At 36.5% G+C, this 72089-nt stretch overlaps 4 protein-coding genes, 2 long non-coding RNA genes and 1 pseudogene across 6 annotated transcripts; 3 read left to right on the top strand and 4 right to left on the bottom strand.

Annotated features, from left to right (window-relative positions):
• Positions 1-1284: 1284 nt before the first annotated feature.
• On the top strand, positions 1285-2236 carry LOC125580280. The gene is made up of 2 exons (XR_007318051.1): positions 1285-1406; positions 2175-2236. It is a non-coding gene; the product is annotated as an uncharacterized LOC125580280 (long non-coding RNA).
• Positions 2237-3102: 866 nt separating this feature from the next.
• On the bottom strand, positions 3103-3772 carry LOC111208144 (E3 ubiquitin-protein ligase ORTHRUS 2-like). The gene has a single exon (XM_022706911.2). It carries the CDS (start codon positions 3754-3756, stop codon positions 3241-3243), a length of 516 nt encoding a protein of 171 aa, XP_022562632.2. The 5' UTR covers positions 3757-3772; the 3' UTR covers positions 3103-3240.
• Positions 3773-3846: 74 nt separating this feature from the next.
• LOC106411286 (50S ribosomal protein L3-2, mitochondrial-like) lies at positions 3847-5535 on the bottom strand. Its single transcript, XM_048744582.1, has 5 exons — positions 5070-5535; positions 4778-4987; positions 4544-4648; positions 4355-4468; positions 3847-4280 (listed from the first exon to the last, which is right to left on the bottom strand). Exons 1-5 carry the CDS (start codon positions 5424-5426, stop codon positions 4107-4109), a joined length of 960 nt encoding a protein of 319 aa, XP_048600539.1. The 5' UTR covers positions 5427-5535; the 3' UTR covers positions 3847-4106.
• A 6770-nt stretch (positions 5536-12305) lies between these two features.
• LOC106409332 lies at positions 12306-14977 on the top strand (annotated as a pseudogene).
• Positions 14978-39637: 24660 nt separating this feature from the next.
• Positions 39638-41706, top strand: LOC125580279. The gene is made up of 7 exons (XM_048744581.1): positions 39638-39723; positions 39788-39917; positions 39992-40111; positions 40197-40373; positions 40480-40701; positions 40778-41040; positions 41316-41706. Exons 1-7 carry the CDS (start codon positions 39638-39640, stop codon positions 41704-41706), a joined length of 1389 nt encoding a protein of 462 aa, XP_048600538.1.
• A 7056-nt stretch (positions 41707-48762) lies between these two features.
• On the bottom strand, positions 48763-52206 carry LOC106431891 (glutathione S-transferase T3). The gene is made up of 3 exons (XM_048744580.1): positions 51226-52206; positions 50821-50945; positions 48763-50629 (listed from the first exon to the last, which is right to left on the bottom strand). The coding sequence occupies exons 1-2, from the start codon at positions 51825-51827 to the stop codon at positions 50939-50941; spliced, it is 609 nt and encodes a 202-aa protein (XP_048600537.1). The 5' UTR covers positions 51828-52206; the 3' UTR covers positions 48763-50629; positions 50821-50938.
• A 15991-nt stretch (positions 52207-68197) lies between these two features.
• On the bottom strand, positions 68198-71608 carry LOC106440461. Its single transcript, XR_001287688.3, has 2 exons — positions 68812-71608; positions 68198-68686 (listed from the first exon to the last, which is right to left on the bottom strand). It is a non-coding gene; the product is annotated as an uncharacterized LOC106440461 (long non-coding RNA).
• Positions 71609-72089: the final 481 nt, after the last annotated feature.

Here is a 72089-nt window from a genome sequence, read left to right as displayed (position 1 = left end):
AATGGAATGTATGAAGAATTTAAGACAGATTCAGGTTACGTTTGCCATGGATTGTTCTCAATTGGTGAATATGGTTTCGAACCAGAAGAATGGCCAGCATTTGAAAGTTATCTGAAAGATATCAAGTTTTTACAAGGAAGTTTCCTCAACTCAGATATCGTTCATGTACCTCGAACGGAGAACCAATAGGCGGATAGCTTAGCACGCAGTGCTAGGAAACAACCTTCGTCGTTCACATGGATGCGGAGTTACCACTTTAGTTTATAGAGTCAATATGAACCTGTGAATGTCTTGTTATCAAAAGAAAAATTGTTTTTAAGAGATTTATTTTATATTTCAATACATATTATATGAGTTAATAATGGAAAATTTTAATCTTTTAAAAATAATTGTATTTTTGAATTACAATTGGTCCAAAATATTAAAATAGTTAATTATATTAAATAATGTATTATTATCAGATGGAATATGTTTTAATATGCATAAAACATAACTATTTATTTTTCTAGAAAAAGAGAAAACAGATTAAAAATATTTGTAATTCAAGATTGATATTTATAAACAAAACAAAGCTGATCAAATTAGACATACATAACTAATATAACAAGAAACGATAAAAATAAAAATATGAGAATGAAAACTAATCATGAGACACGTAAACATAACAATAACAACATAAATAAAATAAAAGATGAGAGAAAAATATGGTCACACGTAAGAGGATGTAGCACTATTGTCCCAATTTAACCAAATATGCTAGATTCCTTTATTCAAAATTTTGTTACAAACAAAAATTTATAAAATTACTATAGGGCAAATGCCCCACCTTCTATGTAAGTAGATCCGCCCCTACTAAGCTCCTTTGGGTTTTCTGTGGGTGGGTAGATGTTCTCAAGATAGGTTTGGTGTATTAACCAATAAAGGAGAGAAACATGTCGTTTTATCCAATTTGGTGAATGAGTACTCCTTTTTTCGAGATAGGTTTGGTGTTTCCTTATTTTATTTTGTTATCACATATTTTAAATGGCGAGATTCATATTTTAGCATGTTCAACATGTTTTAATTTTTTTTAGAAAACTTTTATCCTCTAGACTAAGTCACCAATGAAAAATTGTATTGTGCTTTAATTGTGGGGTTGAAAAAAAAAAAAATGTAGTTGTAAATCTTAAAAAAATAATTTTAGAAAAAACAGAAATCAATGGAGAGCCACATCCGTCAAACCAAAATTTAAGGATGTATATAAATTAAATTAGATGTATAAAAGGTGATATACGTTTAAGTTTTCTTAATATACTAGTTTTTTATAGACCCAAAAATCATTATCAATTTGTTGAAAGCACTTGAGATGAAGAAACTCTTTCAAATATCGAGTCCCATTATAGCTACATTCATCATCATCGCAATAGGTTTGAATATTTAATTTTACACAAAATATACAGTTTTATAGTAATATTTGTACAAATCATAACAGTTTTAGACCCAAAAAAAATCATCACAGTTTAATGTTAAATTCAAACCTTGATAGTGACATAAGGACACTAACATAAACAATAGGCTTACAAATCTTTTCATAGTTTAATATTTTCGTTTTGGTTTACTTATTGAATCTACCAAGAGAAAGCAAACTCTATTATTACATTGATCGTCGTTGTTCTAGTATAACTGATAGGGGAATGTAAACAATTATAAAATATATTTTTTATTTAAAAATTAAAGTTGTTTGTTTTCTTCGATTATAATTTATTTTTGCTAATTAATAGAAGTTTTGAAATATAATATTATATACCGTAACAATATATATATATATATATATATATATATATATATATGTTTCACAAAAATAGATGTTTTTAGTTTTTTTTTTACCTTTATAATTGTTTTGATTAGTAACTTTTTACTATTTAAGTAAAAATTGTATCATTTTCATTGTTACCAATCAAAAAAACAGGATCAAAAGCTAAAATTAAAATGATTTTCTTAGTTTTTTTAACCACTTTCTCTTATTGCTTCTTCTTACTTTCTTGTTGAACTATTATGTAACCACTTACCGGTAAAAGTCTTGTTATGAGTTTATTCACCAGTCCAACCTATCATAAAATATATAATACTCGTACACTTTATCTTGTTAAAGATATATAAACTAATATTTTTATGTCTTCGTTATATTCTATCAGGGTTAATGGCGAATGAAACATATGGAAACAAAAATTGTACTGAAATTCTAAATACCAAGGAACATACGATTCCTGGAGGTTATGTTTCACATAGTGCTCCATGTTCCGGTTCAAGTTGTGTCTATTTGTGCAAGAGAAAAAATGCCAACGGAGTTGGTACTTGTATTGGGCCAAAAAAACAGGAAAAATGTCGCTGCGTTTATAAATGTCTTTAATAATATATTATATGCTGAATGAAAAATTATAAAAATAATATTTAATAAAAATAAATAAGTAGACTAGGATATGAAGCCTAGTTGATTGTAATGATGTCTTAATTTTGTAATAACGAGGATTCAGATTGGTATAATATATGTTCATGAAAGAACAAGTTAAAAAAATATTTATGAATAGTAACAAATACTATGTGTATTTTTAGTTAATTTTTATTTTTATTATGTTAAGCTTGTTATTTTAGAGTTTAGATCCAGTATCTCATAAGTAAAAAAAATATGAAATGTGAGTTAAGAAAAAAAAATATTTAGAAAAAAGCATCTCATCATTAAAATTTAAAGGGTTTTCTAAAAACAAAAACTTTTTTTTACGGGAGTAACTTTCATTATAAAAACACAAAAAATATCATAAGTGCCTTTTGGTAATAAAGAGTTTTAACAGGTAGAATAAAAAAAAACTAAGTTTGAAACTAACAAGTTGGAGCACAAAGAAAAAAGGACGTGTGATATTATATGACATTTCTATGTCGATGAACGGCTTTTTCTTCTTGGCAATATCATCGAGACAAATTTAATTCAACACTTCTCGGCCCCATGCACCATTTTCTCGACATCAATGTTACGCCTAATAACTCTTATTTGTTTCTTTATTAGCAGAACTACTCAGCCGATTGTGAAACTTGTTTTTAGAGTCTTAGGTTCTAAAGATTAATTCATTCTTCCGGTTTCCGTCATATTGATGATAAAGATAGAACAAAAGAAAACAGCAAGCGAAACAGCAATGCAATGTGTCTCCTATCTCAGTTTCCAAACGAAAACAGCAATGCAGTATCATATTTTCTTGGATGTGTTTACTATTCTTCATCTCCGAAGCTTTTTTGCTTGAGAACAAGGTCCTGAAGATTTGCCAAAGCTTCCTTAGCTCTCCTCTTGGCCTCTTTGGCTGCGAAGATCTTCTTATGTGCTTCCTTCTTTAACTCAGCCGCCTCGTTGTTCATCAAAAATGCCGAGATTATGGCCGCTGCCACGAGAGCGTCGGCTGATTCTTGGTCAAGAACCGTCGAGTGAGAAGATTTGGGGAAGAAGGAGAAATTGGGTTCAGAGCACGGCGGGCATGTGAAGGGAGAAGCGGAGGAAGACGGCCGAGGAGGGCAATCGAGGTGGGTGATGGAAGGGCAATTGAGGCAGACGATGCTCTCTTCTGGAGGAGGGACGTCGAGACAAATTGGGCAGAAGAGGTTACGATGCTCCCTGAGTAAACAGTCGGTGCAGAGTCGCCGGAGATTCTTGTTTTTTCTGACGGCGTAGGTGAAGAAGGCTTCTTGTTCCCCGCAGGCTGCGCATTGACGTAGGTTCTGTTCTTGATTCATGGCTAAGTCAACGAGATTAGGAACGCAAACTGTATTCTATTGGGAGTTGTTTACTTTATATAGAGAGAGAGGCCTTACAAAATTGGATCATAAGATGAAATGTAAAGTCCTTTTTGTCTCTTTCATTGCTTATTGCAAACTCTTAAAAGCATCTAAGATTGAACAAATGCGCGAGAGACTCAATTTCTCTCTCTTCATGTTTTCAGTTTCATACATCCAAACAACTAAAATAAGAGAAATAGTACAATTTTTCCCAGCTTTAGCTCTGTGACTGGACTGACTGACTCTCCACGTCCTCAGCTTCTTGTCTTGCACAAACGTTAAAAAAAAAAAAAAAAATGAAAACGACATCACTCTGCCAACATAAATGGGTCGACTTCTCCTAGATCTGCCACCAAGGGTTCTAATTCTGATGGATCCTCGTCTTCTGGTGCTAAGTACGTTGGGAATGGAAGCTTTGAGATGTCTGGCTTCTTGTAGCACGCATCGTTAATAAACACAAAGTTCCCTTCTGCGCCAGGAACCTGCAATAGCAACGATGATTAACAATCTTATTCACCTACCCAGTGACCAGGACTGGCATTTGAGGGATACTTACTTGTCCTCTCACCCAGATGAGGTTCCTGGCAGGATCAATCTTGTAAACCCAAACGTTCTTTACTGTCCTCTGGGCCGCACCCATGTGCCCAGGCATTTTTCTTCCCTTGAACACCTGCTCCACGTGTTTAACAACAAGTCAGTTCTTGTGAACTAATGCTTTGGGAGAAAATTCACAAGAAGCAGTTACCTTTCCGGGATCATCTCTTTGGCCAGTGGAACCACCTTTTCGATGCGCCTTTGAACAACCATGTGACGCCGGCCCTCCTTTGAACTTCCATCTTTTCATGACTCCCTGCAAAAATACATCAACAAACAACACATCCATTACTCTACACCAAACACACTCACTCCATTGCTTTCTATCTACCACATGGTTACTTGCCTATCCTAAGTTCCAACAGTTGTGTTCGAAAAAGATCACCTGAAAGCCTTTCCCACGAGTGATCCCAGTGACATCAACATACTGCCCCGGCACAAAATGACGCACACCGAGCTCAGTGCCAACGGGAAGAAGCGCGTCTTCCGTCACAGGGAACTCCCTCAACTTCCTCTTCAACGGCACACCTTGAGCTCTGAAATGACCCAGCTCAGGCATCGTCAAATGCTTCGGCTTCTTATGCCCACACCCAATCTAACTTAAACCACACATGAGAGAGAGAGAGAGATTCATTCACAAACCCCACCCAAAATCAAAGAGAGAATCTTTCTTTTACCTGTAGCGCAAAGATGCCTTCTTTCTCAATCGTTTTGACCTGAGAGACGATGTTGTCGTCAACCCAGAGGATCGAAACCGGAACCCTAGCTCCCCATTTGTCCCAGAGCGCAGTCATCCCGCACTTGACGGCGATGATCCCTGTTCTTTTCGATCCCGGAGACATCTCTCCGGGTTTCGCATCGATGATCCGAGTCGGAGCTTCGGTGATATCGGATCCAGTAGCGGTGAGCAACTCAGCATCGGAGCTGAATCGTCGGAGGAGATAGAAGCTACATTGTGAGGGTGAAGGAGTGGTGGACCGGATTGATAGAAGCTGAGTGAAGCGAGAGATGAGGCCTCGCGGTACGGCCGCCATGGTTTCGAATCGAAGCGAGCTTCAGTGGAGGAAGAAGAGACGAAGAAACGGGAGCTCGGAGGAGGAGGAGGCTTTTGCGTAGGGTTTTAGAATGTTTAGCAAACCCTCTAAGGCGAAGAGAGGGTCTTAATTGATACTATTTATTTATTTATTTAGTGTTGGTTGGACCCTACGTTGCACGGAAGCTTCATCGGACGTCCGCTTCCCGCTTCGGAACCGGAATCGGAATCGGAACCTTGTGGAAGCTTGCGGAATCTCGCTTCCAAAACGTTTCTAAAATATTCTCTTTAAAAACATGTTGGAAGCTTACGATTCTGTTTTGGAATCATGCTTCCGTTTTAAAAAAAATGCAATGTATATCAATAAAATATAAAACCATAGTTTTAATCTATATAAAATAAAAAATAATAATAGTACTAAATATTCAGTTATAAATATACAAAAAATAATACTATAAATTATCTTTATGCATTGAGATTTTTTATTAAAGATATAGCACATATTGAAATATATTTTGTCAATTATTTATGAAGTATTGAAAATAATTAATATAATATTTTTTTGTAAACTTAATTCATGTGTATTTTTAAAGTTTTAATATAAAATCATTTCAAAATTATTATAAATGAATAAATGCTTTATTTCAAATTTAAATCATATAATTTTTAGAACTAATTTTTTTAAAAAATTATATATATATACATATATATTTATATTTATATATGGATATACGCTTCCAACACGTACCCGCTTCCTAATATTTTTAAAAATCTCGCTTCTGCGCTTCCTTACGCTTCCGCTTCCACGTACCCGCTTCCGTTTCCATGTAACATAGGTTGGACCACAGTTTTTGACAAGCTGACTTGTCTTCTACGGTCAATTTTCCAGCCAAATCGGTTCCCTTCATGATCTTTGCTTTTATTGGAAATTCTGTAACGAGCACTACAATCCGTGTTCAAACGTCAAAAAAATATTTAAAACAGAATGAAAAATGATGTGATGATATGGTGATCTTGAAATGATCTAGACAAAAAAACAAAACCAGTTAAATGTCTTTCGTTCCACACCGGGTGTGAGACTGATTTTTCAGTCATATAAAAATGTCTACACCCATGTCATTGTAAAAGAGATAGCTCGGCTCTTCCACGGGCAGCCATATAACGTGTAAAATCACAGTAACAAAAAATTAAACTTACAAAAATTCTAAAACAAAAAACAAAGCCCATAGATACATTAAACAGAAATTTCCAAAACTTTTTTAAAAAAAATTTCCAAATTTTTATTTCTATATTTTCACTATTTATTAATAGAAAAAAATCTATCAAAATATCCATTAATAAATAGAAGAAGGTTCTATATTTAATCTACCATAACATGTTGAGATCATAGATTCATAAAACAGAAAATTTCAAAACTTTATATATTTCTATAGTTTTACTATTTATTAAAATATTTTTTAATATGGACAAAAGCTCTATCAAAATATCCATTAATAAATAGAACAAGATTTTATATTTAATCTAACATTACATGTTGAGATCATAGATTCATAAAACATAAATCTATACTATACTAAAAGTGCTTAATAAACCCCTCTTAGCCTGTCCACGTCGACAATTATATTCATCCACTCATGTTCTATTAATTGTCCACGTCAGATACGAATTATTGTGGTTGTGGGCTTCAATTTTTAATTCGGTCTGTTTAATATTTTGGCCTGTCAAACATAAACTCATCATTTAGGCATGTTGAACATAATCGCCGAATCCTACTTCTCATTTTCCATTCCTCATCTCCCCAAAACCGTTTCGTAGATCAGACGAACCACCTCTCCACTATCTTCTCTAATCAAACCTTCGTGTAATCATAGCTCATTCAAAGGTTCTCTTTCGTCTTCCCCTCTATCAATCTCTCTATAAAACATTTTTCTCATATTTTGCTCCGATTAAAATCGATAATATCCTCTCAAAAATCTACGGCAATGGAATCCACCGGCAAATCTCCAGTATCCAGCTATCGGAAGCCAAAACGGAAGATCCTTTCCTCCTCCGCGATTTCGAAGACACCTACCGGGAAGTCCGTTGCAGCTTCCGAGATTGCAATCAAACCAAACGGCAAAACCGCTGTTTCCTCTGCCATTCCGAGATCGCAATCTTCCTCCGCGCACGGTGACGATGTGATGTTCTTCAGAGATGTCACAATGCGCCCACATCAAGAGGAGTTACGGTTTCGTCTGATACATTTTTGGGAGGCTCGAAACCCAAACACGAAGACACTCACTGGCGTGGAGATGCTCCTCATTGACGAGCAGGTCCGTCTTCTATTGATCGGTTGATATATAGTAACATTTACGTAATGATAAGAGAGCTATGAAATATATGAATCATATTGCAATCCATCTCGGCATGATGTACTTCTATAGAGTGATTTCTATTTATCATACTCCTACATAAAAATAACAGTACTTTCTTTTATATTTCAACCTCATATGAATACTTGGATGCTTGATCTTATTAACTTTGGTTTGATTTATCTAAAGTATAATGCCAACTGAGTTGTTTAGTGACATATAGTTTCTATTAATCCATTCTTTCTCAGGTTTGTTGGATCATTGAAAAGAACTTGGGAATTCCATGGAAATTCTGTTCACTTATTTCGCTGACGAACCTTTGGCAACTGATTTGGTAAATTCCTGAAGTTTGTTCGTTCCTGGAGTGAACGTATATCTTGAAGTCACAATAGAAGCTACAGCTCGCAAGCAGTTTTTTTTATAGAGAGCTTTCTGTTTTGTAGATAGCACAGGTTCATCGATCTCTCTGTTTTGTAGATAAGCACGTTCTCATCGTCCTACTCCAGCTAATGGCCAGGATGTGGTTTTTTTATCTGATCTTAGTTTCGTTTTAAGCCTTTCATATGATGGTCTGAGCAACTGATTCCATTCGAAATTTTATTACTTTTTATTAAATCAACGAATGCATCAAGTTGTTCCATCTCATGATAATGGTTGTCATAGTAACACTTTTAATCTTCTATTTTGTTTGGTTGTCAGGAAACGGTTATTCAAGGTTTTATCTTAGCAGGACGGTTGAGACGTATATGCCTCACTTGAAAGCAGGTTCTGTTTATTTACTGAACAAGTTTTACGGGTCCAGAAGCAAAGATCAGTCCAGTGTCGCTGATCATAGTGTCACCATTTCGTTAGCTTTGAACTTTGTCCTCTCGGTTCTTTAGGACAGTCCGGTTCCTTTTCAGGAAGACTGGTTCAGGTTCCGTAGCCACGAGGAGTTTGAAGCTAATTGTGACCTCAAGGTTGACCTTTATGGTAAGTCCTCTATCTAATTGTCGTTCGCAAGTAGGAGTCAATTGAGCTACAGTTGGGGTTTACTCTTAAATCTTGAGGTTAAGTCTTCAGTCTGTGAACAACTGATGAATTTATTTAGTCATGAATCTGTGGGTTAAGTTTTAGTATAGTATACATACGTTTTGATGTTATTATTATTGTATAACTTGGATATTCACCGAACTTAACCTATATAGACATACATTTGTTATTTTTAAAGAGTATAAGTTCGATAATTACCAAACTCAACTCTTACTATTTCAGATTATCTTGGACACATGAAGTTGGTCAATGAGCAGCCTCTGACGGACTGTCCCATCCTTAACGGAGTTGATATAGCAAAGAAGCGGCATCTGAGGGTTCATGTGCAGACACGTGGGTAAGTTTGCCCATTAATATCGACATTTTGTATGTGTGTTTATCTTAACATTTGAGTTTAAATATTATAGCGGACCATTGATGAAACTATACATATGGGACAAAGCTGCAGCAGATTTCTGCCTGAAGTACAAGTCATATGGGAGGACTCCAAGTGCTATTTTAGTCACCACATTGAATCCAAAACGGATTGGAGGTTAGCATATCCAGCTTTAATTTTATCATTTTGTGATATATAGAGTTTGTTATCGTTTTCTGAATCTGATTACTGATACATTCATGTGTAAACATCAGGAACCCTTGCTCGACTACTATGTCATCTTCACGGGTTTTTATGGACACTGATGTCCAACCAACAAGAGATTATCTTAGCTGGTATGTATTTATGTTTTGAGATATATTTTCTTCCAACTCCAGTACTGACATGATTAAGGCTTTCTCATTTTTTCAGGTTGGGCTCCAACTCGGATATTGCTTGGAAGATTAATGCAGAGATTGTGACTAAGCCTGTGGCAGTCACTATAGCTGAACTATTCTCCTACATCAAACATGAGAATGCAAACATGAGAATGCGAAGGTACAAGAGTTGCCTTTTTTTTACTAATTTATTATGATATTCATGGGTACTTCTGATAATTTTTAATATATTGTTGTAGATTGCTTGGTTTGAGTGCACAACAACTATAAATCATGTTTTCGGTGGCTCAGCTTGGTATTATATTTCCTATGGTGTGTGCCATACAATTTCCTAAAAAATACACAACAAATTGTGAGTTTTAACCATTTTGAATTCATTGGACAACAATGAATACATAAAATAAATTTAGACCACCAACACGTAAAAATTGGAGGATGAAATTTTTGAAGTCTCAAATTTTATGTACATCCAAATGATATGAACGCAGAAAAATAAAATTTCTGATACGTTTCTTTCTGTGAAACACGTAAACACAATAAAATAAAAAGTATAAACAATTATAATGACCTTTCCATCTTAAAACTGTTCCCACTAACTTCAGACAATTAGAGGCCATAAAAAACCGGAAAAGTTAGTAAAGCTTTAATTAAAAACTAGATTTTGATCTGCGCTTTTCAAGAGCAAATTTTTTTTGATTAAAAATTTATATAATTAATTTTTGTCTTCATTTAAAGTATGTTTTGGTACAAAATCAGAATTCCAAAATTTGTGGTGATGATTGTTTTGCATTAGTTTTTAGTTTCATTTTTTTTTTAGATTTGGTTTTAGATTTAGATTTTTGGTTTTTAGTTTTTAAGTTTCTATTTTTTATTTTCGAATTTTGCTTTTGGGTTTTAGTTTTTAGATCTGCTGAGTTAGTTTGAACTGATATTACCAACAAGCAAATCTCAAATAATCGAACATATAATTTAAAACTGAAAAAATGACAAATTTGTTTTAAAAAATTGCAATAGTTTATTTTGTAAATAAAAAAATAACCCGAGTTTTCAGATTTTGGTTTTTAGTTTTTAGATTTGGTTTTTGGTTTTGCTTTACGTTTAAGTTTTTTTTAATTCAGTAAATTATTTAAGAAAAAACAATAAATTATTTAAAGTTAACTTTGAAAATTATCAAAACAGAGTGATTGTTACTTAAAATAAAAAATACATTAACATATTTTAGAGTACATGATTTAAATAAGTGATTAATAATGGATAATTTTGTTTTGTTAAAAATATTAAACACCTTTGGGCCTGAAAATAGTAATTGATTTTTTGATTCATTAAGGTGGAAAGTTTATTCAATTTTTTTGAATTTTCTCCTTAATACTAAGCCCAAAAATCAAACCATATAATTTGTCCTAAAAGCAAAAGTAAGCCTAAGACTTATCCCATAGATAACCACCATTTTTTAATTTAATTTACACATACTAATCGTGTTGGTTTAATTTAATTAATGTGGTTCAATCAACTATATGGTGTCTATTATTTGTAAAACTCTAGAAATAGTCCTAATTTAAATGACAACCAGTAGATAAAAAGAATGACTCTATTTTAATAGAGTAAATATATAAAAGTCAAGAAAAAAAAACTAACACAACAAAATGAAGAAACAAGCTAAAATATTGTTTTAAACTCACACAGCAATGGAGAGCTATTTTTCTCTATTATTGTTTTAATCTGTTTAATATTCAATAAAATCTTTTATAAGTAAAAATAAACTAAAATAATATAGTACATAATATCCGCATATGAATTAAAAAACACTATTTTCAAGTAAAATAAAATGTAGACTATGATTTTTTTTTAAGGATTTAAGAATCTTCATGTAACATTTAAACAACTAAAGTCACCGCATGCTTTCAAAAAATTAGTGTCCATACACCATAATCTACTGTTAGATTTAAAACCAATTATCCGCGCGTAGCGCGGAAAACGATCTAGTTTTTATAACATTATTTCTATATTTTTCACTGTTTATTAAAATATTTTTTTAATATGAACAAAAAAATCTATCAAAATATCCATTAATAAATAGAACAAGATTGATGACAACAAAAAAGTAGAACAAGATTCTATAAATAATCTACCATAACATGTTGAGATCATTTGCATTCCTCAATAAGGGAACAATCCAATATTAACCAATCAAAATCATAGGCGTTTATAATTTTGATAGATTTCGTAATGTTAAGAACAAAATTTTCCATTTTATCTACCTTAAGAGGCTGAGATTTAGAGCTTTTTAGTATACTTCAAATATTTAGTAGAATTATTCTTCTAAATATTTTAGAGTTCTTGATCATTAAAAAATATATATATATATATATATATATATATATATATATATATATATATATATATATGAGTTTTACAAGACGATGGTACGCAGTTAAAACCATTATCTAATTATTTTTTGTTTAGTTAACCTTAAAGCCCCAATATCGCTTTGCTTTCTTTCGTTCTTTTCGCTATCCTATTCTCTATAATCCTTGTGAGATCAAGGTTAGTAAAACAATGGTGACTCCCAATCTCCCATGGGAACTGTAATTTTTTTTTTGTCACTTAAAAAACTTCATTAAAGCAAATAAAGAAGATTGGGCCGAAGCCCACTTCTGAGTTCAAGAGTACAACAAAAGAGAGGCTTGGAGAGCCCCTTTAGCAAGCCCGTATGCGAAACAGTTTTTCGATCGGGGAAGGTGAAAAAACGAAACATTTGCAAATTCGGAAGTAATTGATCGGATGTCTTTCACAATACCGATGATGTCTTTAGGCTGAGATTCGCCTGAAATTGCTCTGATGAGCGTTAGGTTGTCGGAGAAAATCTCGAGTGAGAGGAGCTCCAGAACCGCGAAAGCTTCAGCGATGAGTGGGGATCGAATTGAAGATTCGACCATCGATCCGGTGATGGGGGCTTCGAGTCTAGGTCCCGAGAATATCCACCCAAGCCCGCTACTCGTTTATCTTTATTCCAAGCCGCATCTGTCTTACACACCAGATGGTTGTTGTCGGTTTGCTCTCTAGCCGGTTGTCGAGATCGATTCATCTTGAGAAGAGGTAAGCTGCTGTTCTCGCTACTCTTTACTTGCGCAGAAGTCCACTCTTTTGTTAGCTTAATTCCCTTCAAAGCTGTATCCTCAGGTTTTTGGTAGCGGTCCTCAAACAGGAACGTGTTCCTCGCTGTCCAAATTGCCCACAAGATCCCAAGGTAAAATATTGAGTGTTATACCTGACGGAGGTAGACATAATGCTTTCCTGAACTTGGCTATTATATCTTTGAACTCTGTATTTGCAGCTAGGTGAACTGCTTTGTGTAGAGGAATGAACTCCCACACTTGTTTCGCATAGGGGCAGGTAAAGAAACAGTGCATTTAGACAAGGCAGAGTGATCCTTATCGCAAAAGAAAAAAAAAAGTGATTAGCTGATTTATTCAGTTATCAAACTAGAGTTGTTTCTATTTATTTAGTTAATAAACAGAGAATCTGATTTTTCTTTGTTTTGTTTTTCTTTGTACTCTTTTTGGTTTTGAAAAAAAAAAGAAGATTTTGTTGATGCCATAGGTCATCAAGTTTAGCATACTTGTTCAATACAAACAATATTTTTCATTTTTTTAATTTTGAAACTTCGAACAAACAATATTTACAAGTTAATCTTGTTCATGCCTTGTACGCCATGCAAACAGATACACACGTAGTTGCTTCAGACCAATCTTCACTTTGGCACAATCAGTCCATGTTTCATCCTTAGCCGCTCTTCCTCGATAGTTGCTTTAACACAACACACTGTTACAATAGCCACAAGCACCAAAGATACAACAACCAAACCATACACTCTCCTTCCCATACACAACATATTGTTACAATGGCCTTGCAGGATGTGACTTATCTAATGTGAGAAATTTTACAAGCATGGACTGTAAACCATCTCTGTAAGAAGCCCTAAGGAGATTGACATGAAACCAAAACCCAAATCCGGCAGACTAAACATTTGATCAAAAAGAAAAAAACAAAATGTATTTAACATCTTTCTTTTTGTATGCATTTTCCTTTTCTCGAGAGCTTTCTCTCTTTGACTTCTATACCCTCTCTCTCTATATATATATATATATATACCAGTTGTGAATACTAGAAAGTTAAAAACCCTAATCTCTTCTCTCTCTCTCTCTTGTTTTATTAGTTAACCGAGCCGACATAATATCTCTTTGTTACCCTCTCTTTTTATTCCTTGGGAGATCAAGCCAGAAAAAACAATGGTGACTCCCAAACTCCCATGGGAACTGGAATCAGAAATACTTTCTAGAGTTCCAATCACATCTATAAAACAGCTGCAGTTAACTTGCAAACGATGGTATGCTTTATTCAAAGATCCTAGATTTATCAAGAAGCACTTCCGAAAACCACCAATGCAGATGATCTTAAAGAGTCATGAATCGGTTTATTTATTCAGCTTCAGTTTCCATGGAATCAACAATCAAGTTACTGAGTTTACTGATAAACTTAAGAGTCTAAAGGATTCAGAAGATGTCAAGATATCTAAAATCTTTCAATGTGAAAGTTTATTCCTGTGCACGACCGAAGACAATAGACTCGTGGTTTGGAATCCTTGTACTGGTCAAACTAGGTGGATCCTATCATAACCATCTATAGTAACGATTTCCCAGTGCACCATTGGTATTATTTAGGGTACAAATACAACAACAGATGGTGGAATAACTACAAAATCTTGAGCTGGTTCCACTACTATGATCCCATTAACAAGCGTGACAGAGTTGGTAAACTTGAAATATATGATTTTGACTCTCATTCATGGAGATATCATGGTGCTATTAGTGATGATTAGTCATTTCTTTGGCTCGACGTTGCCATGTCTTTAAAGGGAGATGCTTACTGGTTAGATTCAGGGATTGGAAACCCTAGCATACTCAGATTTGATTTCACAAAAGAGAAATTTGAACGTCTACCTCTTCCTTCTAAGAGTCGTGAACATAATGAGGTTGTAGTTCTGTCAACTGTCAGAGAAGAGAAACTTGCGTTGTTATGCAAGTACTCAGGTACACTGAAGATGAAGATATGGGTGACCAATACTAAGATTGATGATACCAAAGATTTGTCCTGGAGCGAATTATTAGTAGTCGATTTAGATTGTCTTATGATAAATGGTATGCCAGATGAAGAGTTTTTTGGTGGACAAGGAGAATAAAAAGGTCATGTGCTGTGATACAGACCATCACGATGAACGTAGGACAATAATTTACATTGTTGGAGAGGATACACTTGAAATTGTCTATCGAGAAGTTCCAAAGAGATCTCACAATCACGTGTTTCTCCACGTTTCTTCAGTTATATTCCCAGTTTGGTTCAAATGCAAGGTGATTAGCTGATTATGTCAGTTATCAAGTTATGGTGTTTTCTATTTATAGTTAAATAAACAGAGTAGCTGGCTTTTCTTTGTTTTTATTTTCTTTTTGCACTCTTTTTTCTTCTGAAAAAGAAAAAAACATTTTCTTGATCTTACTCGATCACAATATCGTTTATCACTGCTTAGTCCATTTACCGATCCTGGTGAATTTTGCATAATTATGTTAAAATAATGAAACAGAGAGTCTATCACAATCAAACACATTTGTGAAGCGACTTAAAGGCTTATTTTGATCATCTTCCATCTCATTGTTTCGTGACAGAGTCCAATGTCCAATGTCTTACTACAAGAAAATATCTTCGGACAAACTTCAATTAACAGTTGTTATGTAGATGGGTGCACTACAAGAAAACATCACTAACTCCGACTACAACTAGCAAGTTGTTATATAGATGGATGGCCTTACAAGATGCAAGTTGTTTTAATGCATTTATCCATGGCTATCAATCTTGCTAGTAAAGCTAGGTTATGCATGACACATGTATACTAGTTGCCGGCGTAGCCAAACATTTTGACCCATAAATCAAAAACTAGTTAAGAAAATTACAGTTTTAGAGCGAGTGCTTATGTATTTCCAGCGGAGATACATAGCTAAAACAGTCTTTATATTTGTGAATCTTTTTTCACACGGAACACATAAAACACACCATTGTTATGTACTTATGTGTCTGTGGTAAATCGTATTATCAAATGCAAAGATTGTGTGTTCATAAACACGTAAAAGTAGACAAGATCAATAATTGAATGCTTGGCCTTCACGTTTGTCCACCATCGATTGACATACAATGCAGAATCCGTAACAACTGCGTTGTGAGCCTTCATAACATGTATGTTCCTTAGTCGTAAGAAGTAATCACAAATATTGTAATGTTTTTTTTCTTTCTGTATTTGGTTTCGGGTTAGTTAAAATTCTTTTTAATTGTGACTATCTATGTGAGAGTATCTGTCTTTGACTATTACACCGTCTATATATATTATATCTGTGAAGAATCTCACAACCTCAGAACGTCTCCTATCTGTAGAGTTCAACACACACACCAAGATGCAAATGCAAGCTTTACACAGAACTGATCAAGACTCAAGACACAATCGGTTATGACTTAAAAAAAAAAACAGAGGACCAGAACAGTGAAACAGAGCAAAATACAAGAGATTGTTAACCCAGTTACGCCCGTTAACTAGGATGTTAGTTTATTTGTAACCTCAAGGCCTTTGCAGTGCCTATCTTGGTTTAAATGTTGCTTACAAACTCTCAAGAATGCTTACAAGCTTATACTTTGTGAAATGTTCTCTCTTTCTTGCTCTCATCGATCTCTCTCTTCTATGTCTCCTTTAAATACAACTCACACTTGACCTATGTAAAATCTAGATACAGCGAAAACATAAGGCACAAAGTAATTCCAAGAACTCGTATATATTTTATTAGAAATCCTTTACACAATCTCTTAAAGACTTGTTTGATCCGAATTACACAACTCGACACGGATCGATTTCTAACACTTCCAACTTGCTTGACTCATCACCTGTTGATCAAGTCTCCCAATTCACTCAGCTATGAAACCCCAAAACCCTTTGTGTTTCTCTCTGAGAATTACAACGTTAAATCTCTAACCCTAATCTTAGGTAAAACCACAATATATACTAAATAATCTTTTCCTATTATCTAATATAATATTTCCTATATTTTAGCATCACCAAATCTTCCAATTTGTGATCTAATAACATTTTCTTTAATGCTTATTTCGTCAACCAAACATATGGAAATATCACACATCATCGCATCTTGACGTTTCCTTTTTATTCTCCGAAGCATGTGTCACACATTATTCTCCATGTGTAACACATGTACACGAACCAAAACTCCACCATTGCAACAACCTATCAAGCTCCAAGTTCTTCAGCTTACATTCTCCCCCTTTTTCACTGAATTTTACAACTCAAGCTCAATAACCTCTAAGCACAATATGCATCATACATCCCATCAAAGTATTAACTTAAACTCCCCCTGAATCAAGTACCATCTCCCCCTGCTTGAGTGAAAAACTCTGTGAAAAACTTCATGATATTTGTTGGACCATCAAAACCCTCAACTCCTTCTATGCCATCGAACTGGTTCTTCAAGTTCAGTATATTGATCAACCATTCGAGTGTATGACACATTGGTATGCTCGTGTGACACACCTTTCGTAAACTTGGGATACAGATCCTTCTTAGCTATCCATACATGTCCATACCTTCTAGGTTCCACATAACAAAGGTTCATCCTCCAAGCTCGCTCAATTTGGTGTCTTCGAGAATAACAGAAATCAACCTTATGACCATGATTCCCACAAAACAAACAACCATTCCTCCTAGTTATTGCAGGCTTTGGAGAGTGTAATTTTGTCTGAGCATTAGGTTCTTTTTTCACAGGTGCAGATGTATGTCTTTTCTCAGCTTTTGAGCTACTTTCAGGGTGAGATGGAGTACCTTTTACAAACTTGATAACATCGACTGGAATAGCTTGATCTCTTGGAGCAGCATCCTTAACTTTATGTAATTTTCACTGAGTTCTCTTTGCAGCAGCTGACTTTTCTCGTGTTCCTCATTCAATAGCTGTTTTGTCTGATCATATTTAGTCTCCATAGTCTTTAGATAGTAGGCCTGCTCAGATATTTTATTCTGTGAACTATGTGGATCAGACTCCTTCTCTTCTTTTGACACTCCAGTCTCAGATTTATTGTTGGTTTCCAACTCTAGAATGTTCACTTTTACTTTCAGCATTGTTGTATCTTTGATCACCTGAATATTTTCTTCACTGAGTTTAGCAAATTGACCAAACAGAACCTGATACTCAGCTAGAAGATCCACATCTACATCACTTTCTGGATCACTATGTGATAGGTCGGAGTTGGTGTGTGACACACACGGCGCACGACATTCACCTTTAGTGATGTCTTTTTCAGACCATAGCTCCATGAAGAGCCACGAAATTTAGAGCATCTTCTTTTCTTTCTGTCTTTTTATCATTGCAAATTCTCCTCATCTTCATCTTCTTTGTGTTCACGCAATCTGATTTTATGTGCCCATAACCATTACATCCATTGCACTTGATTTCTTTTATCTTGAATGATAGACAATCTGTTTTGACATGTCCAATACCATGACAAATAAAACACACCCCTTCCTACCTTTTATGTCTTTCTTCTTCTCTAGGCAGTCTGCCGTTGGACATCTTATATAAAAGATTCATGGTTTCTTCAAGTTTCTGAATCATCAGGTGAATAGATTCTTTAAGTTTTTTAGCTCTTTGGATGTCTTCATCAGCTTTAATTCTAGAGTCTTGAGCAGGCTTTGAACACTTAGATTCTAATTCCATCTCCTCAGCCTTTAATATCCCTACTGCCTCAGCGAACTTCAGTTCATCAGTGTTCATTGTCAATATTATCGCTTCTTTATGTGCTGCAAACTTAGTAGGCAAACATCGCAAAAACTTCTTTAACAATTTTGCATCTTCGTATTTTTTACCTAAAACTTGTGCTTCATTGGGTATGGAGCTAAGCTTTGCACTGAAATCTCCTATCTTCTCGTCATCAGTCATCCTTATGTCTTCAAACTGTGATGCAAGCAAGTTCAATCTTATCCTCCTAACATTCGTAGTACCCTCAAAAGCATTTTGTAGTATATCCCAAGCCTCCTTAGCTGATTCACATCCCTGTATAAGCTCAAATTGCTTTCCATCTACAGAACTGAAGATTGTATCCAGTGCTTTTGCATTAAACCTTGAAAGTTTTTTCTCTGTTGCAGTCCACTTTGTCTTCGGTTTAAGTTTCTTCAAGCCATCTTCTTGCATCACACACGGTTTTTCCCATTCAGATTGAACAATTGTCCAGATATCTTCATCAGCTCCACATAAGTTTGCTCTCATTCTCACTTTCCAGTACCCATAATTCACATCATTCAGCAACAACATATTATGTGCCAAAATCACCATATTCTCTTCTCAAGATCTCACCTTGGTTCGAAGAACTCTTCTTTGTTTGGATGTCCTGCTCTGATACCAATTGTAAAATCGAGATACAGCGAAAACACAAGGCACAAAGTAATTCCAAGAACTCGTATATCTTTTATTAGAAATCCTTTACACAATCTCTTACAGACTTGTTTGATCCGAATTACACAACTCGACACGAATCGATTACTAACACCCCCAACTTGCTTGACTCACCACCTGTTGATCAAGTCTCCCAATTCACTCAGTTATGAAACCCCAAAACCCTTTGTGTTTCTCTCTGAGAATTACAACGTTAAATCTCTAACCCTAATCTTACACTACAAGAAAACAGCAAGGATTCTGAGGGAAAAAATCGTCGGAATTTCTTCGGAATATCGTTATTCCGACGACATACCGACGAAACAATTAGTCGGAAATAATTCCTCGGAATTTCTTCTTTCCTCGGTAATCCCTCGGAATTTTCCGAACGTTTTTTTGTAAACAGATCGATCGATGGATTTATGTCCAAAAACGCATCGATTGATCGAGTAAAAAATATAATTAATTTCCTCGGAACGTAAAAAATATTAATTTTTTTAAAAAAATAAAATTTCTGAAATTTAAATTCGAAAATATGAAATTAAAATTAAAATTGAAATCATATTAATTAATATTCAAAGTTTCACAAATAAAAATAAAACATTCCGAGTTTTTGGAAAAAAAAAAAACTACGGGTCTGGCACGTCCGGGAACACCTCGTTCGGGTACATCCTCTGCATCATCTCCATCATTTGCTGGTTCAGCCTCCTCTGTGCCTCATAGCCCGCCTGTTGAGCCGCCATCTGGGTCTCCAACAAAGATATACGATCATCTTTGTCCTTCAACTGAGCCGTAAGTACTTCTGGATCAACAAAGGGCGGTGGTGCAGAAGAAGGAGGAACCGACCGGGTGCGACGACCCAAACCGACCAAACGTCCCTTCTTCTTTGGAACCGACTGAATAGAAAATAGCCAAATTTACAAATTTAAACCAAGAAATAAATGAATTGAACTTTAAAAAAAAAGAACTTACGGATTCAACGATTTCGTTGATTCGAAACCGGGACAAGTTGGTCGAAGCCGTCGAAGCGTCATCCTCGGTTTGAAGCTGAGACACTTCGTCTACCACCTGAGTTTGGACCAGGTCGACCACGTCCCTCACAAGACCGTCATCAATCTGGCCGGTCTTCTTGTTGGTATACGCCCTCCTCATTAGGGCGAGATCATCAACCGGCTCGCCATCATTTTCTTCCGCCTTGAAAAAAAACATAAATTAAAGAAACATTAGAAATTAGAAGAAATGCACAATAAATTAAAATTCTGAAACTCAAATAATTGAAGAAAAAGCGGTTGAACTTACCATGCGATCTCCCAGAGTGGCAATAGATTGAGCACCCAAGTTATGCTTGTAGATGCCCTTCCCTTTACGGTCGCTCCTGCGGTTGGTGGAGTTGGTGGAAGAAGTTTCTTTCGTCTCTTCCTTATCCCAATGCGCACACAACTCCTTCCAGACCGTGTCGTTCATCGACTTTGGGACCTTTTAATAAAAAAAAAGAAAATAGTTTAATAAATTAAAAAATAGTTTAATAAATTAAAAAATTGTTTAATAAATTAAATCGAACCTTATTGATTTCCCACTTCTTCTTCCACTCGTGGATCTGCTTCCCATAGTTGTCCATAACTTTATGGACGAAGTGGTGATAGATAAAGAGCGTCTCATCGGAATTCCAGTTGAACTCTTGCTGAAAAAAAAACACAATTAGTAGAAAATTTATATTAAAGATTAAAAATATAAGTAAAAAATTAGAATACTTACCGCAAACTGACGAAACCACAGAACCTGCTTGTCGGTAGGGAAGTGAGTGAAAGTCGGATGTCCACTGTCGAGGGCCGAGTACATCATACGGTTGATCCATGCGCTGATCCCGTTCCCGGATCGGTTGAACCTAATAAAAAGAATAAACGGTTAATAATGAATCCAAATTTAAAGAAAAAAAATGTTTAATTACCATGTTTGATCCCGTCCATGTGGATAAGGAGTGAGATACGGAAGATGGTCACGACCGGGCTGTTGAACCAACTCCGCAACACGCATCACTCCCGGAGGACCCGGAGGAACAGGAGCGGATGCAGCAGCGGGAGCGAGAGGAGCAGGAGCGGGTGCAGCAGAGGGAGATGTATGGTTGGAGCTGTGGGGCGAAGGGGAATCCTGAAAATGGCTGGAATCCCGAGACTGGCTCCCCGTACCGCCACGACCACGACGCTGTCGATACCGGTCTGATCATCATGAGACCTGTAAATTAAAAAAATATATTTAATAAATAGAAAAATATATAAATTAATTTTTTTTAAAAAAAAAATCCCAAATAATTTAATCACAAAAAAGGATTTATATATATTAAAAATATTTAATAAATATATAAAAATAGTTCTAATAAACAAAAAATAGTTTTAATAAATAAACATAGTTTAATAATTACAAAAAAATAGTTTTAATAATATATATATATATTAAAAATATTTTTAAATCCCAAATAATAGTTTTTAATCACAAAAAAAGTTTTATAGATATTTAAAATGTTTTGTAAAATCCAAAAAATCGAATTTATATACAAATTGTTTTTTGTAAAATCCAAAAAATCGAATTTATATAGAAAAATCGATTTGTAAAATACAAAAAATCGATTTTATATACAAAAATCAATTTTATAAATACAAAAAAATAAAAAAAATTATAAAAAAAATTCTAAATCAATTCAACGAAACAAATTATTCAACCAAATCATAATTCTAAACCTATTATACAACCAAATCACAATCCTAACCAATCACCCTAACAAAAATCTATCAAAACTACACAAAAACCTAACAAATAGAACCTAAGAGAGTGGGATAGGGTCCTTACATGATTTGTGTAAGAGAAGGGGGAGATCGCCGGAGATATCGTCGGATTTCAGGGGGAAATCGCCGGAGAGAAGAGAGGAGTCGCGCAGAGGAAGAAGAGAGAAATGGGGAAGAAGAAGGGGCTCGTGGTTATAAAACCTAGGGTCCGACGGACATTATCCGTCGGAATTCCGTCGGAATTCTAATTTCAATTTTCGCGAAATATTTGCCCGGTAAAATGAAAATATTCCGAGGAAATTCCGACGGATAGTAAAATATCCGTCGGAATTTCCTCGGAATATTCCGAGGAAATACCGAGGAACTAGTGTTTGGGGTTTCAAAACATCAATTTTTTTTGCCGTATTTCATTTCTTATACAATTGTAATGCATACCATTGAGGATTCTTTGTATAGATGAGCATAAACCATGAAATAACAAATTTCAAAACTAATTGAAAGTATTCCCTTTACCGTTCATTAAAAGGTATAAGTGTTTCTCTTATGTTGTGGGATTTCGTTCATACAATCGGAAAAGTGTTAATTATACGGTAAGGAACAAATATTTGACTTCATAATGAACGTAAGACACTTAATAAGGGTTATATAGGTGTTATTCAAACCGCAAAACGTTGTTTTCGGTTTAAAAACCCTATTTCCTCGGAATTTCCTCGGATTATTCCGAGGGAACTCCGAGGAAACCCTCTTCTTCCTCGGAATTGCCTCGGAATATTCCGAGGAAATTCCGAGGAACTAGTGTTTGGGGTTTCAATACGTCATTTTTTTTTATAAACGGATCGATCGATGTATATATATCCAAAAACGCTTCGATCGATCACTAAGATGGACCGGACCGTAAGAATGTGATCGATCGATGAGATTATCCCATCGATCGATCGAGAATCTCAAGTGTTCCTCGGAATGTCCTCGGAAAATCTTGTAAGTTTTTTTATAAACGGATCGATCGATGGATATATGTCCAAAAACGCATCGATCGATCACTAAGATGCACCAGACCGTAAGAATGTGATCGATCGATGAGATTATCCCATCGATCGATCGAGAATCTCAAATGTTCCTCGGAATGTCCTCGGAAAATCTTGTAAGTTTTTTTATAAACGGATCGATCGATGGATATATGTCCAAAAACGCATCGATCGATCACTAAGATGGACCGGACCGTAAGAATGTGATCGATCGATGAGATTATCCCATCGATCGATAGAGAATCTCAAATGTTCCTCGGAATGTCCTCGGAAAATCTTGTATGTTTTTTTATAAACGGATCGATCGATGGATATATGTCCAAAAACGGATCGATTGATCACTAAGATGGACCAAAGCGTAAGAATGTGATCGATCGATCCGTATTTGTTCAAAAACGCATCGATCGATGCGTGTGCGGGAAACAGAATTATAAGGCAAAACCCGAACTTTTTGGATCAAAACCTCAGAACTCTCATCCCCTCCGATTTCCCCTATAATTCGCCCCCCCCCCTTTTTCTCTCTCTATAATCATCCGTTTTGAACAATTTTGGGCTCTATTCCCCTTGATTTTTCGAGCTCTACCTGAGTCCTACACTCGTTTTCACTCTAAGACAGGTATACTCCGCGAATCTCCACATTCTGAAATCGTGTTCTTGAGCAATTTTTTGGGTTTTGTGAATTTCTTATTTCCGTGTTGATTCCTTGATCAAATATGCATGAAACAGATGTTTAAACATGGAATAGAACACAATTGTCTGTGATCAACGAGTTTGGAACAGGATTTGAGATGATTTAGGGATTGAGAATTTTTTTCAATTTGGTTTTTTTTTATCACAACTCGATTTCGCCTTTCATTTTCATGTTGCTTTGAGTTCTTAATTGATTATAACCATGTTGAGAGCAATGATTCTATTTTGTAGAGAATGAAGCGCACGAAAACATCAGCAAAGAAGAACACACAAGAAGAGGGTTCGTCTCAGCGAGAGAAGCAAAGGCCAAAGAAGTGGGATAAGTCTGATACCACCCACTACAACAACATGAAGAAGGTAGCCGTTCCGGCTACACAACTAGCATGTCCTGAGACGATGACAATATTGGGAATCAAATCAGACATTGAAGGGCTGTTCCAGAACATGGGTCTAGGCCAACTATGCAACCTCAACGAACCCACTTATCCGGAGTTGGTACGCCAGTTCATAGCATCCGCATACGTCAGCCGTCCCGATGATAGCCATCAGGAAGGTTTTCTGGCATTCGTAGTGCAGAAAGTATACTTTGAGGTATCTTTCACAGACCTCTGCGGACTATTTGGATTGAGTGCAGGGGAGAGGACATCTGGTCTTTATTGGACTTCAGAGCTGTTGAACTTCTGGGAAACGATTGGCACAGGGGTTTATAGATCTTCTCAGGCAAAGGAGTCACTTATCCGGAGCCCAGTACTGAGATATGCCACACGCCTCATTGGCTCATTGCTATACGGGACAACCACAGCCGCATCAGTCACGCAATGGGAGTTGTGCCTCCTGTACCAAGGTGTGAGGCATTTGCTACCGGCATTTGGAAACTCTACATTCCCACCTGCTACTGCCTTCAACATGGGAGCGGTGCTGGCCGCAAACTTAGCAGGATACAAGGGGAAAGTAACCAAATCCAAGAGCAATGCATGTGGATTTGGTGCAGTGATTACTCGGATCCTTAGACATGTGGGTGTAGACTGCGAGAACCAGCAGGTAGCACTGGACAGATCGAACAACATTGCTTGGAACTACCTGGATGTCAAAAATCTTGTAAGTAAGGAGTTCATAGCTGGTCCCCACTCGAGGATCGATCGGGATGGTCCTTACGTCTACGTATTCCAGGACCGAGCGAAGAAAACACTCTACTGCCACCTGCCTCAGATCGGCCTGACTGCTCTACTTTCAGAGGCTGCAGTTGAGTTCCTACCCCTGCTACCGCACTAGTAGACAAGCCATCCTTCTTCACGCAAAAATATCAGACCAAAGGCTGCACAAGCCATTCCAGATGATTCACAACCCCATCAGCTACTCCCATCAGACTACAGCCAGTACAAGCTGCAAGAGCTTCCACCGAACGCCACTTCGCGCCAACAACAACATTGGAGAGATCAGAGCAAAAAGACAAACAACGACATGCTACACAAGATCTGGGCTGCCATTTCACGTATCAGGCCGTGTCGTTGCCAAAAGGATGATGTAGTTCATCGGGACAACTCTCCATCCAGCTCTGGTTCGGGTTCGAGTGGTACACACAGGGTAAGAAAGAGGTCCAAGAGACCCAACGATGCAGGAACATCTGGAGCAGGAGACGAGGAGTAGGAGCTATCACCGGCCAGTATTGCCATTTGATTTCCGACCGCGCTATTTTATTTTTTTTTCTATTCTAACGTTTTATGGTCTTATTTTCTGTTAATTTTGAACTTAGTTTTTTTTTCTTAATTATGAGTTCGTATTTCTTTTACATGGTTTCTTCGTTTTATTTGGTTGTGTTTTGAGTAGTTTTTAATTCGTATTCAGCTTTGCCTTGCTAGATAAACCAAATAACTAATATCCGAGGAAAGAGGTTATATCAAGTGTTCCTCGGAATTTCCTCGGTATTTCTTAAAAAAAAAAAAAAAATCAATGGTAGTCTGTTTCCGAGTCATCATCACCAGATGAATCTGAATCTGGATCTTGGTGAAACTCTCCAATCACTGGTTCATCCTCTACGTGAACGACGGCTTCCTCTCCAAAGTCGGTTAAATCGACTACAAGGCCAACTCCAGCTAAATCTTCTGCTGCACTTAAGTTGCCGGATGTGCTTGGTTGTAGTGGGTCTTCCAGCTCAGAACTTCCCTGAACTCGGCCTCTCGGGTTGAGTCTTGTAACAGTAACCCATGGATCATCTCTGTTCCTTACCCGGGGGTACTTGATATAACAAACCTGTAACATTTAGAAAAATTATAAATTAATACACATGATGATGAATCATTCTGAATAATTAACATTTAATTACCTGATCGGCCTGAGAAGCAAGAATGAAAGGATCATAATATTGCAGCTTTCGCCTCGAATTTACTGATGTAACACCAAATGCATCTGTTCTCACACCTCGATCTGGAGTGTTGTCGTGCCAATCACAATAGAAAACAGTACAGCGCAATCCAACCATGCCCAAATACTTGATTTCCAAAATCTCATGTATGTGTCCGTAGTATACATCATCTCCTGATGCAGAACAAACGCCAGCATCATAAGTCGTACTCGAACGTCTCCTCTTCTGAGTTGTGAATGCATATCCTCGAGTACAAAATCTTGGATATGACTTCACAACAAAGTTTGGTCCAACGACCATCTCACGCATCCAATCGTCAAATGTTTCACCTCTGGCCAAACCAGCAGACACCTATTAATAGCACATATATATATGTTATATCAATAAATGTTAATTAGTATAAATATGTGATAAAATATATTTTAATTTTTTAAAGCACTCACATAAGTAAACATCCATCCAGTAAATTCTCTCTGCTTCATTTCTTCTAGTTCGTCCTCTGTGGCGTATCTATACTCGAACCGCTTTTCTGCCATGAAAATCCTTTATATGATGACAATAATGTAATTAATTAAGATTTAAATTTCAACTTGTTAAAATAAAAATTTGTAAGCTCATTTATTTACCTCTCATATTGAAGAACGTCTTCGCAGTTGGTGAGCAAATATGTTTGCAAATGACTGCGCTCCTGCTCAGTAAGTCGACGGTCCTTTGGTTTTCCGCTAAGTCGTCCAACGTCTGTGAAAATGTCTGGAACCGTAACATGATATGTTGCCCGTTCGCCTCTATCATCATGCCGAGCAGGTCTTCTGTTTTTGGTCTGAACTTCTGCTGGAAAGTAGTACTCGGCAAAGTTTGAAGTTTCTTCATTGATCATCTGTGCGACTATAGAACCTTCCACCCTACTTAAATTTTTCACCATCTTCTTCAAATGGAACATATACCGCTCATACAGATACATCCATCTATACTGCACAGGACCACCAAGTTCCAATTCTCTTGCCAGGTGAATAACAAGATGCTCCATAACATCAAAAAATGAGGGAGGAAATATCTTCTCAAGGTTGCACTGAATCACGGCTATGTTAGTCTTCAAATTTTCAATACCTTCAAGAGTCACTGATCTCGTGCATAAATCGCGGAAGAAACCACTTATCCCTGCAATTGCTTCATGAACATTTCGTGGTAATAGTTCCTTGAAGGCGAACGGAAGGAGGCGCTGCATCATTACATGGCAATCGTGGCTTTTCAAGCCAGTAAACTTTCCTTCCTTTCTGTCGATACAGTTACGCAAATTTGATGCGTAACCGTCTGGAAATTCCACATCGTTTGAAATCCAATCAAAGAACGCATCTTTTCCCGCTGCATCAAGTCGGTATATGGGAAAAGGAGCCCTACCATTCTCATCAACATGAAGTTCTGAACGAGCACATATATCGACTAAATCCAGTCTTGACTTCAAATTATCCTTTGTTTTACCTTGAACATTAAGGATCGTGTTCATGAGATTGTCAAAAAAGTTCTTCTCAATATGCATGACATCTAAATTATGCCTTAGCAGATGATCCTCCCAGTATGGCAGATCCCAGAAAATACTTTTTTTGTGCCAGTTATGTAGTTCTCCAACAGCATCTACCGGAAAACGCTCATGTCCACCGACGTCTGGCGTCCTTTCTGCACCAAAATCTCTTAGTTGTATCTTCAAATCTTTCCCACAAATTTCCGGAGGTGGACTGTCAAACACCCTCTTGTTCTTCGTAAACAAATTCCTACTCCTACGATATGGATGATCAGGTGGTAGGAATCTCCTGTGACAGTCAAACCAACACGTTTTCCTTCCGTGTTTTAGTTGGAAAGCATCAGTGTTATCTTGACAATATGGACATGATAGCCTTCCATGCGTTGTCCATCCAGACAACATACCATATGCTGGAAAATCACTTATTGTCCACATTAGTACTGCCCGCATTTGAAAGTTTTCTTTACACGAAACATCGTATGTTTCAGCACCTTGAGCCCATAGTTGTTGCAACTCATATATTAGTGGCTGAAGAAACACATCAAGTGATCTCTTAGGATGCTCTGGTCCGGGAACGAGAATCGAGAGAAACAAAAACTCTCGTCGCAAGCACAAGTTTGGGGGTAGGTTGTATGGTGTAAGAATGACGGGCCATAGAGAATACTGTCTTCCACTCTTGCCAAACGGACTGAAACCATCAGTACATAATCCAAGGTAGACATTTCTTCTCTCATACGCAAAGTCGGGATACTTTGATTGGAAATGCTTCCACGCTTTTGCATCTGAAGGATGTCTGATCTCACCATCTGTTGAGTGCTCCGCATGCCATCTCATTGGTTGCGCTGTGCGTTCAGACAGATACAACCTCTGCAACCTTTCCGTCAAAGGTAAATACCACATCCTTTTATATGGCACTGGAACTCTTCCACTCGTATCTTTATAACGAGGCTTTCCACAAAATTTGCATGTAACCCGCTGTTCATCCGCCCTCCAATAAATCATGCAGTTGTCGCTGCATACATCTATTACCTGATACGATAAACCAAGACCAGCTACGAGTTTCTGAACCTCGTAGTATGAACCAGGAGCTACATTATCCTCGGGTAGAATACCTTTTACAAAATCAGCAATCGCATCCACACAGTCTTCAGCCAAATTATAATCTGTTTTAATGCCCATCAATCTTGTAGCAGATGATAAAGCTGAATGACCATCTCTGCAACCTTCGTACAATGGTTGCTTTCCAGCATCCAACATATCATAAAATCTCCTAGCTTCTGCATTGGGTAAATCTTCCCCTCTAAAATGATCATTTACCATCTGCTCAGTACCTACACCATAATCTACATCCGTTCTAATTGGTTCTTCTAATCTAACCGCTGGCTGAGGTTCGCTAGTACTACCATGTTCATAATCAGTTTCCCCATGATGATACCAAATTTTGTAACTTCGTGTAAACCCACTCAAATATAGATGAGTCCAAACATCCCACTCTTTAATAACCTTTCTATTTTTACAATTAGAGCAAGGACATCTTAACATACCTGTTTTTTCTTCCGGTTGTCGGTGAACTAACCCCATGAATTCGGTTATACCTCGTTGGTATTCTTCCGTAAGCAATCTCGTGTTCGGATCCAAATGAGGTCATCGATCCAAGAACGAAAATAATTTGAAGAAGACATATTTTTTATGAATCAAATTCGTGTGTAAATAGAGTAAGAGGGAGGATGAAGATATGGAGTGAATGAAGAGGAAGAGGAGTGCTTGTATTTATAGTTTAAATCCTGCCGACAGACCGAGGAAATTCCGACGGAATTCCGATGGAAAAGGCTAGTTCGTCGGAATTTCCTCGGAATTTTTTAAAATCCCCCAACGTCTCTCCAACGGCTATAATATTTCCTCGGAATTCATCGATTTTTTCCGAGGAACCCATTTTTTCTCGGAATTTCCTCGGAATATTCCGACGGATTGATATTTCCTCGGAATTCCGTCGGTATATTCCGAGGAAACCCAATTTTGTGTTTCCTCGGAATTTCCTCCGAAATTCCTTGGGATATTCCGAGGATTTCATTTTCCGTCGGAATGTCCGTTAGAATACCGCTGTTTTCTTGTAGTGTTAGGTAAACCCACAATATATATTAAATAATCTTTTTCTATTATCTAATATAATATTTCCTACATTTTAGCATCACCAAATCTTCCAAATTGTGATCTAATAACATTCGTTTAATGCTTATTTCGTCAACCAAACATATGGAAATATCACACATCATCGCATCTTGACGTTTCTTTTTTTATTCTCCGAAGCATGTGTCACACATTATTCTCCATGTGTAACACATGTACATGAACCAAAACTCCACCACTGTATCAAGCTCCAAGTTCTTGAGCTTACAACCTAAAGCATTTCCGGGTCGCTCCAAACCAAAGCGTGCCTCGTCCGTACGGTTCATTAAATGCCCCAACGTTAACTTCTTGTACAGAAGCCGACAAACTGTTGTTTCCTTTTGCTTTATCAGACTGAGACAAAACAGCTCTTCTTGTGGTCCTGCGTTCCCAACAGATCACGTGAGTTGTTCCTTAGACATCTTTACTTCCTCTCCACGTCTAAACATGTCTTTAGCCTTGATCTTCTTTACTAATTTCTCAACAAATCTCCACCTAGTAAAGACAGATCAACAAGACTTTAGTAAACAAATTTTAACTTGAGAAAGATAGAGATAGGTAACAATTGTCTAATTCCTTTGGATTCCAGTTCCCGGAGCCTGAGCTTGATTACTCAGACTTGACCCTCACTAAGTTTATTGCAACTCTAAACTTACTGACTGGTACTATCTTTGTGAAGATATCGGCTTGATTGATCAGCGTGGATATCTTTGTGACTTTCACTGATCTTGTGATACTTGGTATCAACATGTTTCGTTCATGATACACATTGTCTTTAGATAGAGCAATGGCACTCTGAGAGTAGCAGAATAAGTCCATTAAGAGACCTTTAAGCCACAAAGCTTCCTTGCCTGCATCATTCATCGCCAGGTATTCAGCTTTAGTAGTGGAGAGTGTCACAACCTTCTGTAACCTTGATCTCCAACTGACAGTGTTTCCACGAAGAGTAAACACAACTCCGCTGATTGATCTTCTCTTGTCACGATCCGTAGCATAGTCTGAATCGCAATACCCCTTCAACACAAACTCTAAACCTTTCCTGTAACAAAGCTTTGTATTCATTGATCCTCTGAAGTATCTCATGATCCACTTTACTCGCAACCAATGATCCTTGAAAGGATTTCCCATGAATCTACTTAAAATTTCCACAGGATAGGCCAGATCCGGCCTAGTACAGATCATAGAATACATCAAGCTTCCAACTGCATTTGTGTAAGGAACAGTGTTCATGTATTCTTCATCATCATGCAACTGATCTTTTGTTGCAGAGCGAAATCTCATGCGAGCTCCCAGAGGTGTTACAACTTCTTTGGCTTGTTCCATCTTGTACAACTCTAGAACATTCTCCATGTAACCCTCTTGTGATAGCCACAACTTCCCATTTGCTCTGTCTCTCATGATCTCAATCCCAAGAATTTTCTTTGTTGGACCGAAATCCTTCATTTCAAACTTCATACTGAGTTTCTTCTTCAACTCTGAGATTAGTATTTTGTCTTTCGCAGCCACCAACATGTCATCAACATAGATTAACAGATAGACCTTTGAACCATCTTCACATGTCTTGACATAGACATAGCTATCCATGTAGCTTCTTACAAAGTTAAGTTCAGCCATGCACTACAAGAAAACATCGGTATTCTGACGGACATTCCGACGGAAAATGAAATCCTCGGAATATACCGAGGAATTTCCGAGGAAATTCCGAGGAAACACAAAATTGGGTTTCCTCGGAATTTCCTCGGAATATACCGACGGAATTCCGAGGAAACTACAGTCCGTCGGAATATTCCGAGGAAATTCCGAGGAAAACTCTGTTCCTCGGAAAAAACCGATGAATTCCGAGGAAATATTATAGCCGTTGGAGAGCCGTTGGGGGATTTTACAAAATTCCGAGGAAATTCCGACGAACTAGTTTTGTCCGTCGGAATTCCGTCGGAATTTCCTCGGTATGTCGGCAGGATTTAAACTATAAATACAAGCACTCCTCTTCCTCTTCATTCACTTCATATCTTCATCCTCCCTCTTACTCTATTTACACACGAATTTGATTCATAAAAAATATGTCTTCTTCAAATTATTTTCGTTCTTGGATCGATCGACCTCATTTGGATCCGAACACGAGATTGCTTACGGAAGAATACCAACGAGGTATAACTGAATTCATGGGGTTAGTTCACCGACAACCGGAAGCAAAAACAGGTATGTTAAGATGTCCTTGCTCTAATTGTAAAAATAGAAAGGTTATTAAAGAGTGGGATGTTTGGACTCATCTATATTTGAGTGGGTTTACACGAAGTTACAAAATTTGGTATCATCATGGGGAAACTGATTATGAACATGGTAGTACTAGTGAACCTCAGCCAGCGGTTAGATTAGAAGAACCAATTAGAACGGATGTAGATTATGGTGTAGGTACTGAGCAGATGGTAAATGATCATTTTAGAGGGGAAGATTTACCCAATGCAGAAGCTAGGAGATTTTATGATATGTTGGATGCTGGAAAGCAACCATTGTACGAAGGTTGCAGAGATGGTCATTCAGCTTTATCATCTGCTACAAGATTGATGGGCATTAAAACAGATTATAATTTGGCTGAAGACTGTGTGGATGCGATTGCTGATTTTGTAAAAGGTATTCTACCCGAGGATAATGTAGCTCCTGGTTCATACTACGAGGTTCAGAAACTCGTAGCTGGTCTTGGTTTATCGTATCAGGTAATAGATGTATGCAGCGACAACTGCATGATTTATTGGAGGGTGGATGAACAGCGGGTTACATGCAAATTTTGTGGAAAGCCTCGTTATAAAGATACGAGTGGAAGAGTTCCAGTGCCATATAAAAGGATGTGGTATTTACCTTTGACGGAAAGGTTGCAGAGGTTGTATCTGTCTGAACGCACAGCGCAACCAATGAGATGGCATGCGGAGCACTCAACAGATGGTGAGATCAGACATCCTTCAGATGCAAAAGCGTGGAAGCATTTCCAATCAAAGTATCCCGACTTTGCGTATGAGAGAAGAAATGTCTACCTTGGATTATGTACTGATGGTTTCAGTCCGTTTGGCAAGAGTGGAAGACAGTATTCTCTATGGCCCGTCATTCTTACACCATACAACCTCCCCCCAAACTTGTGCTTGCGACGAGAGTTTTTGTTTCTCTCGATTCTCGTTCCCGGACCAGAGCATCCTAAGAGATCACTTGATGTGTTTCTTCAGCCACTAATATATGAGTTGCAACAACTATGGGCTCAAGGTGCTGAAACATACGATGTTTCGTGTAAAGAAAACTTTCAAATGCGGGCAGTACTAATGTGGACAATAAGTGATTTTCCAGCATATGGTATGTTGTCTGGATGGACAACGCATGGAAGGCTATCATGTCCATATTGTCAAGATAACACTGATGCTTTCCAACTAAAGCACGGAAGGAAAACGTGTTGGTTTGACTGTCACAGGAGATTCCTACCACCTGATCATCCATATCGTAGGAGTAGGAATTTGTTTACGAAGAACAAGAGGGTGTTTGACAGTCCACCTCCGGAAATTTGTGGGAAAGATTTGAAGATACAACTAAGAGATTTTGGTGCAGAAAGGACGCCAGAAGTCGGTGGACATGAGCGTTTTCCGGTAGATGCTGTTGGAGAACTACATAACTGGCACAAAAAAAGTATTTTCTGGGATCTGCCATACTGGGAGGATCATCTGCTAAGGCATAATTTAGATGTCATGCATATTGAGAAGAACTTTTTTGACAATCTCATGAACACGATCCTTAATGTTCAAGGTAAAACAAAGGATAATTTGAAGTCAAGACTGGATTTAGTCGATATATGTGCTCGTTCAGAACTTCATGTTGATGAGAATGGTAGGGCTCCTTTTCCCATATACCGACTTGATGCAGCGGGAAAAGATGCGTTCTTTGATTGGATTTCAAACGATGTGGAATTTCCAGACGGTTACGCATCAAATTTGCGTAACTGTATCGACAGAAAGGAAGGAAAGTTTACTGGCTTGAAAAGCCACGATTGCCATGTAATGATGCAGCGCCTCCTTCCGTTCGCCTTCAAGGAAATATTACCACGAAATGTTCATGAAGCAATTGCAGGGATAAGTGGTTTCTTCCGCGATTTATGCACGAGATCAGTGACTCTTGAAGGTATTGAAAATTTGAAGACTAACATAGCCGTGATTCAGTGCAACCTTGAGAAGATATTTCCTCCCTCATTTTTTGATGTTATGGAGCATCTTGTTATTCACCTGGCAAGAGAATTGGAACTTGGTGGTCCTGTGCAGTATAGATGGATGTATCTGTATGAGCGGTATATGTTCCATTTGAAGAAGATGGTGAAAAATTTAAGTAGGGTGGAAGGTTCTATAGTCGCACAGATGATCAATGAAGAAACTTCAAACTTTGCCGAGTACTACTTTCCAGCAGAAGTTCAGACCAAAAACAGAAGACCTGCTCGGCATGATGATAGAGGCGAACGGGCAACATATCATGTTACGGTTCCAGACATTTTCACAGACGTTGGACGACTTAGCGGAAAACCAAAGGACCGTCGACTTACTGAGCAGGAGCGCAGTCATTTGCAAACATATTTGCTCACCAACTGCGAAGACGTTCTTCAATATGAGAGGTAAATAAATGAGCTTACAAATTTTTATTTTAACAAGTTGAAATTTAAATCTTAATTAATTACATTATTGTCATCATATACAGGATTTTCATGGCAGAAAAGCGGTTCGAGTATAGATACGCCACAGAGGACGAACTAGAAGAAATGAAGCAGAGAGAATTTACTGGATGGATGTTTACTTATGTGAGTGCTTTAAACAAATTAAAATATATTTTATCACATATTTATACTAATTCACATTTATTGATATAATATATATATATGTGCTATTAATAGGTGTCTGCTGGTTTGGCCAGAGGTGAAACATTTGACGATTGGATACGTGAGATGGTCGTTGGACCAAACTTTGTTGTGAAGTCATATCCGAGATTTTGTACTCGAGGATATGCATTCACAACTCAGAAGAGGAGACGTTCGAGTACGACTTATGATGCTGGCGTTTGTTCTGCATCAGGAGATGATGTATACTACGGACACATACATGAGATTTTGGAAATCAAGTATTTGGGCATGGTTGGATTGCGCTGTACTGTTTTCTATTGTGATTGGCACGACAACACCCCAGATCGAGGTGTGAGAACAGATGCATTTGGTGTTACATCAGTAAATTCGAGGCGAAAGCTGCAATATTATGATCCTTTCATTCTTGCTTCCCAGGCCGATCAGGTAATTAAATGTTAATTATTCAGAATGATTCATCATCATGTGTATTAATTTATAATTTTTCTAAATGTTACAGGTTTGTTATATCAAGTACCCCCGGGTAAGGAACAGAGATGATCCATGGGTTACTGTTACAAGACTCAACCCGAGAGGCCGAGTTCAGGGAAGTTCTGAGCTGGAAGACCCACTACAACCAAGCACATCCGGCAACTGTAGTGCAGCAGAAGATTTAGCTGGAGTTGGCCTTGTAGTCGATTTAACCGACTTTGGAGAGGAAGCCGTCGTTCACGTAGAGGATGAACCAGTAATTGGAGAGTTTCACCAAGATCCAGATTCAGATTCATCTGGTGATGATGACTCGGAAACAGACTACCATTGAACTTATTTTTTTTTTTTTTAAGAAATACCGAGGAAATTCCGAGGAACACTTGATATAACCTCTTTCCTCGGATAATAGTTATTTGGTTTATCTAGCAAGGCAAAGCTGAATACGAATTAAAAGCTACACAAAACACAACCAAATAAAACAAAGAAACCATGTAAAAGAAATACGAACTCATAATTAAGAAACCTAAAAAAAAACTCAGTTCAAAATTAACAGAAAATAAGACCATAAAACGTTAGAATAGAAAAGAAAATAAAATAGCCGGTGATAGCTCCTACTCCTCGTCTCCTGCTCCAGATGTTCCTGCATCGTTGGGTCTCTTGGACCTCTTTCTTACCCTGTGTGTACCACTCGAACCCGAACCAGAGCTGGATGGAGAGTTGTCCCGATGAACTACATCATCCTTTTGGCAACGACACGGCCTGATACGTGAAATGGCAGCCCAGATCTTGTGTAGCATGTCGTTGTTTGTCTTTATGCTCTGATCTCTCCAATGTTGTTGCTGGCGCGAAGTGGCGTTCGGTGGAAGCTCTTGCAGCTTGTACTGGCTGGAGTCTGATGGGAGTAGCTGATGGGGTTGTGAATCATCTGGAATGGCTTGTGCAGCCTCATCTTGTCCTTCTTCATCAACCACGCCCTTGCCTTTGGTCTGATATTTTGGCGTGAAGAAGGATGGCTTGTCTACTAGTGCGGTAGCAGGGGGGGTAGAACTCAACTGCAGCCTCTGAAAGTAGAGCAGTCAGGCCGATCTGAGGCAGGTGGCAGTAGAGTGTTTTCTTCGCTCGGTCCTGGAATACGTAGACGTAAGGACCATCCCGATCGATCCTCGAGTGGGGACCAGCTATGAACTCCTTACTTACTAGAGAAATGACATCCAGGTAGTTCCAAGCAATGTTGTTCGATCTGTCCAGTGCTACCTGGTGGTTCTCACAGTCTACACCCACATGTCTAAGGATCCGAGTAATCACTGCACCAAATCCACATGCATTGCTCTTGGATTTGGTTACTTTCCCCTTGTATCCTGCTAAGTTTGCGGCCAGCACCGCTCCCATGTTGAAGGCAGTAGCAGGTGGGAATGTAGAGTTTCCAAATGCCGGTAGCAAATGCCTCACACCTTGGTACAGGAGGCACAACTCCCATTGCGTGACTGATGCGGCTGTGGTTGTCCCGTATAGCAATGAGCCAATGAGGCGTGTCGCATATCTCAGTACTGGGCTCCGGATAAGTGACTCCTTTGCCTGAGAAGATCTATAAACCCCTGTGCCAATCGTTTCCCAGAAGTTCAACAGCTCTGAAGTCCAATAAAGACCATATGTCCTCTCCCCCGCACTCAATCCAAATAGTCCGCAGAGGTCTGTGAAAGATACCTCATAGTATACTTTCTGCACTACGAATGCCAGAAAACCTTCCTGATGGCTATCATCGGGACGGGTGACGTATGCGGATGCTATGAACTGGCGTACCAACTCCGGATAAGTGGGTTCCTTGAGGTTGCATAGTTGGCCTAGACCCATGTTCTGGAACAGTCCTTCAATGTCTGCTTTGATTCCCAATATTGTCATCGTCTCAGGACATGCTAGTTGTGTAGCCGGAACGGCTACCTTCTTCATGTTGTTGTAGTGGGTGGTATCAGACTTATCCCACTTCTTTGGCCTTTGCTTCTCCAGCTGTGACGAACCCGCTTCTTGTGTGTTTTTCTTTGCTGATGTTTTCGTGCGCTTCATTCTCTACAAAATAGAATCATTGCTCTCAACATGGTTATAATCAATTAAGAAGGCAAAGCTGAACATGAAAATGAAAAGCAAATCGAGTTGTGATAAAAAAAAACGAAATTGAAAAAAATTCTCTATCCCTAAATCATCTCAAATCATGTTCCAAACTCGTTGATCACAGACAATTGTGTTCTATTCCATGTTTAAACATCTGTTTCATGCATATTTGATCAAGGAATCAACACGGAAATAAGAAATTCACAAAACCCAAAAAATTGCTCAAGAACACGATTTCAGAATGTGGAGATTCGCGGAGTATACCTGTCTTAGGGTGAAGACGAGTGTAGGAATCAGGTAGAGCTCGAAAAATCAAGTGGAATAGAGCCCAAAATTGTTCAAATCGGATGATTATAGAGAGAGAAGGGGGGGGGGCGAATTATAGGGGAAATCGGAGGGGATGAGAGTTCTAAGGTTTAGATCCAAAAAAGGTCGGGTTTTGCCTTATAATTCTGTTTTCCGAACACGCATCGATCGATGCGTTTTGTTTCTATAACGCATCGATCGATCACATTCTTACGGCCCGGGCCATCTTGGTAATCGATCGATGCGTTTTTGTTCTATAACGCATCGATCGATGCGTTTTTAAAAAAACATACAAGATTTTCCGAGGAAATTCCGAGGAACAATTCAGATTGTCGATCGATCGATGGGATACTCTCATCGATCGATCACAATCTTACGGCCCGGTCCATCCTAGTAATCGATCGATGCGTTTTTGTTCTATAACGCATCGATCGATGCATTTTTAAAAAAACATACAAGATTTTCCGATGAAATTCCGAGGAACAATTCAGATTGTCGATAGATCGATGGGTTAATCTCATCGATCGATCACAATCTTACGGCCCGGTCCATCCTAGTAATCGATCGATGCGTTTTTGTTCTATAACGCATCGATCGATGCATTTTTAAAAAAACATACAAGATTTTCCGAGGAAATTCCGAGGAACAATTCAGATTGTCGATAGATCGATGGGATACTCTCATCGATCGATCACAATCTTACGGCCCGGGCCATCTTAGTAATCGATCGATTTGTTTTTGTTCAAAAACGCATCGATCGATGCGTTTTTTTAAAAAAAATTACGTTTTGAAACCCCAAACACTAGTTCGTCGGAATTTCCTCGGAATATTCCGAGGAAATTTCGAGGAAGAAGAGGGTTTCGTCGGAGTTCCCTCGGAATAATCCGAGGAAATTCCGAGGAAATAGGGTTTTTAAACCGAAAACAACGTTTTGCCGTTTGAATAACACCTATATAACCCTTATTAAGTGTCTTACGTTCATTATGAAGTCAAAAATTTGTTCCTTACCGTATAATTAACACTTTTCCGATTGTATGAACGAAATCTCGCAACATAAGAGAAACACTTATACCTTTTAACGAACGGTAAAGGGAATACTTTCAATTAGTTTTGAAATTTGTTATTTCATGGTTTATGCTCATGTATACAAAGAATCCTCAATGGTATGCATTACAATTGTATAAGAAATGAAATACGGCAAAAAAAATTGATGTTTTGAAACCCCAAACACTAGTTCCTCGGTATTTCCTCGGAATATTCCGAGGAAATTCCGACGGATATTTTACTATCTGTCGGAATTTCCTCGGAATATTTTCATTTTACCGGGCAAATATTTCGCGAAAATTGAAATTAGAATTCCGACGGAATTCCGACGGATAATGTCCGTCGGACCCTAGGTTTTATAACCACGAGCCCCTTCTTCTTCCCCATTTCTCTCTTCTTCCTCTGCGCGACTCCTCTCTTTCTCTCCGGCGATTTCCCCCTGAAATCCGACGATATCTCCGGCGATCTCCCTCTTCTCTTACACAAATCATGTAAGGACCCTATCCCACTCTCTTAGGTTCTATTTGTTAGGTTTTTGTGTAGTTTTGATAGATTTTTGTTAGGGTGATTGGTTAGGATTGTGATTTGGTTGTATAATAGGTTTAGAATTGTGATTTGGTTGAATAATTTGTTTTGTTGAATTGATTTAGAATTTTTTTATAATTTTTTTATTTTTTGTATTTATAAAATCAATTTTTGTATATAAAATCGTTTTTTGTATTTTACAAAACGATTTTTCTATATAAATTCGATTTTTTGGATTTTACAAAAAAAAATTTCTATATAAATTCGATTTTTTGGATTTTACAAAACATTTTAATTATTAAACAATTTTTATTTATTAAAACTATTTTTGTTTATTAGAACTATTTTTATATATTTATTAAAAAAATTTAATATATATAAATCTTTTTCTGTGATTAAATTATTTGGGATTTTTTTTTAATAAAAAAATTAATTTATATATTTCTGTATTTATTAAATATATTTTTTAATTTACAGGTCTCATGATGATCAGACCCGGCCTCGACAGCGTCGTGGTCGTGGTGGTACGGGGAGCCAGTCTCGGGATTCCAGCCATTTTCAGGATTCCCCTTCGCCCCACAGCTCCAACCATACATCTCCCTCTGCTGCACCCGCTCATGCTCCTCTCGCTCCCGCTGCTGCATCCGCTCCTGTTCCTCCGGGTCCTCCGGGAGTGATGAGGGTTGCGGAGTTGGTTCAACAGCCCGGTCGTGACCATCTTCCGTATCTCACTCCGTATCCACATGGACGGGGTCAAACATGGTAATTAAACATTTTTTTTTCTTTAAATTTGGATTCATTATTAACCGTTTGTTCTTTTAATAAGGTTCAACCGATCCGGGAACGGGATCAGCGCATGGATCAACCGTATGATGTACTCGGCCCTCGACAGTGGACATCCGACTTTCACTCACTTCCCAACCGACAAGCAGGTTCTGTGGTTTCGTCAGTTTGCGGTAAGTATTCTAATTTTTTACTTATATTTTTAATCTTTAATATAAATTTTCTACTAATTGTGTTTTTTTTTCAGCAAGAGTTCAACTGGAATTCCGATGAGACGCTCTTTATCTATCACCACTTCGTCCATAAAGTAATGGACAACTATGGGAAGCAGATCCACGAGTGGAAGAAGAAGTGGGAAATCAATAAGGTTCGATTTAATTTATTAAACAATTTTTTAATTTATTAAACTATTTTTTAATTTATTAAACTTTTTTTTTTTTTTTAATTAAAAGGTCCCAAAGTCGATGAACGATACGGTCTGGAAGGAGTTGTGTGCGCATTGGGATAAGGAGGAGACGAAAGAAACTTCTTCCACCAACTCCACCAACCGCAGGAGCGACCGTAAAGGGAAGGGCATCTACAAGCATAACTTGGGTGCTCAATCTATTGCCACTCTCGGAGATCGCATGGTAAGTTCAACCGCTTTTTCTTCAATTATTTGAGTTTCAGAATTTAAATTTATTGTGCATTTCTTCTAATTTCTAATGTTTCTTTAATTTTATGTTTTTTTTCAAGGCGGAAGAAAATGATGGCGAGCCGGTCGATGATCTCGCCCTAATGAGGAGGGCGTATACCAACAAGAAGACCGGCCAGATTGATGACGGTCTTGTGAGGGACGTGGTCGACCTGGTCCAAACTCAGGTGGTAGACGAAGTGTCTCAGCTTCAAACCGAGGATGACGCTTCGACGGCTTCGACCAACTTGTCCCGGTTTCGAATCAACGAAATCGTTGAATCCGTAAGTTCTTTTTTTTTAAAGTTCAATTCATTTATTTCTTGGTTTAAATTTCTAAATTTGGCTTTTTTCTATTCAGTCGGTTCCAAAGAAGAAGGGACGTTTGTTCGGTTTGGGTCGTCGCACCCGGTCGGTTCCTCCTTCTTCTGCACCACCGCCCTTTGTTGATCCAGAAGTACTTACGGCTCAGTTGAAGGACAAAGATGATCGAATATCTTTGTTGGAGACCCAGATGGCGGCTCAACAGGCGGGCTATGAGGCACAGAGGAGGCTGAACCAGCAAATGATGGAGATGATGCAGAGGATGTACCCGAACGAGGTGTTCCCGGACGTGCCAGACCCGTAGTTTTTTTTTCCCCAATCTCGGAATGTTTTATTTTTATTTGTGAAACTTTGAATATTAATTAGTATGATTTCAATTTTACTTTTAATTTCATATTTTCGAATTTAAATTTCAGAAATTTTATTTTTTCAAAAAAATTAATATTTTTTACATTTCGAGGAAATTAATTATATTTTTCACTACATCGATCGATGCGTTTTTGAACAAAAACGCATCGATCGATCCGTTTTTTTTTAAAATATAGCGAGGGACATTTCCCTCGGAATTTTCCGAGGGACAACTCCCTCGGAAAATTCCGAGGAACGGATCCCTCGGAATATACCGAGGGAACAGTTCCTCGGAATAAACCGAGGAAAAAGTCCGTCGGTATACTCCTATCGATCGATGTATATATGTCCAAACACGCATCGATCGATGAACTTCCGAGGAATTATCCCGACGAAGTTCTACCTCGGTATATTCCGAGGACTTTTCCGACAAACAAGGGATCCTCGGAATTTCCTCGGAAATTTATTTCCTCGGAATTCCGTCGGAAAATTCCGAGGGATTTCAGAGGAAAAAAGAAATTCCGAGGAATTATTTCCGACGACGTATTTCGTCGGAATTGCGTCGGAATAACGATATTCCGACGAAATTCCGACGATTTTTTCCCTCAGAATCCTTGATGTTTTCTTGTAGTGGGAAGATAAGGGTTTCCTCGGAATTCCCTCGGAATATTCCGAGGAAATAGGGTTTTTAAACCGAAAACAACGTTTTGCGGTTTGAATAACACTTATATAACCCTTTTTAAGTGTCTTAGACTGATTATGAAGTCAAAAAATTGTTCTTTACCCTATAATAAACACTTTTCCGATTGTATGAACGAAATCCCCACAACATAAGAGAAACACTTATACACTTTAATGAACGGTAAAGGGAATACTTTCAATTCATTTTGAAATTTGTTATTTCATGGTTTATGCTCATCTATACAAAGAATCCTCAATGGTATGCATTACAATTGTATAAGAAATGAAATACGGCAAAAAAAATTGATGTTTTGAAACCCCAAACACTAGTTCCTCGGTATTTCCTCGAAATATTCCGAGGAACAATATAAATTAATAGAAATACATGCACAGGATATTCTTTTTCCTCGAATTAATGAAAATATTCCGAGGAAATTCCGACTGATATTTAAGTGGCCGTCGGAATTTCCTCGGAATATTTTCATTTAACCGGGCAAACAAGCCTCCAAATATTTCGCGAAAATTGAAATTGAAAATACAGAGGGAATTCCGACGGGAAATATCCGTCGGACCCAAGGTTTTATAAACTCGAAACGCATCTTCTTCCCCATTTCTCTCTTCTTCCTCTCCGGCGATCTCTCTCTCCTTCTGGCGTTCTCCACCTTCTTCTTAGGTCCTATTTGTTAGGTTTTTAAGTAGATTTGATGATTTTAGAAGTTTTTTGATAGATTTTTGTTAGGGTGATTGGGTAGGATTGTGATTTGTTGTGTAATAGGTTTAGAATTGTGATTTGGTTGTGTTGAATTGATTTAGAACTTTTTTTATAAATTGTTTATTATTTTTGTATTTACAAAACGTTTTTTCTATATAAATTCGATTTTACAAAATGTTTTTTGTATATAAATTCGATTTTTTGATTTATAAAAGATGGTTCATATTTATAAAAATATTTATATTTATTAAAACTAATTTTGTATTTATAAAACATTTTTTTGATTTATAAACACTATTTTTTATTTTTGTATTTATAAAAAATATTTTTAAATATACAAACCGTTATTTGTATATAAATTCTATTTTTAGATTTATAAAAAATTATTTCATGTTTTAAAATTAATTTTGAATTTATAAAATATTTTTTTGATTTATAAACACTATTTTATTATTTTTTGTATTTATAAAAACTATTTTGTATTTATAAAAACATGATTTCATATCTATAAAAATATTTATATTTATAAAACTAATTTTGTATTTATAAAACATTTTTTGATTTATAAACACTATTTTATTATTTTTTGTATTTATAAAAACTATTTTGTATTTATAAAAAGATGATTTCTTATCTATAAAAATATTTCTATTTATTAAAACTAATTTTGTATTTATAAAACATTTTTTTTGATTTATAAACACTATTTTATTATTTTGTGTATTTATAAAAACTATTTTGTATTTATAAAAAGATGATTTCATATTTATAAAAATATTTATATTTATTAAAACTAATTTTGTATTTATAAAACATTTTTTTTATTTATAAAAACTATTTTATTATTTTTTGTATTTTAAATATGCTTTCTATTTCAATTTTAATTTTATATTTTCGAATTTCAATTTAAAAAAATAAATTTATAATTTTTTTTTTAATTTTGGAAATATTCCGAGGAGGTTTATCCCTCGGGATATTCCGACGACATCTTCCTCGGAATATTCCGAGGAATTTCCGACGAACTTGTGGTCCTCGGAATTTCCTCGGAAGTTCATTTCCTCAGAATTCCGTCGGAAATTTCCGAGGGAAATTCATTTCCTCGGAATTCCGTCGGAAATTTCCGAGGGATTTCCAAGGAAAGATGAATTTCCGAGGACTTTTTTCGTCAGTATGTCGTCGGAATAGCGTTATTCCGACGACATACCGATGATTTTTTCCTCAGTATGCCGCTGTTTTCTTGTAGTGAGAGAGAGAGGCGGTTTACCTAGTTAGAGAAAAAGAAACCCTATTTCATTTTCCTTGTATTTGTATACTTTTCATATTTATGTCTTTCCTTTTATCTCTTTGTAATTCCTATATATAAGGGCACCTTATGACTGAGTAATAATAATAAGAACTTACAGATTCTAATTCCTTAAGTTCACAACACGTTATCAGCACGAAACTCTAAAACACCCTGAGCCAAAAACCCAAATCGCCAAAACCCTAAAAATCCTAACCCTAGCCGGCGAACCCTAATCCCGATCGCGTCTCTTGCGTTCCGATCCGAGGCGTTCCCAACCCGTCTCAGCTTCAGACGATCTCAGCTCAGACGCCCTAAGTCTCAGCTCGCATCCGGTTCAGCTCGCGTTCCCGATCAGATGATTCACGACCCGATAGACGCAACCCCGTTCGCGACAGCATCAGCTCACGACATCAGCCTCAATCCGTTCGCGACCCGATAGGAAGCAACTCGATCCGTTAGCAGCCAGCTCGCGATCTGATAGGAGCCAGCTCGCGTCCCGTTCTTGTCCAGCTCGCGGTTCATCCATCTTGGTGGTCCGGTTTCAACAATCTACTAATCTAAAGAAATGAACGAGAACAAGGATGTACTCGTTGTGAAAGTGGGTCGAGCCACACGATTTTAAAAGACAAGAGATACTTCATAAACCTAACTCTTAAAAACGCCAACATCTCCACCATTGCGGGTATAGCTAGTCTCATAGAGGGTCACGGTCAGGCTAATATCCTGTTGCCTATGGGTACACATCTTGAGATATCAGATGCTTTGTATTCACCCAACTCTAAGAGAAGTCTATTAAGCTTTAAAGACATTCAAATGAATGGTTTTCATATTGAAACCAAGGGCGAAGGAAACAAAGAATTCCTCCAGATCATTGATCTCGCCAAAGGTCAAAAGAAAGTTTTAGAATCCATACCCGCACTATCTACTGGTCTTTACCATACTAAAGTCAGTATGATCGAGGCAATGCCACTTTTAACAAAGAGGCAATCGACAATTTCACTCTATGGCACGACCGGCTTGGCCATCCCGGTACGACCATGATGCGTAAACTGATCCTGAACACAAACGGCCATTCCCTTAAAGAGAAAAGAATCATCTCTAAGCATCTATCTTGTGTTGCTTGTTCCCAAGGAAAACTCATTTCTAGGCCATCACCAGTTAAAGTCACTAAGGAAATGATAAACTTTCTGGAAAGAATTCAAGCAGACATCTGTGGACCAATTCACCCACCTAGTGGGACATTTCGATATTTCATGGTCCTCATAGATGCATCCACTAGATGGTCACATGTCTGTCTCCTCTCGACCAGAAACTTGGCATTTGCCAGGTTACTTGCTCAAATAATTTGATTACGAGCTCAATTTCCAGATTTTCCTTTAAAGACTATACGTCTTGATAATGCTGGTGAGTTTACTTCCCAAGCGTTTAATGATTATTGTATGTCCATGGGGGTAACTGTGGAACACTCCGTGGCACATGTACATACACAGAACGGCTTGGCCGAATCATTTATAAAACGCATATAGCTCATAGCTCGAGCATTACTCATGAGGTCGAGACTTCCGGTCTCAGCGTGGGGACACGCCGTCCTTCACGCGGCCGAGCTCATACGCATCAGGCCATCTAGTGAACACAAATATTCCCCATCACAATTGCTTACAGGTCATGAGCCAGACATTTCTCATCTTAAGACATTCGGCTGTGCCGTTTATGTTCCAATTGCTCCACCACAGAGAACAAAGATGGGACCTCAAAGGAGGATGGGATATATGTTGGATTTGATTCCCCCCACGATTTTAAAGTATCTTGAGCCAACTACGGGTGATTTGTTTAAGGCCAGATACGCGGATTGTCATTTCAATGAATCCGAACTTCCAACATTAGGGGGAGATAGCAGTAAAATGGTAAAAGAAATATCATGGAATCAAACATCCATATCTTGGCAAGATCCTCAAACTCAAGAATGTGATCTAGAAGTTCAAAAGATCCTACATTTACAAAAGCTAGCTAATCAATTGCTAGATTCCTTTGCTGACCCGAATAGAGTGACAAAGTCACATATACCAGCTGCTAATGCACCAATAAGAATTGATGTTCAAGAGGGACACAATCAAGTTTCTACAGAGTCTAGACAACGTTTGAAACGTGGTAGACCAATAGGTTCCAAAGATAAGAACCCTCGGAAAACAAAGAAAGGTGCTGAAATAGAAACCAAGGGACATGATATCCGAGACACGGCCGCGGCTGATCCGAAACCCCGGCACACGGCCGTGGTCGACCCTGATGCCCTAGATGTGGCTGGCTCTGATATACCAAAAAATGATTCTTGGGACGCCAAGATTCATGGTACTGAAGTTCCTGATAATAATGAGATCTCAATAAACTATGTCTGGTCTGGGATACAATGGAACCAAAAGGATGTCGACATCGATGATATATTTGCATACAAGGTAGCACTTGAACTTATGGATGTAAACGAGGATCATGAACCAACGTCTATTTATGAGTGCACTCAACGATCAGATTGGATCAAATGGAAAGAAGCTATAAACGTGGAATTAAACTCTTTAAAGAAGAGAGGTGTTTTCGGCCCTATAATCCGAACACCATTTGATGTAAAACCAGTTGGATACAAATGGGTCTTTGTGAGGAAAAGAAATGAAAATGGTGAAGTCGTGAGGTATAAAGCCCGGCTTGTTGCACAAGGATTCTCACAAAGACCAGGAATCGATTATGAGGAAACATATTCCCCTATGGTGGATGCAACAACTTTCAGATTCCTGATAAGTCTGGCCGTAAGAGAAAACTTAAACCTACGGTTAATGGATGTAGTAAACGCATATTTATATGGTCCACTGGATAATGAAATTTACATGAAATTTCCAGAAGGTATCGAATTGAAAAGCAAAGAGACTTCTCGAGAACAACATTGTATTAAGTTGAATAAATCTCTTTATAGACTGAAACAATCCGGTCGAATGTGGTACAATCGACTGAGTGAGTACCTAGTGAAAGAAGGATATAGAAATGATCCGATCAGTCCATGCATTTTCATAAAGAAATTCAAAAACAAAGGATTCGTGATCATAGCAGTATATGTTGATAATATGAATATCCTAGGAACCTCTGGAGAGATTTCTCAAACGGTTGAATACCTTAAGAAATAATTTGAGATGAAAGATCTCGGGAAAATGAAATTATGTTTGGGATTACAACTTGAGTACATAAATGATTGTATCCTTGTGCATCAGATGGCATATACAGAAAATGTACTCAAGAGGTTCAATATGGCCGATTGCCATCCTCTGTCCAGTCCCACGGTCGTGAAGTCTCTCGGCCTGGACACTGATCCATTTCATCCCAAGATGGACGATGAAGAAGTCCTAGGTCCCGAAGTGCCATATCTTAGTGTCATAGGAGCTTTAATGTACTTGGATACTCACACACGGCCTGATATAAGTTTTGCCGTGAACCTACGGCCATATCATGGCATTCCATGAAGCAGACGATCGCGGCCACATCTTCGAACCATTCGGAAATATTGGCCATACATGAGGCCAGCCGCGAATGCGTCTGGTTGAGGTCGATGACCCAACATATCCGATCAGATTGTGGGATGGTCGAGTGCAAGGAACCGACTGTGATGTTTGTGGACAATGCAGCATGCATTGCTCAGCTCAAAGATGGTTACATCAAAGGAGACAGAACAAAGCATATTTTTCTCAAGTTCTTCTTCACTCACGATTTGCAAAAGGCTGGAGAGGTCCAAGTGGTCCAAGTACATTCTAGCGATAACTCAGCCGACCTCTTCACCAAGTCACTTCCGACTTCTACATTCAGGAGGCTCATGCATCAGATTGGGATGCGTAGACTGAAGGATTTTCAGTGATGATCAGAACATGGGGAGTATACGTGTTGTACTCTTTTTGCTTCACCATGGTTTTATCCTACTAGGTTTTCCTGGTAAGGTTTTAATGAGGCAACATCTAAAGCGTATACAATCCTTGTATGGTTATGGCATCCAAGGGGGAGTGTTATAAATCATATGATGGATGTCCATAACCGGTCCGATCAATAACCGGCCTAAAACCTAGAGAGAGAGAGAGGCGGCCACGCATGGAGAGAGAGAGAGAGAGAGAGAGAGAGAGAGAGAGAGAGAGAGAGAGAGAGACGGTTTACCTAGTTAGAGAAAAGGAAACACTGTTTTTTTCCTTGTATTTATATACTTTCCATATTTATGTCTTTTCTTTTATCTCTTTATAATTTCCATATATAAGGACACTTTATGATTGAATAATAATAATAAAAATTTACTGATTCTAATTCTTTAAGTTCACAATACTATTCTCTTAGAAGTTAATAATACTTTTGCATTTTCCATGTAATGCCGTCACAAAACACACGCTTTGTCCACTGATGAGTTGAGCTGGTTTCTAACCCACTTCGGACAGACACGGAATCGAAGGATTTAAGCCGTTACTCTTCTCAGTCAACAACAAAAAAAAACAATTCAGTCTCAAGTAGACTCAAATTATCAATAATCACAGAGAGAAAATAAATGTAAAATATATAAGGCCATCATCAGTAAAGGCATCTTGGTGGTTTCCTATAAGAACTTATTAATAAAAATAAATAAAAATAAAAAATTAGAAAATGGAACGAAAAAGAAAAAGATAGTCTTTTTTGAAAGAAGAGAAGAAAGAATCTATCATAAGAGAGACTTTATCGAAGTGATGAAAAACTCATTAGCCAACATTTTTTTAATATATTTAAAAAAACTTTCGCTAAGAAACCCCATTAGGATTGTTACAGCATCATTAACCATAAAACCCCTAATAAGGTTCTTAATGATTTTTTTAGTAATAAATGTAACTTAAGAACTTTTGTTAAGAAACTCTCATTTTGAGTCGTGCAATGGGAGTTTCTTAATCAAGGGTTCTTAATTTTTTATTTTTTAAAGATAAATTTTATTTATTAAGTAAAACATATTAGAAGATAACATTTAAAACATAGATTTTTAAAAAACATAAAAATAAAGATTAGTACAATAATCGAGAATAATTTGGAAAAAAACATCTGAACTCAGTAGTTGGCTCTATCACGTCCAAATTTACGCCATATATGTTCTACCAAATCATCTTTCAGTTGTTGATGCATTTGTCTATCACGAATTCTAGTTTGAACACCCATCATATTGGCGATATTTGTAGGGATATCTGTAGAATATGTGAGATCCACATGTGAACTTCCGTTGTCTTCTCCATGTAGGAACTCTGAAACATCAAATTGAGTGTATCCATCTCGTTCGTCTTCTACTATCATATTATGGAGTATGATATATACTCTTATAATCTTCCCAATCTTGACTTTATCCCAAAAAAGTGCTGGATTTTTAACAATGGCAAAGCGAGCTTGCAAGACTCCAAAAGCACGCTCGACATCATTTCATACAGCTTCTTGATGTTGAGCAAATAAAGCCGCTTTCGGGCCTTGTGGTATTGGAATAGATTGGATAAAAGTTGCCCATTTTGGATAAATCCCGTCGGCCAGGTAGTAAGCCAAATGATATTCTCTTCCATTGACAGAGTAAGTGACTTGCGGAGCTTGACCTTTTATTATGTCATCAAAAACTGGTGAGCGATCAAGAACATTGATATCATTTAAAGTACCTGGAGGTCCAAAAATGCATGTCATATCCATAGATCATACGAAGCAACCGCCTCTAAAACGATTATGAGTTTTGACGAACCACTGAATATTGACCTTTCCAAAGTGGAACAATTCTTCCACTCCCAATGCATACAATCGATGCTTCCTATCATCCCAGGAAATCCACGATGCTCACCAATATCAAGTAGACGTTGAAGATCAGCCGGTGTTGGTCTTCTTAGGTATTCATCGCCAAATAAATATATTATTTCTTCGGCAAATTTTTTGACACACAACCGAGTAGTAGTTTCACCGAGCCGGAGATACTCGTCAACCGTATCAGCTGCAGCACCATAAGCCAAGACACGAATAGTTGCTGTGCACTTTTGAAGTGCAGAGAGACCAAGCCTTCCAAGAGCATCTTTCTTTTGTCTGAACAAGTGAACTTCGTTGGCTAGTCGATTAACAATACGCATGAACAATGGCTTGTTCATTCCGAATCATCGTCGGAATAGATTTTCAGGATATGTCGGCGTTTCACTGAAATAATCATTTCATAAACGAATATGACCTCTTCATGGTTTCTCTCGATGAAAACTCGTTTTTTCCTTGTTTTCCTTTTTTCTTCTTGATAGAAAGCTTAATCGAAAGCTTGATCAAAATATTGATCGAAAGCTTGATCAAAATATTGATCGAAAGCTTCATCATCTACTCCCTCAAAATTGTTATGAGAAGAAGATGCCATAAAATTGTTTTTCATTGCTTTGCGAATAAAATTTATGATCAAAATGTAGAGAATAAGATTGTGAATTAAAAGAATGAGAGAATAAGATTGTGAATTAAAAGTTTGATGTTCTTGTGTTTTTTTAATATCGAACATGAGAAGAAGAGAATGGAACACGAGAAGGAAAGAATGGAACACGAGAAGGAGATAAGATGAGATTGTGAATTAAAAGTTTGATGAGCTTGTATTTTTTTTTAATCTCGAACATGAGAAGGAGAGAATGAAACACGAGAAGGAGAGAAGATGAGATTGTGAATAAAATGTTGCTGCAATACACAATTTTTATACATGTTTACAAGTCTGTGACACACCACAATCATATCATCAAGACACCAATGTTTACAAGTCCGTGACTGAAGAATACAGAAGAAGACAGAAGGACTAAACAGCTAGTCTGCGACCAATGCTACACTCGTGCTCTCTTTTTGACCTGAATGTGACACAACACACAAAACAACAAGATAAGTTTACAAGCCCGCGCCACTAGAATACAGAAAAGACAAGACTGCACAATGATCCAACACACAAAGTACCAAAAGCCCGTGCCACAAGAATACAGAAAAGACGACTACACAATGATCCAACACACAAAACAACAAGATAAGAAACAGAGAAACTCACCAGCAAAGACTAAAGGAGAGAGAGAGAATGTAGACCTAATCTCCATCACCTTCAACTCCATACCCGTGTTCTGTACTAAGCATTGACCTCATCTCCATCACCATTGTATTTTCTATCTTCAAAACCTGAACAAGTCACAGAGAGAATAACTTCAAACAACAAATAACATTGTATTTTCTATCTTCAAAATCATCAAACAACAAGTAATGACAGAGAACAAGTGATGAGAACAAGTTATGACAGAGAACAAGAAGCATTTATATCATACATAGCAAGAACAAGACAGAAAGAGTTAAAATACAACAAACAACAACGCCTTAGACTTGAAGTAAAACTAATCAGACTTGAGCTTCAACTAATTAGACAACATAAACTTAATTCGAAATCAAAGCTCAGGACAACAACTCGGTAATAAGCTTCTGCTTCAGAGCTTCTTCATACTCAGCTAGCGGTTCCGGTTTGGCAATCAAACTATCTAGTAGCTTAATCTTCGAAAGCCGTTCCTTCATAGTGAGATCCTCCTTCCTGATGCTCAACATGGTCTGGTACTCAGAGATCGACTTCCCCTCTGCCTTTGTCTTTTGCTTACCATGTCGCTTTGAAGCCTTAACACCGGGGGGACGAGTGGTCGCTTGATCAGTTTCAGCAGTATTGTTTTCGGATGGAGCAGAAGTTGAGGAATGTGCACCGTCATCAAGCTTCCTTCTTTTACCGCTTCCCTCGGTTTTAGAAGTATATAGGTCACACCATTTCTGGTCATTGCGCAGCTCCTTCCAAGCATGCTCAAGGTTGAATTTTTTTTTGTGGTTGTTGAAGATCTCATGGGCTAGTTTAAGGACATCATTTTCATTTTGACCGCTGCTCTTCTCTCTACTTGCAGCTTCGTACGCCCCACAGAACTTGTTGACAAGATAGTTGATCTTGTGCCAACGTTGCTTACAGTGGGCGGCCTCTCTATGTTCATAGCCTGCGACCTTAGGACTTGCAGCAAAGTAGGCTGCAATCATTTTCCAAAAGGCCCTTGATTTTTACTCATTCCCCACAACCGGATCCTTGCTTGTGTTGAGTCAAGAGCTGATGAGAACAACATCATCAATTGGCGTCCATTTCCTCCTTTCTCTGCGCTCTGCAGCAGTTTCTTCACTCGGTTTAGTGCGAGAAAGTGGGACGCGTGGTGAAGATAGTCTGAAGCTATCTTCTGATAAACCAAAGATGTTTTGTTGACTGTGAAGAAGGTCAACAAACTTCGAATTTGTCTGGGTATATTTGGTAGGAATCCATATCAGAATTTGTCAAGGAAGAGAAATTCAAAATGTGAAGAGAAGAAGGAAGGAGAAGAGAAGAAAGAACGTTTTCTTTATAACTAGAAGAGAAGAACGACCATGTTTTATAGAAAAGAGAAACAAAAGCATTGTGTTTAATAGAGCCACCCAACCAAATTGAGTTGACGTTTATCTAAAACATTGATAACACTTCAACATTCATATCTATCTAACCATCAACGCTATTTATTACCTAACTTGACCGTAATCTACCCCTAACCAAACCATTTATTAGCAACCATTCTATTCAGACCACTTTCAGAATCAATAAGTTGAAGGGCATATTTGAAATCAGTTCAGACAATGCTATTTCTTTTATCTAACATTCAATAAATTAAAAAGATCAAAGAAATATTTTGTCCAAAAAAAAAAATCAAAGAAATATTATTTACCTGTGTTGGCAGTGTAGTTCTCTTGTTTCACGAACCTTCATGACTCTTCACCGATCCATACATCTCCCAAAGACAGAAAAAAACACAAAGTATCAGAACTCACACATATATTACGGAGTCAGACACAAACCAACTTAAAAAAAAATTCTCAAAATTACATAGAACAATCACAATCTAAGATTAATTAAGCGACGCCTCTAACATTAACATTTAATTTTCCTTTTCTTTTAATCACTATTAATCTAAGCACCTCTTCTAAGCAACCCCATTAATCATGGTCTTAGAACGGTCTTTAGTTTTATGTAAGTTGTATTAGAAAACCTAGTCTCTCAATATAATTCTACAGAGTAAATGTCAAACAATACAAAAAGTGTAGAAAAACAAAAAAATATCTCACTGGGATATTCAATTTTTTTTTGAGAAGTCTATTACACATGTCATTGTATAATTGACTTAGCTTCCCTTTAATTTAAAACTAGATCTTGATCCATGCTTTGCAAGCACAGATTATTTTATGACGAAATCTTTTACTAATAACTGAACAAATATTTTTGTTAATTTATAAGAATTTTGTATATTTATAATATTTTTGTATTTAAATCAATGCTTTTGAATTCGACCGAACCCGCGGTCTAACTGATTAATCCAGTGATCCGACAATTCGAAATAGATTTTTAAAAATATTCATATTTAAAAAATCACTAAAATCCGAGATTAACCGATTGAACTGATGGATGACCAATATATATCCAATTTGATTTAAATTTTTATACTTTCATAATTTGTCACCTTTTAATAAAATTTTTTAAAATTCATTGTTTTGCAATTTTATGAAATTATGAAGTTTCTACAAAATTTAGATAGAAAAAATGATAGATATAAAATAATTAACAACTATAATTATTTCTTGATCATATTACTCCTTTTTATATAGCTTTATTAATTTTATAATAATTGTTTTGTGTAATTTTTCTTGTTAATAATTTATATTATAATCAGTTTAAATTTGATGTTAACAATCAGTGTTAAGATTCTTCTTTTTTTGATGATCCTGGTATCCGGAGCCTCGAGAGGATCCGACTAGCGCCAATGACCATCCACCGGAGCTTAGCCGGAGGCCCGCCGAGGCATCCAGGAGGGCTGATGATCACCCCATGTAAATCCCACCAGTAGCCACACGTTAGCAGGCTTCTACGTATTGGGCCCGAAAGTCCCTCAAGATAATCACCTCCCAGCGGCACTCGAACCCATGACTTCCCAGGTTGAGTTTAACCACTGGACCACTAACACGTGATTAGTGTTAAGCATTTTTCTTTAGATAACAAATATTTTGAACATTTTTCATAATTATTTTTGTTATTATATTTATTGTACAATGTATAATGTTTATATATATATAATTTTTATGTAAAGGCTATTATTGAATTATTATGTTACTTAAATCAACTATATAACCATTATTTAGTAAATATAAATAAAATAATATGTTAATTTAATTAATTTATTATTGATTGAAGTGTTTTGTAGTATTTATTAAACCTATAGCAATAAGTTCTATTTATTTTCGTTATTTTATAAATTATTTGGATTTTTTGAATTATTTAATTTATCTAAATAATTTGAAAGAAAATTGTTAGAAATATTAAAAAAATGAATTATAATATTTTATATTGTTTGGACACAAGATTAATTATAGAGTTGTTTGAAAACATGGATAGTAGTATAAATAAATAAGTATATTGTTCGGAAACATGGATAGTAGTATAAAGAAAATATTATTAGTGATTTAATGTAGGTTTAACTATAAAGTAGGAAGGTATATTTAATTTAAAAACTTACGAAATAAAAGTTAGGTCTGATACAATGTTTCTGTTTAAATAATATAGATTTGACTAAATACTTAATTTAATAGAAAAGATATTTATTATACTATTATTTGCAAAGTGGTTTTTTGCTCTGAGCTCTCACGTTTTAAAGTGGTAAAAATCGGTGCTACCCTTAATAAATAATTAGCTTAATCATTAGTTAATCTTAAAATAATTACAATAAAAATAAAAATTAACAAAAAAACAGAAACGTGTTATAAGAAACAAATATAATTAGTGTATATCACAATGCTCCCGCTGATGTAATAATGTCATACATATTTTAATGGTTTATTTTACAAAATTATATTATTAGGATAAACATGTTTTTACAGTTTTTATTTTCAAAATGTTCTCACAAACCTCATTTTTAATTACTTATTTTTATTAAGTTAAAAACAAAGATGTGTCATTAAATATTAATATAAAAGATTCAAAACTAAAAATATATTTTAAAAAACAAGATAATTCTTATATATATTGTGTTGTTATTATATATATTGTGTTGTTATCTGGAAATAATATTTTATATGATAAAGTAAAAAACTAAGATGTAAAGTAATTATAATTAAATATTAATTTAGCAAAAACATTTGTGAAAGGATATTTTATAAATATTATTAATATGCGAGTTATTTAAAAATTTTAACACAATAAAAAGCATATATATTTTGATGAAATTTTTTGTCATATATCAAACAATAAGTAAAAGGGGATATGATTCTCCATTGAACATATCCACGTAGGCTTAACAAATCAACCAATGAGAAATCAGTTTCTTGCCACGTCACAATAAAATAACTCAACACAGTTTACATACAGATTATTTATATATTTCGAATTGGCTCATATAAAGCCCGCCTAAACATATTTTCTTTGGAAGCGTTGATTTTTGATCCTCTACGACTCTTCCATTTCATCTTCACAGTTTCAGTTATCTGTAATTACCCCGATCCACTCTTGATCAATTAATTACGATATATAATGCTTTCTTCGTACTTGCGTTCCACCTCCCTCTGGTTCTCCTCCTATATAAATTGCTATGTATAATCTTAAATCCAACCAAAAATCCAAAATCTCCACTGATAAGCAAAGTTATCATGTGTATTCTTCTTCCTCACTCTCTTCTCTACGAAACCTTTTCTGAAATTTTTCAAGTTCTGGATGCTATTCGGAGAGAAAAGCAAGACGGTCCTGTAGCCATGGTAAGATTCTATTTCATTTTTCTTCGCCTCACCCGGTGTAAAGTTCACAGCTTTTGGTTTTGAGATTCACTTAATCGTTGCTGTGTAAATGCAAACTTGAAGTTCAACAATTTCTAGGGATGGAGGCACTGGAGCAAACGATTATGTATCCATCGATCCAAATCATCTAGCAGCCATCGACCCATTTTGTTTGGACGCTCTACTTCCCTCTCTAGAGAGAGTATCAAAGAGACAATCTAATATTTTTCATTTCTTTTTTTTTAATTTTCGATTTTGAAATATTACAAGAAAATAATCTTATATTCTATTTCCTTTCATCGTTTATATTAAGGGAGGATCCTGATTGTCTCTGCTGGTGGAGAGATAGAGAGGATACGATTCAAGAAACATAGCCGGCTAAACTTGGCAAGCTTTCTACGTCTTCTTCTTCAAGCTCTTGCCTTGCTTCAGTGAACATCGAGGAGATTGTGGAGGGAGTCGCGTCGTCAATGGCTTTACAGAAGTGGAGAGCAAATCAGAGTCTGTTGTTGCCGACAGTGCTGGGGCGGAATCTTCAGGTATCGTTTTATCTTAGCTTCTCCATGTGATTGAGCCCAAGGTAGAATTGGATAGGCTAACAGTCGATTCATATGTTTTGTATGCCGATCTTTTATCGGGTTTGGATCCAATCCCTTTTGGATGATTTTGAACTCCCTGCATGGTTTGATAATTTGGGGTTTGTGGGTTTTCTAGGTGACGGCAATATAAGCTTTTCACGAGTATGAACAATACATGTGGAGGGTTCTTAGTGAAAGGGCTGAATCATAATCATCATCAAAGCCTAGGCTACGTAAATCAAAGACTGGGAGACAACAGAAAGTTGCTCACATTCTTGCCGAGGATGATGCTAAGTTTCTTCTCTTGCTTCTATTTTTAGTTATTTTACCCATGTGCTATTTTTATGATTCCTATTTTTCTGCGCACGATACTATTACTCTCACACTTATATAAGTAGTGAAAGCTACTTTTTAGCGTCGATCGCCACGGTGATCATCATCACTAGGTAATGTTTTTATTAAGCACTTTGGATTATCAATAAAGATTGGAAAAATATACCTTCTCAGCTTTTCTTATTGAATGCTCATGATAAGGCAGCATTACATTAATTTCAGATATATAACCTTGATTAGCAATATTGAGTTGTTATTTGTTAGAAAAGATTGTGTTTAATTATTTTTGTAGGAAGTTTGCAACTTTTTCCAGAATTACTTCATATAAATGGTGAAAGTTTAGAGGATCTTTAACTTTTCGAAAGGATGTTGTTAATTTATATATTCTCTATAATGAATCGTTAACCCTCTTGGAATTAGTGGAGAACAATTGATTGTCATTATCTTGAAAGTTTGTTAATAGTTATGTGTCCCATGTTTTAAGTCCTATTTTAGTTAATACGCATAGTTGATTTGAAGTTAGCAAGACAAAAGAGTGTTACCCTCCAATTCAACTCATTACAATCCTGGTGTACATTGATGAAATTGTGTGAGCATAACCTGGTTCTGGGTTCTCCCGCTAAGTCTCGCAGAAACTTTGAAGATCATGACAAAGAAACCTGTGAAGAAGACGTTTAGTTCTTTAGTACACAGCATTGTAAGACTCTATGCTTCTGTTTTTAACATTTTTAAATATTTCATCTATTTTTATTACTTTATATTTTCTTTTGTAACAACTCACTTTATATTATATTATACCAAAAATATTAACAAATGTCATATCAGTAATATTGTTTACTAAGTTAGCATAATTATTGACTATAAATTTCTGAATAACATAAATAACAAGCCTTTATTTTTAGTACTACACAGAAATTAAATTAACTTAAAAAAATTAATGTATAAATTATTATTTACCTATATAAACGTATTTCAGTTAATTAACATTTTTAAAAAGGTTCCAAAAAAGTTGTAACAAGATATAGTTTCCAATTTAAAAACATCGAAAAGGGTATTTTCCAGTTTGAGACACAAATAAGTTCTAAAATTATTAATTTTATATGTATAAATATTATCGGTGAAGGAAAAAAAAATTCACTTATTTTTCAAGGAGATTTTACAAGTTTTTAAAAAGACTCATAAAGAATTTTGATATAATAAGTACTATTACCAAAATACAAAACATTAGAATTATTTTCAGTTTCACTGATTCATAACCAAAAAAAAAAAAAAAGCTTACAGTTTCATATATTGAGACTTTACCAAAATTCGACAACAATCGAACCAATTCCATTCAAAGACGACAATGTTTAATATTCCAATTTGGATTTAAAATCTTTAATTTTCCTGCATGAGAAGAGGAATAGAACAAGAAATAAACCAAAATGTGAAAATTATTATACATGTTATTATTATTGTTGCAAATTCATGAAATTACATAAGATCATTGTCTTTCTCTATTTTCAGAAACTTAAATATTATAATTATAAGTGAATAAAGTATATAAATTTTGATTTAATAATGAAATTATAATTATAAGAAAAAAATTAGAATTTAATAAAGTGTATAAATTAGATACCCTAAACTTATGGTAAATTCAAAAATCGAGGTAGTCTTCAATGAATTTGACTATATATACATGTAGATTTTATAGGAAAATTACTAAATCAATTCTTTGAGCAGTTATGTTTGATTCATGTATGTACATACTAATAGTTGTAATTTTTTTTTAAAAAAAATCAAACTCTTTCAAATGGTATATTTATAATTATTAGATTACGTGATTAGTAAAAATAAAACAAAAACATTTATTAAAATTCTTTTTTTTCCTATAACAAATATTGAAATCACTGGAAACAAACTCACACGTCAATCCCTGATGATAATAAATAAATGTTTGTCAAAATCATCAAAAACAGAAGAGATGTGATATAAATGAAGCATTCAGCATAAACTGTATTTCTTTATGTTTTTTTACTCAAAGCTAAAAATATATTTTAAACAAAACCAAGTCTCTTTTTTTGTATCACAACCTCTTAATTTTTTAAAAAAATTAATGACAGTTTATTAAACCAAAATAAGCATTTAGTAAACAAATTAATATAGTATAATTCAAACAAAAAGGTGTATTATAAAATATAACAATAGCCAGTTCTGTACATAATGTATATACTACATTTCCATTGATGATAAAATTTTATAAAATATTATCACATGACAAATATTAAAATACATTATATTCAGTAATATAAAACATAAAAGTAAGTCATACTAATATTCAAATAAAATAAAAGTTATGGCACATACACTAGTAAAAAAACTAAAATAGCAACGAATTGCTACGGTAAAATCGTAGCTAAGAAGAAAAAAGCTACGAATTTGCTACATTTTAGCTACGAAAGATAAACGTAGCAAATCGTTACAAAATCGTAGCAAATTTGCTATGATTGTGCTACGAAAGAAAATCGTGGCTAGAAGTTGCAACGATTTTGCTACGGAAAGTAACGTAGCAACTTGCTACGATCATGGAACGTGTCAATTCGTGTGTCACTTAGCTACGAATTGCTTGATTCTATCGTAGGTTTAGTTTTAATTTATTTATTTTTTAAAAAGGCAGCTACGGTTACCAAAACCGTATCAAATTCATAGCAACCCACCGAAAGAAACGTCCCATCATCCATTGTGCGCAAGTGTGAGGGGAAAAAATGCAAAACACAATAAGCCACGAGACCTTTTCGTAGCAAAGATCGTGGTTTATTCTGAATGAAACATCCCGTCGGTCCGACAATGTGCAGGCCAAATAATTCAAGATATTTTGACCTTGCTATGAAAAATGTTCGTGGCAGATTTTGTAGCTTTGGTCGTAGCAAATCGTGGCAGATTTCGTAGCAAGGTGTTTTATATAAAAACAACCGAGCACTTCACTCTCATAACAACGAGTGAGATATCAAACATAAAACGCTTTCATTCAAATGAGTTGGGGCAAAATTCAATAGAGTTGGGGTTGAATTCGTGAGTCCAATGTCTGATTATTTTTATTCGAGAGAGTGGATGGATCGACACTTTGATCCGATCAATAATTGTGTTTCTCGTGAGTTTAAGGAAGGTGTTGATGTTCTTATCGCATTTGCTTCCAATCAAAATTCTTTTATAGAGGGGAAAACCATGTTATGTCCTTGTGCAAGATGTCAAAACCGAAAACAACGTGACTCGAGAACCGTATCTACCGAGTCGGATTCAAAAGTAATTATTATTTATGGTCAAGCCATGGAGAAAATTACTATGACGTTGGCGAATCATCGACGGGAGGTCAATTTATGGGAGAAGGCACACTGCATACGGAAGAAGAACCATACCAGGAAAACTATCTGAATGTTATGGAAGGAGTATTGGAGGATGTGATGGAAGCACCCAGTGAAGAGCAATATGGAGATGGTGTGTTTCGAGCATTTGAAGCCGCTAATAAACCATTATACGAAGGATGTGTTGAAGGTATTTCTCAGTTATACTTGGCGTCACGTTTAATGAAAGTAAAAACCGATCATAATTTACCGGAGTCGTGTTTGGATGAGATATCACAAACGTTTAGAGATGTTCTGACACAACCAAACAAAGCTCCTGAATCATATTATGAGATGAAGAAGTTGACAAAGGCGCTTGGTCTTCCTGTTGTGAAGATTGATATTTGTGAAGATAACTGCATGTTATTTTGGCAGGAAGATAAAGATTTGGTGGTGTGTCGATTTTGTGGGAAAGATAGATATCACCAGAACCGTGGAAAGGGGAAAAAGCGGCCCAAACAAAGAATGTTTTGCATGCCTATTATGGAGAGGTTGAAGCGATTGTACAAACTTGAAGAAACTGCAGCACAAATGCGATGGCACGCAGAACATGAGTCGCCCGAAGGAGAAATGCATCACCCTTCTGATGGAGCAGCTTGGAAGCATTTTACCAAGGTATATCCTGATTTCACTGAAGAAAGTCGGAATATATATCTAGGCTTAGCAACAGATGGATTTAACCCAGTTGGTATGAGTGGTGAAGCACACTCGGTCTGGCCAGTAATTGTTACTCCGTATCACTTACCTCCTGGGATTTGTATGAAAAGAGAATATTTCTTTTTATCAGTCTTAGTTCCCGGGCCAAGACATCCAAAGAAGAGCATTGATATCTATCTGCAGCCGCTAATTGAAGAATTACAAAGTTTGTGGAGTCACGGGGCAGAAACATACGATATCTCGAGAAAGGAAACATTCACGATGCGAGCCGCATTAATGTGGACAATTAATGACTTTCCTGCTTATGGCATGATGTCAAGTTGGATGACTCATGGTCGTTTAGCTTGTCCATATTGTCTCGATGATACAAAGTCATTTTGGTTGCAACACGGAAGGAAGCATAGCTGGTTTGACTGTCATCGAATGTTTCTACCTAAAGAGCATCCTAACAGGAGAAATGTCCAAGCGTTTCGAAGGGGGAAGACAATAAGTGATGATCCTCCACCATGGTTGACAGGAGAAGAAATTCGCTATGAAAGAATCAACAACATTGTTGGGCTGAAGAAAATTGTTGAATGTGGAGGTGACGGACACGAGAAACCTGCAAGCAACATAGAAGGCTACAGAAAAGATCACAATTGGGTGAAGAAGAGTATCTTTTGGGAATTTCCGTATTGGGAAACCTTCTTCTTCGCCACAACGTCGACTTCATGCACGTCGAGAAGAATTTCTTTGAAAATCTTATCAACACGGTGCATAATGTTCCTGGGAAGACTAAAGATAATGCAAAGTCGAGGATGGATCTACCTGATTTGTGCAAAAGGCAAGAGATACATATCAAAGATGATGGAACGATGCCGGTCCAGATATTTCGGTTGTCAAAGGAAGAAAAAAAAAATTCTTGCGATGGTTGAAGGAAGATATAAAATTTCCAAATGGGTATGCTTCAAAGTTTAGTAGATGTATAGACAAGACGAATTCAAAGCTTTCAGGCCTAAAAAGTCATGATTGCCATGTCATCATGCAACAGCTTCTCCCATTTGCGTTTAAGGAGTTACTTCCAAAAAATGTCCACATCGCAATTTCAGGTTAATTTGTTTTTTTAAGTATAAGTTTTACTATATATGCATGCACTATCTCAAAATGTTTTGTGTAGAGATCGCACTCTTCTTTCAGGATATCTCTGCAAAAATACTAAAGGAAGAAGATGTTGCCATTTTAAAAGAAAACATTGCGGTGAAGCTTTGTAAGTTGGAAAAGATTTTCCCACCTTCGTTTTTTGATGTTATGGAGCATCTCGTTGTGCATTTGCCAGATGAAGCTGCTCTAGGTGGTCCAGTGCAATATAGATGGATGTATCCTTTCGAGCGATACCTGTACCATCTGAAGAAAAAGTTTAGAAATAAGGCACATATTGCAGGTTCCATTATTTCCCAATGTCTTACTGAGAAGATTTCTAGAGCTTCTGCACATCACTTTGGAAATCCAGAAGTGCCTACTACCGTTTTGCAACTTGGAGATATTCGCTTTACATATCATGATCCAGATGTGCCAAATATGTTTTACCATGAAGGTCGAGTTAGTGGAAAAATGGAGCAGAGGCATCTAACCGATGATGACTATACTGTGTTACAAACATTTTTGATGCTCAATTGTCTTGCATTTGAGCCCTACGAAAGGTATTTTAACTATTTTTTATATGTTACATTTTTAACAATGTAAGTTATAATCATATTATAACAACTACGGAACAGGATGTTTGAGGAGTTTATGATGGACAACAAGCCAAATATGTGTGGTGATGATCTACAAATAGCGAAAGACAACCACTATGCGGAATGGGTGAAAAACTATGTAAGTACATTTTGATATAATTTGATTTTCGATGTGAATTTATCATTGACATAATTTTAATTAAAAGGTTAACGAAGCGAGTAAGATATATCAGTTTCCATTGTGGATGTTGGATTTCGTACAAGGCCCAAAACGAAATTATAAAGCCTGGCCGATTTATTTTTCACGAGGATACTGCTTCCACACACATAGCCATGGCCAAGATAAAAGAACCCAACATTACGGTGTCCAAGTCCGGGGTACGACAGACACTGACTATTACGGCTTGATAAAGGAGATAATGATGGTTGAGTATTCTGGTTCTGTTGGGCTTAAAGCCATGGTTTTCAAATGTAAGTGGTTTGATACAATTGTGGGTCGGGGGATTCGAAAACGTAAATCAGAAATCGTCGATGTGTCTCCGCGCTGGCAGTACGATAAATATGATCCATTTATCTTATCTGGTAATTATGATCAAGTTTGTTTCATTCCTTATCCGCCGGTTCGAGGCACATCATCAAACGATTGGTGGGCATGTACGAAAGTTGTGCCTAGAGGGGTTCGAGAAATTTCTGAAGATGCTCTTACTGCGCTACAAGATGATACACACAACCAAGTTGTTGCACCAAGTGAAATGTTACGCTTTGAAACTTATGTTGTGGAAGATGATTCAGATTATGATTCGACGCCGGTTCATCCTCCCAATGACGGATACGTTTCTGAAGATGAGTTAGAACCGTCATGTACCGATTCTGATTCAGGGTCTGATTCAAGTTCTTAGCGTTTTTATGATATATGAATGTATAATATCATTAAGTTCTTAATGTTTTGCAAGATATATGAATGTATAATATAATTAAGTTCTTAATATTCTGTAAAATATATGAATGTATAATATAAGTTTTTAGTGTTTGTAAGATATATGAATGTGCAATATAAACCTTATTTAATCTTAATATTTTTTTCGGAAAACACTAAACCTTACCTATAAACCCTATCTAAACCCTAATTAACCCCTAAAATTTTCTAAAATTCTTAAAAATTACGATTCCCTCCAAATCCCTCTAAATTTCTAAACCCAAAACTAATTCCTTTTAAAATTCTAAACCCAAATTTAATTCCCTCTAAAAATTTAAGCCCAAACCCATTTCCCATACTTAGACAAAATTTCCCTAATTTCGTAAAGACAAACCTTTCTTCTCTCTCTCTCTCTCCCGTGTCTCAACTCTTCGAGCTCACACTTCTCTCTCTCGTCTCTTCCTAAAGACAACAACTCTCCATCTCATCTCTCTCTCTCGATCTCTCTAACCCCTCGATCTTTCTTCTAGCTCTCTCGATCTCTCTCGATCTCTCGTCTTCCATGCTTAATTCCTCCGCAAACGCATCCAACGACTGTCGTCGTCCTCGCCCTATCGGCTTGAAACTTGAAGGTAAGGTCTCGATTTCTCTCGATCTCTCTGTTTCTGTCGATTCATTGCGTATTTAAATTGGGTTTCGATTTTGGTTTTGATTAGGGTTTCGATTTCGGTTTTGATTAGGGTTTTGATTTGGGTTTCAAATTAGGGTTTCAAATTGGGTTTTCGATTTGGGATTCGGTTTCAATTTGTTCTGCGGTTTCAATTAGAGTTTCGAGTTTGTATTGCGATTTTGGGTTTTGATTAGGGTTTCGATTTGGGTTTTGATTAGGGTTTCGATTTGGGGTTCGATGTTGATGTTGGTTTCGAGTAGGGTTTTGATTTTGTGTTTTCATTTCGGTTTCAAGTTAGGGTTTTGAGTTTTTCAATCTTAACGCTTCTTCTGTTTCTCGTTCTGCAGATGTCAGAAACGTGAGACCCCAATTGAGAGCCGCTTCAATGCCTCCTGCTAGGACTCCTGCTTCTTCTCAACCAACAAGACCTCCTGGAGTGGTCGGCTCTTCAACTTCATCTGCAGCTCCTCCTCCTCCTCCTCCTCCTCCTCCGCCAACCTATGCGACGAGAATAGATGAGGCTCTGCTACGTGCTCCAACCCGAATTAATCAACCACACCTCCATCCTGATAAGATCAATGGAGCATGGTGGTAAGTGATATCATTTACCATGTAGTTAATGAACTTAGTAGCTAAGTGTTAGGTATACTGTTGTAGTAAATGGGTGTTGTTACATGTTCTTATCTGATGTTTTATGCATTGTCTTTGCAGGATCGGAGTTGATCCTGAAGTCTATGAGTTTATAAAATCAACATGGCAGGGAAACTTCTGGGGGCCGTGGCAAAGCTGGTTAAAGGTTCCAGTGGAGAAGAGAACAAGTTGGTGGCACTCATTCATTGTAAGTGATCGTGAACTTCCATTCCCATTCCCATTTCCATTATTAATTACTCCTTAATATTTTGCTTCTAATTACTTCTCTTCTTTTGTAGCAACAATACTACTGGGAAGACCAAGTTCATGAAGAAATCTACTTCAAATGGAAGCTTCGGACTTAAGTGACTATCTGCGGACGCATCAGCCAGAAAAGACCAAAGAACAAGCAGCCAAGTTACGTCAGTGCGACTGACTGGGAAACGATCCTTGCGAATTGGTCCACAGCTGAAGCAAAAGCCAAGAGCCAATCAGCAGCTGAATCTCGTTGTGCTGCTCCTCCAGGGCTGAAGATGCACGTCCATGGTGCAGGACCACGCACCTTTGCAATTATTGCGTATAACATGGTCAGCTTACCATCTCTTTTTACTTCCATTTATTCCCTCCTTTAACTGCTAATTATCTAACTTTCTCTTCTTCCCTTTGTTGTAGGTTGTTGAGGAAGGTCTGGAGGGACCAGTTTCATATCCCGACCTTGTGAGGAAGACTCACTGCCGTAAAGATGGGACCTTCCTTGACGAACGAGCAGAGGCACTGATTCTGGAGGTTGAGCAAGCGGTTGAAGAGATGCTACAAGATGGATCTCCTCTTGGAGATAGCCAAACTGAGTCAACGGCTGCCACAAGAACTTCAAAGTGCCTTCTCCTAAACGAAGAATACATCAAGGTAATAATCTCTCATGCTCATTGTCTTTGTTCCTTCTTACTGTTTTTAGTCCAATGTTTCTCCACTCTTAGTATTGAATTTATAACAAGATCACTGTATTTTTATGACTGATTGTTCTCTGTGGTAATGATGTCTTGTGTTTGTATTTTTCAGCGTGGACAGACACGCATGGGCACCATTTATGGTCTTGGCAATCTTCAGTACAAGAACAAGCGTCCTTCTGAGTCTGTCCCTGCTGCACTCAACCGAGAGATAAACATGGAGACGCGGGTTTCTGGCCTGGAGACTCTCACACAGGAAATCAAGTCTGATGTTCATGCTTTGAAGACTGGCTTCAATGAAGGCACAGCTAGAACTCAGTCAACTCTCAACATGATTCTGCAACTTCTTCAGCCTCAAGCTTTTGCTGCACAAGCAAGTCAGTCTCAGCATCACTCTCCCTCTCATTCTGCAGCTCAACCTCAAGGTCAAGCTCAACCTGAAGGTCACGGTCAAGCTCCAACTCCACCTCACGATCAGCCTCAAGCTCCAGGTGATGCACAACCTCAACATCTCATCACCACTAATAATTCTGCTTTAGATAGGTGGTGTAATGAACTTGGATTGTAGGTTTAGATGTGGCTGTTTATGTATTATGGTTTCATGTTTTGAACCTTTCGAATGTTTGAATGTTTATCTTTTGAATGTTTTGTGGATCTTTTGAACTTTTAGGAAGCTAATGTAATATAAATTCCCTTTCTGTTCTAGGTTCTTTTTTAAATTGTTCAGAATCAAAACCAAAACCCAGGAAAATCGAATCAAAAGGAAACAAATAAAATGAAAAATTTGTTTCCATTTTGTTGCAATATGCGACGAAATTATCGTAGCAAATTCGGGGTAAGTTGCCACGAAAAGGACGTAGCAAATTTGCCACGAAACGGTCGTCTCAAAACATAGCAATATGCCACGATTTATAACGTAGCAAATTGCAACGTTTCTTTTCGTAGCAAAACGTAGCAAGTTGCCACGTTTTTTTTCGTAGCAACGTCGTATCAATTTGCTACGGTTTTGCTACGATGCGAAAATGGCTACGATCGTATAGCTACGAAAACATAAACGTGGCTTTTCGTAGCAACCCCCCCCCCCCACCCCATCCATATAGCTACGATTATTCCCCTATAGCCACGATTATTTGTCGTTGCTATTTGAGTTTTTTTTACTAGTGTTAATCCGCGCGTAACACGGTAAAATCTCTAGTTATCATAATGATTTTTGAATTAATTAAACATAAAATAATAAATATTCATAATAAAATTATGCATGCATGTGCGGACAAAATATCTAGTTAATATTATATATGATTAAACATTCCCGAGAGTTTCTAACTGGTGCTCAGAGCATGATTATTGGGGGGTTCTTAGGGTGAGGTTCTTAGCGGAATATAAGAACCCGTCTCTTAGCTTTTAACTAAAAAAGATAAGAACCGGCTCTTAAATAAGATATTTAAGAACCGGTTCTTAGCTTTTTTAGTTAAAAGTTAAAAGATGGGTTCTTATATTCCGTTAAAAACCTCACCCTAAGAACTCCGAATAATCATGCTCTCACGTGCTTACTAGCTAAACCTATAACTAGTCCAAAAAGAAATGACAAACCAACTAAAGTTTAAGTATTTATATTTTACCAAAAAAATATCTATATATAATCAAAATAAAAAGGCTAGAGAGTATGATGATAAACACATACCCATAAGTTTAATACAATAAACAAAATTTTGTATAGTATTCACCTATTAATTTGACGTAACGATGATTAAGCTTGTGAACAAAATCGTCAGGCGTGTCTCCTCTTTTAAAGGAATGGGCTATCAATCCTATGATGGAGCCACGAGTATTTGGTTTGCTACTAGCTATAGAAGTGTGTTTTGATTAAGATCCCAACAATTATTTCCAAAGGCTCGTTCATTGTAAAAATGATTTTCTTAGTTTAAATAAATTTTAACATTCTTTCCAAAATAAATTGATGATATACCTCACGGATACTATTATAAGGGGCACAAGTACAACTCATAACTTATACACAACAAAAACTGATCAATAATATCCACACAAAATTACAAAATTTCCAACAAAATAATAATATTATTATTCGAATAAAAATAAATAATTAAGATTGACAGCGGTTTGAGCTTAGAGAGGAACCCAATCACTGAGCAAGCATATGACGACCGTATATCGACAGTGGGTTTAATGGTTGATGATTGAGACTTATTAAACTCTCAAGTGGGCACTTGATTCTCACACAACGTGCCTTGTCCTCTGAGTCTCTGTCCTAATTTTTTTTATTTCATTTAAAATTAATTTTTACCCCCTTTCTCCTTTACCTCATTCTCTCGCTCTAAATTTCAGAACATGCCCAAAGTTTGGGGAATATCTTAATCAAGAGACGGTCTCACTCAACTCTGCAAGCCTAACATGTCCCGTCACTACAAGAAAACATGTGTTTTCCTACTGCAAAATTAATAGGAAATCAATCGCTAAATCCATGTTTACGACTAATTAGCGACTAATTTGTGCTGTCGTAATAGTGCTCGTCGCTAAATATATTAGTCGTAAATCAGTCGGTAATTAACTACTGATTTACGACTGATATATTTAGTCGTACCGTAGTCGCTACTTAGTCGTTAAATTTAGCGACCGATATACGACTATTGTAGCGACTAATAACTAATTAGTGACTTGTTTTGCTACTACTTAGGGACTGTTTTATACTAACTAATTTTACGACTGCGTATAGAAAAAAGAACAAAAAAAAAATTAAAATAATATTATTATTAACTTATTAAAAATGTTATTATTATTATTATTTTTTGTCCCAAACCGGGAATGGTTAGTGGTTAACCGTTTAACACAAAAACTCATAGCTCATCTGTCTTCCGCCTTGTCACTGCCGCTGCTCCGCCGCGTCTTCTTCCTCAGCCACCGTCGCGTCTTCTTCCTCAGCCGCCGTCGCGTCTTCCTCCTCATCTCGGACGTGCTCGCTGTTGTCATCTCCACCAGATCTTCCTCTCCTCCAATCTTCTTCTGCCATCTCACCGTCGTTGCGTCTTCTTCCCCTCCCTCCTTTGCAGAGGTGGAAATCCATTTCCGGCTCTGTCTTCTCTCAGTATCTTCTCGAACTACTCAAGAGTCTGTGGAGGCACCATCTCTTCTAATCCGGTGAAACTTTTTTCGTAGCCCAGAGCATTATCCGGTGATTTTTGGGCTGCACATCCCTCTCTGTTGGGATAGCTATTTTAACAACCTGGTACGGATTCAAAAAAAAACTGTGAAGGAAAGATAAAAGCTAAGGTCAGATTTGACTAAGACCAAACTTAATACAGCAACAATTGAGACATTTGACAGAGAAAGGATTAAGAGGAGTTTTACCTTGAAAGCACCCATTTTCGTCTGGAGGGAGGCAGTGGGATGAGAGAATTGGACAGAGGAGAGTGAAGAAGAAGAAGATTTGGAAACAAAAGAGAAGATGGAGATGATAGATCTGTCGTAGAAGGAAGAGAGGAGAAAACAAATGAATGTTTTCAATGAATGATTTCTAGCCATTAGATTAACATCAATCAATGGCTAGGAATATCAATCTTTGTGTTAGAAAATCAGCCAATGACAAGAGAGGAGAAGAACCGAAAAAAGAATAGTTTGGGCCATTGGATTAACATCAATCAATGGTTAGAAGTTGTTATCCTTGTTTTCAAGGATTAGCCAATGATAAATTTTCCTTTTTCCTTTTTTCATTTAATATTTGTTTTTAGCTGTAAAATTGTGATTTGTGATTTGTATAATTTAAATACTTTGGTTTTTATTCTTCTAGTTTAATTTTATAAAACAGTTAACTTAGTTATATACATTTTCAATGAATGATATAAGGTTAATAAAGTTATTAGCTAGATCTTGTAAGTAGTGTTTAAAGATTATTTTATTTAAAGTCATATGTAAATGGTTTTGAATAGAAAATAGGTTTTTATTGGGTTAGATCTTAGTTAACTTAAATTTTTTGCGTGTATATAATAATTATTTTAGTTGAAAAGTTATGAATTTTGTGATTTAGTGTTTAGAATTTAGATTAAAGATAAAATATATAGGGTTTGACGGTTAGGTTTAAGATTTGAGAAGTTTATAAATTTTTAATTTAAACTACAAATTTTATAGAGTTTGTAATATGAAATTAGGGTTTAGAGTTAAAATTGGATTTATAATTTTATATAATATTATATTTTAAAGTAAAGATTGGATTTATAATTTTATATAATATTATATCTCTGAAGTCTTAGGATTACCAATGAGTTTGAATGAGGATTTAAGGTTTGAAAGTTATAGAATAAGATTAAAAATATAAAATTTTGGTTTTAGTTTGAAGATTCGGGGTTATAATATAAAAAGATTAGAGTTTTAAACTTTATGTATAGATTTTAGGATTTTTCAAAATGTTTAGGGTTCAATGTTTTGAGTTGTGGAAATATGGTTTATGATTTTGGGTTTGAAGTTTGTATCTTAAAAGTTATAGATTAAAATTAAAAAGTTTAGATTTGAGTTTAAGTTTGAGGTTCATTTAAAGTTATAGTGTAAAAAGTTTTGAGTTTAAAAGTTTATATTCAAAATATAGGTTATCAAGCATGTTTAGGGTTTAGGGTATCAGATTTAGGTTTAGGATAACATTTTCCGACTGTTTTTCGATTGATTTTGCGACTGATGTATTCAGTCGTTAATTGGTGACTGAAAAGTGATTGTCACGCCACCCAATAATTAACCGGTTATTTTTTTTAAGTTTGTGATTTTATGTTTGGAGTTTTGATTAAAAGTTATGATACAGGGTTTGAGGGTTAAATTTAAAGTTTGGAATAGTATAGTTGAAACTAATAAAATTTTCTTCTCCATTTATATACAGTTTGTTTAGAAATTTTCTAAATTTAAAGTATTAGATATCAAATTTAACATTTGTAAAATATATGTTTAAGATTTGGTGTTCAAATTTTAAGATAGAGTTGTTTGGGTTTAGATTTGGGTATAAGGTAAATTATCAAAAAAAAAAAAATAAGCCTAAGATTAATTTATAGTATTTGGAGTTTAATTTTAAATTTAATGTATATAGCATATACGAGGTTTATATTTTGATTATATCATTTAAAAAGTATTTAAAGTTTAAATTTAATTTAAATGATAAGATTGAAAAGATTAGATTTTATAATGTTATATGCATGTTTAAATTTGGGGTTTAGGGTATAGATGTTAAGATAAGAGTTTAGGGTATAGGTATGGAGTCGCAAAACAGTCGCTACTTTTGCGACTGTTTTACGACTACCTACTGTGATCGACATCTATAGTCGTAAAACAGTCGCAAAATTAACGACTGTTTTGCGACTACGTATTATATACCCTATATGGAGTATGTAGTCGCAAATCAGTCCTTATTTTACGATAGTTTTGTGACGACAGTTGCCGACAACATTAAATGGTCGCGAAACAGTCGCTAATTAACGACTGATTTGCGACTGATTTGTTTAGTCGCACATTAGCGACTGATTTACGACTAACGTATTTTTGTCACACATCAGTCTCAAAACAGTCGCAATCCGGTCGCAATATTTTGCAACTGCACGATCAGTCGCAACATGCAGTCGGTAAATTCATGTTTTCTTGTAGTGCGTCCCTTTAAGGTAAAATATCTAAGAATTTTCATTCGACACCAACTTGTGCTTCAGCTAACCAGGTTTTCTAAACCAAAGCCCAGACTTTTTATACACAAACACATACACAGGGGTTTTATACTACCTTATTGGATGCAATGTGTACTCTACCTATATTATTAAAATGCTTTTATCGTTTTATTCATTTTTCCGGAGAAAACTCCAGGAGCGTTACAAATTTGTCATCGAGTTGACGAAAACTTCTCCTAAGATCCAGTTTAACATAATATAACAACATTTTTAGTTCGTGCTACCCTTTATTTTGAATCATTCTCTAAGACATATACATGTACAAGAAACACTCTACCTTGCATGCATGCCTCTCTTCTCTGGCTTTAACCACATCAACTTTTTCATTTGTTATCCACCGCTGGTTCATAAACATCCAAGTATTTCCTTTTCCTGTCAAGGTCATGGACAACACTTGTTATTAATCGAATTTGTTATCACTTTTGCTAGGGTTGGCATCATCGCATGTCAATTAAAAAAAGTCATATTCAAAGCATGGGATCACCTACCAGTGGCAGATTTAGAAATATTTGTTAGCTGGGGGAAGACTATAAAATACAGTTTAATACTTCTATAAATTTGAATTATCAACCGATGCATTACAAAAAATCAGTACAAAAATACATTGATTTGAAAAATTCAGGGGGGGGGGGGGGGGGGAGGGCAGCTGCCCCTACCCTACCCTAGGTGTAGCTCCGCCACTGTCACCTACTATAAAATGATACAAAATGTAAGAAGAGATGACATTTCATGGTACATCTAAACAGAAGCTCAGGATATGTCACGAAGACATTTCACTACGAAAATCTATACAGTAGCACACAATCGTACAACAGGTATTAAGAAGACATTTCACTAAGAAAATGTACACATCAAGTAAATTCATGAAAATCACCTACCGAACTATACTCGACTTAGAGCTGAATAACTTAACTAAGTCTATTGATAAGCCAGTTG

Source organism: Brassica napus, chromosome C1 (assembly GCF_020379485.1).
Source record: "Brassica napus cultivar Da-Ae chromosome C1, Da-Ae, whole genome shotgun sequence".
In the NCBI taxonomy this organism is placed as follows: domain Eukaryota; kingdom Viridiplantae; phylum Streptophyta; class Magnoliopsida; order Brassicales; family Brassicaceae; genus Brassica; species Brassica napus.
This window is presented reverse-complemented; position numbering and strand designations above follow the sequence as displayed.

Excerpts from the sequence above, each read along its gene's own strand:
- LOC111208144 (XM_022706911.2), bottom strand. The coding sequence starts at position 3,756 with ATGAATCAAGAACAGAACCTACGTCAATGCGCAGCCTGCGGGGAACAA.
- LOC106411286 (XM_048744582.1), bottom strand. The coding sequence starts at position 5,426 with ATGGCGGCCGTACCGCGAGGCCTCATCTCTCGCTTCACTCAGCTTCTA. Across the intron at positions 4,988-5,069 it reads AAGGCATCTTTGCGCTACAG|ATTGGGTGTGGGCATAAGAA; the intron begins GTAAAAGAAAGA and ends GGTTTAAGTTAG. Across the intron at positions 4,281-4,354 it reads TCATCTGGGTGAGAGGACAA|GTTCCTGGCGCAGAAGGGAA; the intron begins GTAAGTATCCCT and ends TTGCTATTGCAG.
- LOC125580279 (XM_048744581.1), top strand. The coding sequence starts at position 39,638 with ATGAGGGTTGCGGAGTTGGTTCAACAGCCCGGTCGTGACCATCTTCCG. Across the intron at positions 39,918-39,991 it reads TGTGGTTTCGTCAGTTTGCG|CAAGAGTTCAACTGGAATTC; the intron begins GTAAGTATTCTA and ends TTTTTTTTTCAG. Across the intron at positions 40,702-40,777 it reads TCAACGAAATCGTTGAATCC|TCGGTTCCAAAGAAGAAGGG; the intron begins GTAAGTTCTTTT and ends TTTTCTATTCAG.
- LOC106431891 (XM_048744580.1), bottom strand. The coding sequence starts at position 51,827 with ATGATTGCAGCCTACTTTGCTGCAAGTCCTAAGGTCGCAGGCTATGAA.